The 72,089-nt window shown below is 39.0% G+C and overlaps 1 protein-coding gene across 1 annotated transcript; it reads right to left on the bottom strand.

The window, feature by feature from the left end:
* Positions 1 to 23,500: 23,500 nt before the first annotated feature.
* Positions 23,501 to 71,572, bottom strand: Cwc22 (CWC22 spliceosome associated protein homolog). The gene is made up of 20 exons (XM_051184398.1): positions 71,540 to 71,572; positions 63,915 to 64,050; positions 60,433 to 60,500; positions 59,358 to 59,468; positions 57,100 to 57,342; positions 55,116 to 55,244; positions 50,950 to 51,118; positions 50,582 to 50,635; positions 48,462 to 48,597; positions 48,161 to 48,367; positions 48,016 to 48,078; positions 44,301 to 44,408; positions 43,099 to 43,180; positions 38,319 to 38,379; positions 33,315 to 33,392; positions 32,363 to 32,515; positions 30,696 to 30,823; positions 29,424 to 29,525; positions 29,111 to 29,331; positions 23,501 to 24,326 (listed from the first exon to the last, which is right to left on the bottom strand). The coding sequence occupies exons 2-20, from the start codon at positions 63,939 to 63,941 to the stop codon at positions 23,740 to 23,742; spliced, it is 2,727 nt and encodes a 908-aa protein (XP_051040355.1). The 5' UTR covers positions 63,942 to 64,050; positions 71,540 to 71,572; the 3' UTR covers positions 23,501 to 23,739.
* Positions 71,573 to 72,089: the final 517 nt, after the last annotated feature.

The following is a 72,089-nucleotide window of genomic DNA, read 5'->3' as shown; positions in this document are numbered from 1 at the left end:
TGAATCCTATGCACGGCAGAAACCAGTCAGAGCCTAAAGGCCAACACTAACATTGGAGTTATCTCACAAAGGGGCAGATCTCAATTGAAAACTTCTATTACACAACAACACCCACAAGGGTCAGCTGGAGTATGTACCACACAGCCAAGTACCAACTCTGCTGTCCTAGATGTCTCCATGACTTCTGCTCATGATATTTCCCGTGAGTGCACTTTGTTGACCTCATAACCTGTGACCTTCTAGTGCACAATGGCTTTAGCTCAAGCCCAGCCGATGACAGGTTTAATTTCTTTTTCCTTTTCCTTTATCCACAGTGTCTTAACCTTGGCCCATTGACTTGTAACTCCTCTTTCATCCGCTCAAGTTTCTCTTGTGAACTTTTATTGAACAGTTCTTACTCAGCCTCCAGATATGTAATGGATTCTCCAGGAAACCAATGTTCGTATTATTTGAACTTTTTAACCAGAAAGCAACCCAAATTGATAAAATTATTCTCTAAAATTGCTTCTTTATGGTACTTTCTTATTCAGTATTATAGAACTCATAATATTTTGGTCAAGTGTAAGGAAAATACAGAGTTAGAGGGAAAATTATGAATATTCAAGTGATTATTATTATTATTATATGTTAGTATTATGACATACTAACATTTCCCATTTGTATTTTCAATAATTTAATAGATAATCAAAATGGGTTTTTATTATTTAGCATCTCGGCTGCTGGATTATCCATCAGAGACATAAATGCATATAATTCAATCACATTTATCTTATAGGTATATTAATAACATCACTGTTTCTGTCTTTTGTGCCTTATAATCAACTGTATGCCTGTTATTGTGAGCACGATAAATATAATTTTATAAGAGAAAGAAACAAAATTACATAAAGGAAGATGATATCTAAGGATAATGGAATAAAGTTATTAATAGAAACATAGTTTTAGAAAAGAAATTGATTTTAAAATTAACACTGTGCTATAGAAGGTTTTAAAAATTGTGTGCCCTAAAGAGAATTAAAATGATTCATGAGTGTGTCTTGGCTCTGAAACTCTCTTAAATTTAATAACCTAAATAGTCTGAAAAAAATCCTTGCTATTTTGTTTAAAAGTTTTATAAAGAATAGCAAATATGATGGGCAGTGGTGGTGCAAGCCTTTAATCCCAGCACTTGGGAGGCAGAGGCAGGCAGATCTTTGTGAGTTCAAGCCAGCCTGGTCTACAGAGCGAGTTCCAGGATAGGCTCCAAAGCTACAGAGAAACCCTGTCTCAAAAAAATAAAAACAAAACAAACAAAAAACAAAAACAGAACAGCAAATATAGTATAATCATCACAAATATGAAATGGTGTTTATTGAGATTCTGTCTCCTTTTTAAAAAGTCATACTAACTACATAACCAGTGGGGAAAAAGTTGACCCATGGCTGGCAAGAAGTTTAGGTGACGAAGACCATTTACCAAGCAAGACTGATGAGCTGATCATCACAAAGAACCTAACATGAAAGGATAGAGTTGATTTCTGAATGCTGCCTTCTAGCCTCCATGGATGTCATAGCATCTTTGAACATGCATGCATTCTGTTCACTTTCTGCCCTCCTTTATAGTATTTCCCACTGCCCCAAGGCTGTTTGCTCTGTATGCTTCCTGGGTCAGGACCTGTGTACTCATGCATCTGACTTACCATTTCAAACAACTCTGTGGGAGGGACTCACGTTACTGCTCATGGGGAAACTGCAGCACAGATCATTTCAATAATTTATCCTAGAGTACATAGTTGGAACAATAGAGTCAGAACTCATATTGAATCTACTTGATGCTAGAGCCTGAGCCCTTAATTACTTATATTGTCTTTGGAAGTATGATATTCCATCTCTCTCGAAAGACCTGCCCACTGCAGCAGATCTCATCTTGTGTTTTAAAGCAAAGCTCTAATCATGGGTGGGAAGTACATCTTAGAAGGAAAGAACTTGCCTAGCTTGGGTGAAGACCTGTGTTGGTCCCCAATACTATAACAATTAATCAACCAAGCACAGAGAGAGAGAGAGAGAGAGAGAGAGAGGAAGGGAGGGAGGGGGGGAGAGAGAAAAACCTCTTGTCATATGTACTGTGTTGCAATTGCATACTGTATTATAGCCATTTATATATTAAATACCCAAAAATGGTCATCTGGATGGCAAACTTCGTGAACAGAAGCTCTTTTTTGTATGTATGATGTATTACTACTATTTACTCAAACACTATTATACCTAAGTATTGGTTAAGTACTAGATGAATGCAGACATTTAAAATAAATATCACTTGTCTCTTATTACCACCTGAAATATTTTGCATATTGCCTCATTTACTTCTAGAAGTAACAAGTGACAGATGAAGAAACTGAATAAATGGGAAGTCAACCCACCAAGGTCACAAAAGCAACTAACGACAGTCTGAAATTCAGATCCAAATTGTCTGGAAAATGTTTGTTCTTATCATCTACTGCACTCATATATTAGGACTTTATTAGGGCAAGTTATATTAAAAATTAGTTTTGTTGCAAGGGAGAGTGCTGATAAAATTAAATGGAAAGCACCATGAATATGTCATTGGAATATATAATGTATCTGAGTCTGTAAAACTGATTCTGAGGGATATGACTGGCTGATAATTCAATACTTGTTGTAGAGGAGAAGTGTCTATATAAAAGAGAATCTAGATAGATCACTCACCTGGGAGAGAGAAAATTGAATTGAAAAAGAATATTGTCTGTAATCCTTCTATGGCTATAGCCTTATATATAAATAGTTTCTGGTTTCCTATGAGGTTGTCAGCAAGGAGAAATGAAATTGCTTTTACTTTATTTTTACAATGTAGCTTTTGGTACAATGGGATGTGCCATGGTTCATTGTTACCCTATTATTTAAAAAATAAGAATGTTGAGTGTTTTCTTTGATCACAAATATCTTGGGAAGCTGTCTATTCTTCTTCTCCCAAGTTTGTATTCCTAAAACCTTTTGCTCTTTCTCAATATCCAGTCACTCTTTTTCTTGTTCTTGCTTTGTCCTTTCCTGATCCATCTATGATTTACCCAAGGAGTCGGCGAAGCTAAGTCACATGGTGGAAGGAAAAATGAGAGTTCTCAAGAATAAAGGGATTGTACCAATGTCATTTCCAACTAATAGATGACTCATCTTGGTGGAAAATGCTGCCTTTGCTGAGGACACAGTCTCTGTTGTCTCCATGCCCTTGACAGAGGTGGCCACAATGGACTAGCAATATCTTTATTTGCAGGGAATCAATGTTTTTGATAGTTTATATGGATAATATCAATCACTAATTGAGTCATCAATATATAAGAGCAAGACTATTTTTAGTGAATACAGAGTTAGAATAAAAATTTTGACTGCTTTTAAAAATCATGTTTAACTACTTTTCTCTTCATGGTACTATTTATTTAATGGTTACTACATCTGACTTGGAAATCAAAATAGGAGAGTCCCATAAATAGAATTATTAATGATGAGGGATTGGAGAGATAGGAGAAAAGTAAGTTGCTGTAGAATGGGATAGAGCTGAGCAAGGGAGAAACAAGAAAGAAATTTTTCCGACACCATACATGTTAATTCTTCATCTTCCGAAGTGTGGATAAAAATGATAGGCACGGGAACTGACCAGGAGAACACCTTTTATGCTCTGTTCATTTCCAAATTATAATGGTGAACACTCAGAAACAATATAAATGGCCAGCCATTATGGTTCACTCATGTGTACGGACACAATAAAATTGAGTTGTTGAGAGATATTCAATGGTGTGAGAAACATTAATGAAACATTATAAAGAAATAAAAGCCAGATAGAACATGATGCATGTGTTAGTCCCATTTCTCATTGCTGTGATGAAATAGCAGAAAAAGACAACTGAAAGAAGGAAGGGTTTAATTTTACCTCTCAGTTTAGGAAGGGTTGCTGTCCATCATGGTGAGGAAGGCTTGTCAGCAAGATCTTAAGATGTCTGGTCGTCTTGCTTTTCTGGTCAGGAAACAGAGTAAGACGAAATACAAAGCTCAGCCTATTTCCTCCTTCTTATTCAGTACAGGACTCTAGCTGCTGAGGTGGTATCACCAAAACTCAGGGCAGATCTTCCCTTTTCATTTGAACAGGAGATGCCCTCGTGGATACACCTGGAGGTTTGTATAGCGATCTCAAATCCAGTGAAGTGAAAATGAGTTTTAACCACGAAAACTCTACCCCTTGTCAACTGCTAAATCATATAATTCCATTCTGTCCCCAAAAGTCTTATTTCATTTTATTATGAAAATACATTTAATCTATCTCTAAAAGTCCCTTTTGTCTTCAGCAATCCCAACATGATTCAAAAGTCAATTTTTAAAATCATATAATTCAGCTCTTAGTTGTAACTCCTGTAAAATTAAGAAACAAGTACACAAGTACACTTCCAATATACAATGGCACAAGTATTATATTCACATTACAAAAACAAGGAATAGGGGCATAGCAAGGGAAGATCAGAGCAAAGAAAAACCAAAACCCAAGAACTCAGATGGCAAACACGGCATTTCCATGTCTGGTATCTGGAGCTTGTGATGGAATCATGTGGGCTCCAAAGGGTTTGAGAATACAACCTGTCCAGCAAACCTGAAGCAAACACTGCCCTTTCTTATGCCGTATCTACTACTTGCCTGCAGCTTTCCTTGGCAGATGTCTCTTGGCCACTTTATCTCCAGCACTCACGGGTCTCCCTTACATCTGGGATTCATATACACAGCTTCATAAAATGGTCTCCGGGGCAACTTTGTGCCAGCCAAACCAGTATCATGTGGATGCTTCAATTCTGCTACATCTCAAGATGCAGCATGGCTCCCCTGGACCAAAGTTGTGATGGCCTGTCTATGGCTTACCAGAGGAAATACTTTCTCAATAATTGTTTTGAACAGGGAACACCTTCAATTCGGATATTGTGGGTTCAGGTTCTTTCCTTCCAAGTAAACTTGCATTTCCACAAGCACTAGGATTGCAGATGCTGTCTGTGCCCTTCTTGTCCATAATTTTGTACCTGCTCACACTCCACTACTCTCTAAGCTTTTTATTTTCTGCTTCCTCCCCTCACTGTAAATCTGAGTTAGGGCAATAAGCAATGACCAAACCATAGTCTGCAATCTGTTCTGTTTTGAAATTTCCTTCACCAATTGTTTTTTTTTTTATATTTTAATTATTACTTTTTTAGTTCAGCCTCAATAGAGCTAACAAAACAAATACAGAATAAAGTCATATTTTTTGCCAGAATACAGCTTGAGGGTCTGTAGGCTAGTTCCCAATAGAGTCCTAGTTCCCCTCTGAAACCACATGAGCTGGGCTCCCATTATCTACCTCTCCCTAAGCATTCTTCCACATTCACATCTTAATGGCCTATTAAGCCCGTCTTACAGAATTCTAGGTCTTCTCTAGCCAGTACCTCCAAACTTTTTATATGCCTTTGGCAAACCAGTTCTACAGGCCTAAGAATCACGTGATAAGGCATAGGAGAACAACAGCCTCACCTACCAGGGCCAAGTTTCTGTATTAGCTACTTCTCACTGCTGGACAAAATGCCTGACAAAGTCAACTTAAAGTTGGAGGAACTGAGTCTAGATCACAGTTTGAAAAGGGGAGGCAGTCGCAGGAGCTCAAATAGAGGTTATATTACATCTGTAGTCAGGAAACAAAGAGGGAGATGCAACCTTGTGCTCGGCTCTTTCTCCTTCTTAGGTTTGAGAAGGAGACCTCATCCCATGAAATAGTGCTACCCACAGTGAGCGTGGGTCTTCCTTCCACAGTTAAAGCTCTCTGGAAATGCTCACACAGAGATGCTCAGAAGGGTGCTTCCTTGATGACTCTAGTCAAGTTACCACTGAAGATTAATCATGAATACAAAAAAAAAAAAAAAAAGTCACATGTTTACATGCATATAAGATATATACAGATAGCAAAGATCAGTACCCAAATATCAGTGGCTGTGAGTTTGTGGATAGTTTAAATATTCTTTCTAAGAGGCTGGAGTGATGGCTTAGCCGTCAAAGGCACTGTGTAGTCTTCCAGAAGACCTGAGTTCAATTCCCAACACCTACACCATGCCTCTCAACCATCTTTAACTCCAGTGTCAGGGACTCCAATGCCATCTTCTGGCCTGGCACCAGGCATGGATACAGTGTACTTACATACATGTAGGCAAAACACTCCTACACATAAGAAAAATTAAATAAATTAACAGTATACCCCATGTCCTGAAATAGTTGGCCAAAACAAATGAACTCAATGATATTTTTATAGACATTTCGTCTCATATCACTTTGTTTCAAGCATAAAAAGGACTTCTATGTGTTTTTGTGTATTTCCCAACTATTTTTATAACTAACATATGTTATCTTTATAATCACAAAATACCAACAATAATTTGTAGTTTTGAATGAAAAGATGATGATGCACAGAAAGAGAACAATGTTTAGCAATATGACTGGTGAAGTATCCTAAGGCCTAAAACAAAGCCAAGAAAGCTGTCCCTTCCTGAACCCACAATGAACTGAGTCAAGCCCTAGAAGCTTACACAAAGTGCAAGTTGAAGTACAGGAAGGTAATAACCTCAGCAAAGGACTTTCACTTTGAGACATATGCCAAACGCTAGTGAATTAAGCTGTTGTTTCTGCTGCTGTGTCATTTCTTCCTCTTCCCCCCCACTCTTTATTAGGGACTGAATCCAGAGTTGCCCACACATGATAAGCAACTGCTCTACCACTGAGCTACATTACACATGCCAGTGTAAACTATGGTGGGGCAGAATTACTTTATCTTGGTCCTAAGCTCTGATTCTGTACATGTTTTTCCTAATTCACATTCAGTGGCTATATGTAGGCAGCTTGAAATCAGACATGGTGATATCTACAACACAGAAATTGGCAAATAAAACAGATCTGTGTGTGTGTGTGTGTGTGTGTGTGTGTGTGTGGTCTTTCTTTCAGTGTTAACTCACACATTACTAAAGACAAAGCTTAAGACACAAACCCCATGGTCCTAAGGAACATAGATCCCAAATAGCAGAGCCCATTGAAATCTGAGACTCCACCAAGCTAGGAAAAGAGAGAGCTAAACCCACTCAAACAGATCATCACAGGAACAAGCCACCCTTCTTGTATAGAACCCTCATCAAAGTTTCATGACCTGAACCTCCTACTTCCAATGTGACCCCCCAAAAAAATTTAAACTAGTATTTGAAAGTGATCCAAGCTGATGATAATTCCCCTGACTCCTGGCTGTCCAAGTATAGATACTTTTTATCTATAAAATCTATCCTAAAAATTATCACAAATGAGGACTATCAGTGCATGTACATATTCCTTGGTGTATTGTCAATAATTAATAAAACATTTAAAGGAAGGGAAAGTAATAAAATGCTTCACAGTGTTAAATAATTTTATTTGAGTAAAAATACTGACTTTTTAGTATTCTCATCTTTTCTGGTACTACAAAGAACTCCTTTATAAGAGCATTCAATTTACAATGAAATATAGTAACAAATATTTTTATCAGAGAAGGAAGTTTCTTTACCCAGCATAATAAATGTTTGTGTTAGAGGAATTACTTATGATCAATAGAGAACCTTTGGAAATGCTAAACACAGAGTGGGAAAGCTCCTTTGGGTTCCATTTTTCTTCTAGCTCCCAATCAATTAAAAAAAGCTTTTAATTACCCTTTGGAACTTATGCAGATTCTTAAACTAAATTACTGAAGTTTCTTAATTATATTTAATGACAAATTAATTAGAGATGTGGGACTGGTGAGATTATAATATTACCAAGATTTATTCTTTTCTTCTCACATACAATCTTTGGCAAATACACATTGATTGAATTTTTGTTTTGTATGTCCTCAAAAGGCAGGAAATAAAAATAAGATGAACACTGACTGACCCGGGCAGACTTTTAGATCCAAAATTCGAACTTGCTGAGGCTTCAAAGCAGTTCCATAGCTAAAGACCAATCAACCCCTCAAGAGAAAAGGCAAAGACAAACTTTTGCAAAGTACAATGTTTGAGCTGATAAGAGGTTGATTTATCAACCCACTTAGAGAAACAGAGAAAATTGTTTAAATGATCTCAAAGGAAGTTGCTTCCACTTTTGTGTGTGTTGTATGGATGTGGTGTCTGTCCATGTCTGAGAGAGAGCACTTGTGCCTGTGTGCACGGTCAGAGGCCAGAGGAGAACCTGGGTGTCCTGCTTTATCACTCTCTGCCCTACTCTCATGAGAGGGGTCTCTTTTTGAACCCAGAGATAGACTGACTGGCCAGAAAGCCTCAGGTAGTCTCTACTCTCCTCCCAACCCTCTCCCTGTGCTGGGGTTACCTGTACACACACTACCCTGCCTGTCTTTTTACATGGAGTCTGAGGATTTGAACTCAGGGCCTCATGCTTATACAACAAATACTGTTACCTGTTACCCACAGAGCCATCTCCTCAGCCCTATTTTAGCCTTTCCGATGCAAAACTAAGCTATAATAAGCAGAGGAATTTTTTGTGTTTGAAAGTTGGAGCTTAACTAGGAGTATTTGGTTGAAATCTCCAAAACACATTGTCATTTGAGTGTTTTGTTGGTTTCCAGCCATATTGATTGCGGTATAACTCACATGCAATGAAATGTGCAGATATTAAGCATAAAGTTTGATCTATCTTGATGGATGCATAGGCCTATGTAATCCCTAAGCCTGAAAAGAAACAGAGCCCTTCCATCTCCCTATATGCCTCCCTGCTCACCTTCAGGCACACTCGAAACCCTGCAGGACCACTGTTTTGATTTGTGCCTGCCTTCTGTCACTGAGCATGCGGTTTAAAATGTTTGCTGCTGAGCCATTTGCCACAGACGTATATACTCAGAATAAGAACATCCATAAATTGTTTTAATGGTTTCTCTTCTGTTTGTGTTATATGGTTTTCTGGAGGGTGTTGTTTTGTTTTGACTTTGAAAAAAGATTGCTTTCTGTAACCAAGGCTATCCTGAAACTTTTTGTGTTCCTGCTTCATTCTCCTGAGTTGATGGGGAAGTTTTTGTTGTTGTTGTCTTCTATTACATGCCATGGTTTGCTTACTTATTTTGTCATTGTTGATGACCATCTGGGCTAATTGAGTGTTCAGCTGTGATAAATAAGGCTGCTTTGAGTACCTTTTGGTATCAGGATTTGGTGAATGTAATGTTTCAATTACTCTTGGATTAAGAACCTAGATGTGGAATGGCCAAGATGTAAATAAATGTATGTCTAGCTGTTTCTACAAAATATACAAACACTTCCCCAAAGTAGTCATACCATTTCCTCTCAAGCCACAACTATGCAACACCTCTGCTGGCCCACCCTGTGCTAGAATTGAGCAGTCAGTCTTTCACTGTAGCTACTGTAGGACTGTGTAGTAGGCTGTTAATTCTCTGTTCTCAAATGTCCTTCTCTGATCAGCATATGGGGACAAACTGGCCTCATGAAGCAAATTGGCAAGCATTTATTCTTTTTGTATTTTCTGAAGCTGTAGGAAACTTCTACTCTGCTGGAAACAACAGTTTTGAAATATTTGACAGGAATAAAGCAACTGAGGTTCTTCATATAAACATTCTACATGTACTGAGTTATTTTTCTCTAATTATTCTGGTGGCTGCATCCTTCTTCTGCTATGATTTGCACAGCTTTTGGATTGTGGGGAAGAGTCACAGGACTCTTCCCTGAGCATCCAGCCACCCCTTCCTCACCAGTTATATGCAATACTGCCCTAATTACATGTGGGCTAAGAGAGAGGCTAGTTTATTCAGATAGGGAGGGGTAAGATGGGGCTCATTCTACATGCCCATGGTAAGGCCATCATTGTTCTGGGCACAGACCTTCCAATGAGGTTGCTTTAAAGTCACTGATTCTCTTGCCTGTAACCCCTCACCCATCACCTTGTAAGAAAGTCTCATAAACCTATTGGTTCCCCAGTTGGAGGAATGGCTTGTTAAGACAAGGTTTTTAATGATGGTTAGAGTGAGAGAGGCCATGGTAATCAGAGAATATTCAGTCCTGAAATTAGTGAAAAGCTTTAAACAAATGAGAAAAAGTTTCTCACAGCCTGGATTGTGAGAATACAGAATACAGTGACAGATGGGACTGTTCTGGGTGCTGCTGAAGCTTAGAAACTGAGCAATATAATCACACATCCATCCTTGAGACACGGGCTGCATAGCCAGAGGCAGTACATGGGGAATGAGTCCCTGGTGGACCAGTTCATAGGAGCTAGTAGAGATGCTTGGTTATTGTCTTAGTTAGGGTTTCTGTTGCTGTGAAGAGACACCATGACCATGCAACTCTTTTTATTTGTTTGTTTTGCTTTGCTTTTCAAGATAGGGTTTCTCTGTGTAGCTTTGGTGCCTGTCCTGGAACTAGCTCTGTAGAACAGGCTGCCCTAGAACTCACAGAGATCCAGCTGCTTCTGCCTCCCCAGTGCTGGGATTAAAAGCATGCGCCATCACTGACCATTGCAACTCTTATAAAGGGAAACATTTCAATGGGATGGCTTACAGTTTCAGAGGTTTAGTCCATTATCATCATGGTAGGACATGGTGGCACGCAGGCAGACATGGTGGTGGAGAAGGAGCTGAGAGTTCTTACACCTTGATCCACAGGCAACAGAAAGTGAAGAACTGAATTAGGCACAGCTTGAACATAGAGCACCACAAAGGCTGCACCTACAGTGACATACTTTCTTCAACACAGCCACACCTACTTCAACAAGGCCACACCTCCTAATAGTGCCACTCCCTTTGGAGGCCATTATATTTTAAACCACTACCACAGTCATCAACAGTGGGGCTCCTAATGAACATCAGGGTCTGGAGGATGGTAGAAGAGGGTCAGGCTACTGCAGGGACTAGGTATGAAGGAAGCCATGTTTAACGCTAGTTTCACTAGACCTGATAGTCCTTTGCTTACCAGGGACTTAAAGGAAAACTAGCATCTCTGAGGGTGTCAGCAAGGAACACAGGCAGCTCTCCTGAGCCCTGTATGGGACAGGATCTTTATGAAGTAGGAATGGTCTTGGCAGATAGATGGAAGTGACTTGGACCAGTATGTTAACAGTGTCTGTAAAGTGGGAGAGAGCACTGGAGGAGACAAGAAAAAGGCAAAGCAGAGAAAGATGTCTGTCTGGGTTACTCATTGACAAATGCTGTGATGTCACTGTTGAACTGGAGTTACTAAGGAAAAGAACTGATAGACATCCAAATACTAGGCTAAGGAACTTCTGGAAGGCTGAGGAGAAATTCACAGAAGACCTTCATCATATAATAATGCAGGTGTGGAGGATCAAGCCTGGCCCATCAGTGGGTAATTGTTCACACAGACTAAGCAAGGTATATTTCCGATCAGCAAAAAGGTTATTCCTAGGGGTCAAGATGGTCTGCTCAGCCAGGGCCTCCTCATTTTCCAATGTGGTGACTGGACAGGCAACAGCATGGCTACAGCTGCAGGACCAACACAGGTGTAGCAGTCGAAGGTGGGAGCCTCATTTCCCCTCGTTCCTGCATAGGGTGGAGCAACTTGAGCTGACTCTACTCTATTTACCAGGCATGAAGGAATACAAGGTGGCTTCATAGAATAGCTCCAGGATATAGAAAATAAGAATGGATCAAAAGAAAGGAGGAATGTAAAAAGCTAAGTTAGAACTTCCTGCCCATGCTTTTTACTCAATGTTGATTGGTTGAGAGACAGCTGATACAAGTGGATGGAATCTTCCATTCATATTAGACCAAGTTTATGTTGAACTTTGGTATCTTTTTAGTTTTGAACCTTTGCAATCACCTGAAGCTTGCTAGAAACAGATGGCAAGGGGCAGGGTGCTTCACTGAGGTTATCTTTATAACATTAATGTTCATTATGGGATGGTGATTCAGAATGTGACCCTATTCTGGCTATCCTCTAGGAAAAAGTTTCATTATATAGATGATGTAATGGTCTCTGAGTATTTTGCAGATTTAGAAATCCATTGTTAGGGCACCTGAGGGAACAAGCATGAAGTGTTAGTTCACAAAGGGTACAAAGGCCAGGTGCAGCTGTGAACTTCTTGGGAGCTTTATGGTTGGGGAAGGCATAGCTGCTACCCATCAAGGTCATAGGGAAAAGTCTGCAATATCCTGGGTCTGTAAATGTTAAGGAAGAATCAATGGTATCTTGTAGGGGGAGAGGGACAAATGCACTCAGAAGTCATAAAGTCGTTGATTGAGAATCCTAGAGCTGGAGGTGGGAGCCAGGGTTCCAGCAGAGGCTGATGGTACCTCCCTAGGGTTGGCCAAAGGAAGCCATGGACAGACCTTCCTCCACACAAAGATAAAGTCTATTGTCCATTGTTGCTGGTTGCATTTCCCAAATGAACGGTACGATTTTATTGCTTCACACACTGGTTGTAGGACTTGGAGAAATAAAGCTAAGACTGAAGGCCTTCTCTCTATGAGCTAGCTTCTGTAGTGTCAAACGTTCCTACTAAGGACATTGGGGAGGGTTAAGACCAACAATTCTACTCAACTGTGGATCCTGCATGCTTCATGATGAAAGTGGCAGGCAAGAGGTGCCAGCTAGTGCAAGAAAGGCACAAATGGTTGTGAAGAATAACAACTTTTTAATTAGACTTAAGGACTACTCAATGGGATGGAAGTTACATTTGGTACTGGAATTTAGACAAGAACTTGTAACTAGGGAAGCCCTAGGCTCCAGGGGGGAGACACAGCTCTTGTTTTGTTGCTCGGGTGAGTGATGTACCAGCTAGAATGCTCCCCATACTGGTGTCTATAATCATGGGTTATTACTGCAGCCTGTGTCTAGTTGGATCATTTTCTATTTTCAATTACTCTTCTCTACATTTGTGTTTTGTGTTAAGAGAAATATCCCTAAGACTTGTCAACAACCATGTTCCAGAGACCAAGGGATGCTGGAAGAGCTTGAGGGTTCTGTACCTCACTTAAATTGGGAGAGCATAGTCCAACAGCTCCCCTGTCTTAGTCAATGTTCTGTTGCTGTGAAGAGACACTATGACCAAGGCAAGTCTTACAAGAAAAAGTGTTTAACTGGGGCTGGCTAACAGTTTCAGAGCTTTTGCCTATTATCCTCACTGTGGGGAGCATGGTGGTAACCAGGTGCTGGAGAAGTATCTGAGAGCTCTACATCTGGATCTTCAGCCAGCAGAAGAGACAGACAGTGGGACTGGCTTGGGCTTTTTCAACCTCAAAGCCCACTCCCAGTGACACACTTCCTCCAACAAAGTCACACTTCCCAATCCTTCTCAACTAGTGCCACTCCCTGATAACTAAGCATTCATATATATGAGGCTATGGGGGCCATTATTATTCAAACCATCATACCTCCCCACAAGTTTCAGGAACCCTTCTTTTAGAAGGAAGATGTGAACAACCTGTAAAAGCCAGAGGAAGAGGTATTGTCATGGAGAACTATCCTCTGAATCAAACTGCCATCCTCTTCATGTGTCCCAGCTCATGTTGATCTCCAATGACCACTACAGCTAGGCTTGTTACTTGTTGACCTTCCTTCTTGGACTGAGGGGATAGCGTTGTTATGGGACATTCAACTGAGTATCTACCTCTATGCCTAATTAGCTATATGCAATCCTGCTCTAACTAATGGGTCTCAGCGCCCCTGGTGCTGAAAAAGTATATAGATGAGGAGGAATGAGAAGGAACTCTTTCTGCTTAGCCACAGGGAAGCCATCCCTTTGGGATGTAGACCTTCCAATGTAGCTGCTTTAAGGTCTTGTCTCATCATGCCCCTATCCCCTCACCCATTTCTCTATAAGCCTCATAAATTCCTGTTTCCTCGGGTGAATATTGTCTCTGGAACCCTAGAAGGAAGGGAACACATAAGGTTTTAGTAACAGGACTATAATTTCATCTCTATTTTAGTTTCTTAGACTGGAAACACAGGTTGTTTAATGGCTATCTTTCTTTAGCTTTTCTGATATTTACTTTCTTTCTCACATATAAGTTTCCTTCATTGTTCATTCTTCTATTGTACATACCATAGGGATTTTAAATTCCCCATTTGCTTTGTGTAACCATTTCCACTGTCTTGGGAATCCTGTTCCAATGATGGTTTCCTTCATTGGTGATAATCACACAGGCTTGATTCTGTACACAATATCCACTTTTCATTCTATTTATTCTTCTCTCATACAATACATCCCAACTGTAGCCTCCCCTCCCTCTGCTCCTCCCAGCTCCCTACCTCCCCTCTCCCCCAGACCCATTGCTCCTCATTTCCCTTCAGAAAAGAGCAGGCCTCCCAGTGATATCAAATTTGAATAACAAGTCACGATAAGACAAAGCATAAACCCTCATATCAAGGCTGGACAAGGCAACCCAGTAGGAGGGAACGATCCCACAATCAGGCATAAGAGTCAGACTACCCCCGCTCCCATTGTTAGGAGTCCAACAAAAACCCCAAGCTAAATAACCACAGTATGTATGCAGAGGGCCTGATGCAAACCCATGTAGGTTTCATGGATGCTGCTTCAGTCTCTGTGAGCCCCTATGATCCCTGCTTCACTGATTCTGTGGGCTGTGTCCTCCTGGTGTCCTGGACCCCTCTGGATCTTACAATCCTTCCTCTTGTTATTCTGTGGAGTTTCTTGAGCTCTGCCTAATGTCTGGCTATGGGTCCCTGCACCTGCTCCCATCAGCTGCCCGTGGAAGCCTCTCTGATAATGATTGGGCTAAGCACCTATCCTATGAGTATAGCAGAATCTCATTTGGAATCATTTAATTGACTTTTTGGTTTTTGGTTGAGTTTGGTTCTGCCCTAGGTCTCTGAGCCATCCAGCTTCCAGTTCGTGGCCATCTCAGGTAGTGTCAGGCATGGGTTCCTCTTATGGTATAGGCCTCGGGCTAGACGAGTCATTGGTTGGCCATTCCCATAAACTCTGAGCCACCATTGCCCCAGAGAATTTTGCAGGCAGGACAGGTTGTGGGTCATAGATTTTTGTAGCTGGGTTTGTCTTCCAGTCCCACCACTAGGAGCCTAGCCTGTTGATAGAAGATGGCTAGTTCAGTCTTCATAAATCTTCTGTTACTATGAGTTCTTGCTAGGATCAACCTCATAGGTTCTAGGAAGTTTCCACCTAGTGTACATCATGCACTTTAAATTAAATATTAATATTGCATATGAAAGAATGGAGAAAACAAGTTGACACTACAGAGTACTGTTTTCCAGTCAGGCCCTCCTGTGGACAGACTTCAGCAATGCTGTATGCAATTAAGGTGAGTAGATATTTCAGTAGGGTTTTCCAAGGTTGGGAGGTGGGAACAGGACATTCCTTACAGTGTAGCTCAAGGTCTTAGTTATTGGAGAGGTTCCAGGTTCCTCTTCGTGCCTTTTGCCATCTGAATATTGATGCACCTGTTCTCTGTGGCATCATCCAGTGCTCTGAAAATCCTTGCCTTGGACCTGGGATGCTTTAATACCCATAGGTCCCCTTCAACTTCTGCTTTCCTGTTTGACTTTAGCTCCCTGGGGGCAGCAAACCTGCCTGTGAGGTATTCTCTTCCTTTCCCAGTCTTCCTTCAAACTTTAGCCTATGTTTCTTGGAAATAGGTGTATTTCTTCATAGTCTTGTCCTTTTCTCCAGTGAAGGTCTTTGGGAAAGATCTGAGGGGAGCAAACTGTCTTCCTGTATGAGTGAGGGACTCTGAGTCACCATGCTAGCGTGTATTTGGTCTTTTAAAATGTGCTAAAATTGTGGCGTTTTCCTCTTCCTAGCTCGGCACCAACTTCCTCTGATTCCAGATGTTCTTGAGGGTGGAGCAGCTGAGGGTGTCCTCTTACTTTCTGAGCTTTAGTTCATGAAAGTTTCTGCAGCCTCAGCTCTCTTCTGCTTAACAGAAACCGTGTACTTAACATTACTGAATTTGTTCTTGGCAGGGTAGGGACAGTGTTCCCTGTGGCAGTCGATATCCTGTGCCCCAGGTGGAGGCCAAGAGCCACAATGCCAATGCATATCTCGGGAAATAAGACGGTCTCTTACACTTCCTATATGGTGTCAAGTTCTTGAGCTGAAGTCCACATCACTCCTGTCTCCAGGCTTTAGCTTGTGTTTGATCTCAAGGGCCCTCAATTTTTTCTTAATGAAGTTACTTTCAATACAACAGATACTCCATAACTACTCACATTGCATGAATACAGCATACATTTTGGCAGTTGCCCATTTTTTGACTACTATGAATAGTTATATTTTTAACATTCTTGTACATGCTTCTGGTTCACATGTGTGTGCATTTTTATTATGTATCTGAGAGTACGATTGCTGAATCACAGCTGCCACTGCCAAGCAGTTTACCAGAGGTTTGTCTGGAGGGTCTGAGTGGAGTGCAGCTCCTCACACTCCCTAGCCTGAATAACGCCTCTTCTCCTAAATGGGGAAAGCTATTATTTCCAGCCCACCTTGAGTTTTGGGGAAGGATACAGATGGAATGGAGAAGGGGTAGTGAAAGAGAAAGGGAACACCGGCCTAGCCACCCAGATCACTTGAGTTCAACATGGAGACGGCACATCCAGGTTACCCTCACATATACAATTTTCTTTGTTATGCTTTTTTGGGGGAAGGGGTTCAAAACAGGGTTTCTCAGTGTAGCCCTGGTCATCGTAGAACTTGCTATGTAGACCAGGCTGGCCTTGAACTCAGAGATCAGCCTGCCTTTGCCTCCCAAGTGCTGGGATTAATGTCATGTGCCGCCACTGCCTGCTTCTTTGTCATGCGTTTTAATACATTTTAGCTTTACTTTAGTATCCACGGTTTTACAGCAAATGCATTCTGCATCCTCTCTCCTGCTCTACCATGAAATACTTTTATGTGAACTATAAGTCAGTTAATAGGAGTTGACCCTGAACTTAAAGACTCAATGAATCTAAACCAATGGATCACTCTGCACAGCAATGAATAGAAACATTCTACTCTTTTTTACAGCTCTCCCCCTCAGCTCCCCTAGTGTCCCTGTGACTTTGCTGACACCTGATTTGGCCTAGGGGAGCAACACCCACCAGGTTGGCAACTGTATCACTCTAGGCAGCATCTTTAACTACAGGTACACTTTTTCTATCCTTCCCTCTGTGGTAACTATCCATAAATACTGGTCTTCATCATTTGTCAAAACTATGACATGAGCAAAAGTATTCTCCAACTTGAGGAATGATGGCCCATCTACTTTTCCCATCTTCTCTGTGTCTCAGGAAAGAATTTTCAGACATTTCTGCTGTGATATACTGAAAATGCTCAGTTCTTTACTCCTCAGCAGCTCACTTTATAGTAGTTGGGAAATACAATGTGCTCCAAAGCCTTGTGCCTTACAGCTCTTAAAATACATACTTAGCCCTCCTCACTGGTAATATTAAAGCAGTTTTTGTTTTGTGAATTGACTTCTTGCATCTGTACATATTTCAAATCCCAAGAAGAATTCTGTAGGAAAAATGGTCTCTGTACTTTATAAAAATAGAACAGTCGTTTCTAGTAAGGCAATTATCCTCATGCAAAATTACTCACTTAGATGTTTCCATACAGGAATGAAAAGACACCCAAAGGTCTTTGCTGTGTTTTCATAGCCATCACTATACTTACTCCCACTTGTGGTCAAAAGGAAGTGAGAAGTGTATAAGCAAAATATAGTAGAGAAGGGACAGCTCCACTCACCGTGTCAATGAGAATTCACATTAAACTGGGTCTCTCAATGCATGTGGTACAAATGCAAAGACAAGCAGCTTACGCAGAGACAAAATCCACTGACTTGTGTATCTGGGGAGGGTAATTTCAGATGTGATTCAATTCAGACTGCAACAATACAGGGATCTCCTTCCAGGATGCCTGCTTCCCTCCCAGCTACACTGATCTGCCATGCAAACTAGTATTTTCCACGGGGTTTGGACAATTGTCCTTTACTGAGTTCCCATCTTTCCCTGCATGCCCTTAAACATGACTCTGTGTTTCAGGCTCCTAATTGACAAACTACTGTGAGGGATTCTGGATGGCCCAATTTAGACCACACCTTACTGCAGAACTAGTTAAGAGGGCACAGGGGACCTGGGTACTATGCTTTAAAGTCAGCGAATTCTTCAGTTGCTAGAGTCATCAGAATCATTTGATCGGGGAGAAGAATGGCAGTTACTCAGTGCAGGCCTTACAGGGATTCCCATGTGTTGAGTGACATTTTCTGGGTAGACTTGAAGAACTGTCTGTTCACCTCAGATAGGGAACCTGTGTCAGACTATTGTATAGCAATTTTCTCTTAAGATCCAGCAAGATCTAAATAGAGGCTTGAGTGATTAAGAATCAAGAAGTAAACAACTCAAAAGGCTCAGGAACTCCATGAAACTAAAGACTTGCATTTAACACTCTCCTCCAAAGTCAGATAGGCAGGGAAAGGAGATAGCTGTATTGCTTGGAAGAGACTCTCTGACCTGTCAGCTACCCATGACTTGTGCAGTGAACTCCAAGGTTCCACCTTGTAAACAATCATCCATGCTGGGGTACTTTAAGTGATACAGCTGTTTTTGGATCGTTCCTGCTCCCTTACATAACCACAAAAAACTCACCGGTTCACTAAGTTGGATTTTGGTGGTATCTTTATTTTGGTCTGTTGTAGATTCCCTATCTAAGAAATGTTTGTGTTGGTGTGTGTGTGGGGGGGGTTGGGTGGAGATAGATGCTTGTTCACACATCCCAAGTTACAGTGAAAAACTTCTGCCAAGTGCAGCTTGGTGAACCAGTATATTGAGGTTATTTAAAGGAACATGGGTTACTTTTTGGAGCATGGGTAACTCAAGGACAGCTGCATCACTGGAAAGTGCACTCTAGCATGGGTGATGACTCATGTATGTTGGATTGCTGGAGCTTCCTGCCCAACAAGCAGGCGGCTCCACTGAAGAAATCCTCCCTAGTAATTTTTTTTTAACTACTTATATAACCTCATGGAAGTGCCCTTTAATCTTAGAACTTTTTTAGATGAGTCAATCTTCCTTCCAGGAGGCACTGTTTCAATCTGGAATGTCTACAAAACAGTTTGTATAGACCATATACATAGTTTTAGGGAGATATCTCCAGTTAAGCAAAATAGGCCTCTATAGAGAATGAACTTCATAAGGTCCCCTAAATCATCACCAACATAATATTCAACAGTTTTCATTTCCAGGAGGAAAACTGATCTGGTAGATTTAATCCCATTTCTCCAGTCTTTGTATCTTATGGATTAGGCAATCAGTTAATTCACCTTAACAGAAACAACATAAAAATGCTTGTTTAATTTTCTTTAACACCAGACAGGGTAGTCACTGACAAGCCTCCAAATACACAGGACTGGAGTAGAGCAAGTCCTGCTGCATGGATTGCTACTTACTGTGGTTGGTCCCACTGGTGTGATCTACCCCTCTATGTAAGTATTTGTCAGTGAAATGTCTGGTCTAGTGGTAGCAGGTCATCTTTAATGACAAAGACATCCTAATGCAAATAAAAAATGGTAGTAGTAATGACAGTTCAGAGCTCTTTGTGCCAGGCACTCACTAGGTGTGCTTCAGAGATTTCTAAACTCCTCCAAGGATGTATTTTTGTGCTGACAAAATTTAAGGCTGATGTTAAAGGGTGTGTCTAAAGGTCCATGGCCAGAAAGGGCTGAAGGTGAGATTAAAAACCTAGTTGGATTTAAATATGCAGTTTCCAGTTGCTAGTGTTCAATTGAAGGAAATGCTAGTGGATATAAAGTTTTTTTTTTTTTTTTTTTTTTTTTTTTTTTTTCTTCCCGAAAAGCAATCACTTCTGCTTTAGCCAGACTCCTGCCCTTTTACACAGTACACACAGGTAGACACACCCTGTGGTCATGGAGAGGTGAGTACCCACTCTTTACCTGTATATAACTTATCTGAGATGGACTGGGGTTTAACAGCTCCTCTCAAAGCATTGATTGAGAGTGGGACAGTGGCGGAGACTGAAAGACTGTCTTGCTTTTATATCCCATAAATATAAAAGGCAGACATGTCTAGCTTCAAAAAAAAAAAAAAATGTGCATTCTAATGGTACAGGCAACAAGCTTAAAAGGACATTTGGAAGGCAATGTGGGAGCTATGAGTGGAAGAATACTGCGTCACATTGAAGGCCGAGACAAGAAGTCAGGCATAAGGAGACAGTGTGGTGATGCTTGATTAGAGTCTGGAGCATGTAAGTGAAACATGCACAGTAGTAAGAATGTTCCTAGAGGTCACACTGGGTCTTCAGGTCTCCACCCTACAGCATCATCAGAAGATGCAGAAGTTTACACAGCTGAAGAAGCAGCCTGGAAAGTGTATGTGGAACAGAGGGAAAGAATGTAAAAGGTCTGGACAGATGCTTCCCTAAGTAGAAAACATGGTATCTTGTGGTAGGCCCTGGAGGTTTTACAGCCTGCAGGGAAAACATCCAAGAGAGGAAGGAATGAAACTTGATTACACCTGACTTCAGTAATCAGTACTGGGACAAGACTTCTTGGAGGCTGACTTCATATTTAAGCATAGCCCTGTGAGTACAACACAGCTTAAGGCATGTTTATATTGAAGCTCCTTACAAAGTATGAATGGCTTCCACTATAAGATCGGTTCTGGTAGACTTAGAAACAATGCTTAAGCTAAGGGTCTAGGGAGAATGACTGATATAAATATAATGTCTGGCCCTAAGGCAACAGAAGTCACGTAGGCTGCTGTAAAGTAAAACTGACATCTCTCACAAGGATGAGTTTTATGGCCTAGATGTTCAAGGTTTTAGGAGGAAAGAGTCTGGGATAAGTAAAACACAAATTCTGAGAGATACAGGTAGAGCCTGGCTCACCACACAGCAAAGGATCACCCAGTTGTAAACTCCACCCATTGCCAGCATCCCAAGTGGATAGTGGATAGATTAAACATATTCTTTTGAAGGATGTCTGTGAGTTAACTTTCCTGGCTTCTCCAGTGCTGTCTGTATGCACAAGCACTGTTAGCCCTTCCCAGTCGATGGCTTGCAAAATAGTTCCAGGGTTCTAAACACTCTCAGGGTATAAACACCGTGAAGTTAGAGAGATACTGTCAGTCAAGCCAACATGAGAACAATGTAAGATTTTTAAAGAATCAAAAATTAACCGGTGGAGTTTGCTGTGAGGCAGTGCCCACTAGTAATATCAGAAGCCACATCTGTGGAGTCTCAGCAACATGAGTAATGAGAGCTGAGCAAGGGCACCAAAGTGTGTGGGAAAAGCCCACGAGACTTCAACCCTACACAAAGAACTACGAGCAAGTAAGGAATGCTGTGAGACAAAGTCTTCCGGGGAAGAGCACAGGAATTGGTTGTCCAATACCAAATAGTCAGCCCTGAAAACATATACAAGTAACACTATATGGACTGACTGAGCACGTTATAGTCAGAAATCTGTATGAATAGACATGTACAATAACATGAAAAAGAGGTCATGGTTTTGAAAGAGAGAGCAAAGAGGGGCATATGAAAGGGTTTGGAGGGAGGAAAGGAAGGAGTAATGTAATTATATTATAATCTCAAAAGTAGAACATATTCTAAAAAAAAAAAAAAAAATATCCCCCTCCCCCTGGCAACATGGTGAACGGGCAGAAGAATCAGGTTGTTTGAGCTGAAAAGACGTATATATCTTAAAATCTTAATGGACTTAAAATATAAGAAATATAAGATGATGGGAAATTACTTTTTGTCACACCCACATCATACCCAAACTCCTGGAGCCTCCCTTTCTATATGGCTACTTTAACATTTAAAAAGAAAAAAAGAAAAGGTTAAGTGCTATTTTAGGTGAGATAAAAGAAAGCAATCATAAAAAGCCAGTCAAAGCACTCAATTTTTCTTTTAAGTCCTTCCTTCCTTTGTGATGGGGAAAGGAGAGGGTTGAGTGCTTACTTTGTGCATCATTTCTTGGATGGAACTCTGTAAAGCAAGTGCTGTAAGAATCCTACAGAAGAAAGGAAGTTTGGCTAGGCCCATGCAGCGAGGTGAAGGAGTCGCTGGTCAACACTCCCTCCTCAAAATGCTTTGGCCACCTTCAGTAGGCTTCAGAAGGAAGCTGGTCGAGAATAAAACCTGGTTCTGACATTTCACAACTACAACCCGAGTCCACTTTGGACTGTAGTCTCTTTTGGGAGACAAACCCATTCTTTTTTTTTTTTTTTTTTTTCTTTTGGTTTTTAGAGACAGGGTTTTCTCTGTAGCTTTGGAGCCTATCCTGGAACTAGCTCTGTAGACCAGGCTGGCCTCAAACTCACAGAGATCCGTCTGCCTCTGCCTCCCGAGTGCTGGGATTAAAGGTGCGTGCCACCAACGCCTGGCAACAAACCCATTCTTGAGTCAAACTAGCCCATCATTTCTTCATCTGCTTAAGGACCAGGCTACACAGCAAAGGAAATGAAGTGGCACAATGCCAACAAGTCAGGAGAGAGAGAGGCTTTGAGACGAGAGTTTAGAGAACCAGGTGAGCTGGGTGGGCAGTGATGGAAGCATATTTCAGGAAGAGATTTCAGCCTAACAACACAGACGATGACAAAGGGTGTAAGGATGGAATAGAACTTCCAGGCAAGGAAGCTGAGAAACTAAACATAATGTGTGCACAGCATCCTCATTTCTTCTGGGTGCTAGATAACAGCCTGTTACCACACCCTGCTTCAGTACCTTTAAAAGCACTCAAAGAATGTTTTTCATGCTTGTATTTAAAAGTTATGAATTAAGGTTAAAATGAAGTAAAATTCTGCCCCCCCCACCAGTTTTCTCTCTGCTGAAGAGTGGTGTCCAGGTAAAGGAAGTGGGCTTGACTGTGTCCATTTCCTTTAGAGTGACACCTCGCATGCTCGTTGAATTCAATTTGCTAAACTACAGTTTTGTGAGACAGGCTACTGATATTCACCCCTTGTATGGAATACTGTGGAGGGGGGGGGGGGTCATTAACATTTTCTTCAGGAGAAATGCATTTTCCTGGACTCTATTGTTGCTTATGCTCAGGTTTCTGGATAACAAATAAGACATTCTGAGTCAGTGTATGACCAGAAGCTGGACATTAGGACAGTGTTCCCACTCTTAATGCCCACACTTTGGCTAAAATGGGCCCTACTATTTAAGATGAACAAGATGTCCATTGAGCAAGTGGAGTGAGAGACCTGCCTGCCACCTAAGGGAACGTTTTATTTCCATAGCAATTATGCTTATATATTCCGAAAAAGTTACAATGAAGCAAATCCTTCCAATTCAAGTAAAAAATTGGAATTGCTTCACCGGCAGCTCATGTACCTCATGGCTATGCTTTTTAAATGATTTGCTAATCCAAATTAAAAAATATCAGCTCACACTATTGACATAATGTTAAAATTGGTAAGCCTTGGGTTATATATAAAAGATACTAATGACTATGCTAATTTATAACTGGAAACATAGAAAAATGTTTAAAAAAAGATGAGTGATTCAATGAGCATCTGTTTCTTTTATTCACAAAACGTAAGACTTACCCCTCTGTTGAGACCCTTTTCTTTATGATTTTACAGACTTTGAGATGTGTCAATTATAAAACACGTCAAAAAGAAAACATCTTTAAAATGTACAGATACAAACAGGTACTTTATACAAGAGTTCTCTATAAAAATCCATCAATGTAAAAAAGACTTTTGCAAGTGAATGTAAGGCATTTCAGTTGTCATCAGAATTACTTTTGTCTTGTTGGAGGAGACTTTTCTCTCCTCCGGTCCTGATTTCTCTTCGATTCTCTAGAATGTTCAGAGTATCTGTTGGATTTTTCCCACCGTCTCTCGGCACCATTCTGATACCTGTCGTCATCGCTTTTATGGCCTGAGTGTTTCCTACTCCTTTCCCTTGATTTGGAGCGATCTTTTCTCCTAACACTTTCACTGTCCTGATTTCGGGTTCTTTGCTTCTCATTTTCAGAAAAAGAATCTCTTCTTTCTCGCCGCTTCTTCTTTAGCTCACCGTGCCTGTCCTCTAGCTCTCTGTGCATGTCTTGGTCTCGGCCATTCCCAACTCTACTGTAACTATTTTCTTGGGAAGGAAGGCTTCGATCTGCCATGTACTTTGCTAGAGGATCTCTCCAGCCAGCATTTCGTGAGTTTTGAGCTCTGTGTCTGTCAGCCCTCGCTCTGTCAGTCCTCCCTTCCTGGTGCCTTTGTTCCTCCCTTTCTCCTTCTCGCCTCCTGTCACGGGTCTGCTGGCCCCTGGCTGCTTTCTCTCCTTCTTCACTTATGGCCTTCCCTCGTTTCTTCTTTCTTGTATCTTTAGCTGCATGCAAAAAATTAGTTAGTTTTAATGTTAAACGAAGTTCATAATTTAACAATAACATTTGCCAACATATTGAAGAACACTTATTTTTGTAAAATGGATGCAAAGCCACAGTGAAAAGCCTTAAGAAAGAAACACTATTTTAAAAGATGAATAATTTTTCAATATGTCATTATTAATTATTAAGTAACTATAGTTTCAAGTTCTCATAGGAACTTTCAATTAAAAAAAATCTATCAAGTGACTAGACACTGCCACGTATACACTCCAACCCCAAATAGAGCTTGTCAGATGAAACTTAGCAAGGGCGAGGGATACCTGGGCTCACATCACAGAATGAGTGTGTTTCCACAGAAGTCTCCCTCTGTGAGCAACTGCACTGCTTTCTGGTGTTCTCAGAGCCACTCACCATAGCTGCGTAGGCTGCTGGGCTATGACAGTTATAGGCTCTAAGACAAAAAAAAGAGGTCTCTAAAGAGCCTTTGAACAATTCAGTTTTACGGATATAATCCCAAACATAAAATAAAGGGAAAATAAGTCATCATTTTAAGTTAAACTTAGTCACTTGTAGATCTGAACTCATGAATCAAAAACACTGAGATAACAAAAATTTCACAAATTTCTATAACCATAGAAAGAAAACACAACAGGAAGTCACTTCTTGCCCTGAGTTTATCCAAGTGTCCATGTACCAACCCCTCTTTCTTCTGCTAAATGACTATCGCTGGCACACAGTGTACGAGCTGGTCTGCCAGTGAGAACTTCCTTCTCAGGCTGCAGCTGCCCAAGCAGAAGCCATCTGGCTCAATATGAAGCCCATGTCTCTGGCTCCCTCTATGCACTGTCAGGGCTCTGCCAACATAACACCTCAGCCATGCAACAACATGCAGCCTCTCTTGGCCATGTCTGCTTCTTGGTTCCTACTGCTTCTACCCTATCTAATACTTTAATAATGAAACAGTTCTCTGTTGAAATTATGATAAGGCAAATGAACTTGGAATCAGCAAAGTTTCTTACTGCAAAATTCATGCTGAGCTATCATCTGTCCTCAAAATGGACACCATGAAATATCCTTTGTAACATTCAAAGAGCTGTCAAATGAGCAGTTTAAATAAAAGTTCCTGTGAGCAACGGCACTCCTGCTCTAAGAACACAGAACACGAAGAGCCCCTTGATTCTGGTGGTCATACAGTACGACAAGACAGGGAATCACAGCACAACTATCTGCTGTCCAACCTCAGGCTGAAGAGGGAGGCTGCTACCACTGAAACAGGCAATAAAACATGACAATAGATTTAGACATGCAGACAATCTGCTGTCCAGGTAGACCAAGATACTCCACTGCGAAAAAGTAGAGCAGATTTTGGGTTAAACCATGCAGACCTTCTCAGAAAACATGGACTAGCAGGAAACTCTGAAAAAGGACTTCAGTAAAGCATCCTCTTTATCTAGAAGAACAAGGTACATACTGAGAAGACCTGGAGAAACCTTTTGGAAGACATGGAAGATCGGCAACATTTGCGATGCTAGAATGAGAGAAATACTCATGAATAAGATGGGAGTGTGTGCAAAGAAAGGAGCCGACTGAAAGCATTTCTAAAGTATCAAAGTAGAATGAGGACTAGCAACATGGTTCCATGGATAGAGTTCGCCAACAGGCCTAATGACCTGAGTTCTATCCCCAGGTCCCACATGACACCAGGAGAATCAGCTCCTGAAACTTGCCGTCTGATCTCCACAAGTGTACACCATGCAGGTGGTACGCACGAACGTGTATGTATACACATACACACACACACACACACACACACACACACACACACAAATACAATGAAAACACCTTTTTAAAAAGTGAAATGATTTTAACGGCACCTGGAGTATGACCTACAGAACAACACAAACAGGCATACAGTTACGGTATAAAGATAAGACTGGGTAAAAAAAGAAGGGGACATTTTTTCTCTTATAGCAATTTAATTACTAATCCAAAAAGAAAATACACCATCATTAGGCAACACTCCAAAGATGGCTGCCAAATGACCGAGGGAAAGCTAGAGATAGACTTAAATTTATCCCTACAGGATAAATTGATTTAATAGGTAAAGACATTCAACAAACACTTTCTCAATTCAGCGATGACAGTTGATGTTAGTGAAATTAGACACACCAGCATTTCTGAGGCTCCTGATAGGATGTACTAAGAGGAGGCCACTTCCATGACATTCTACCCAAAATGCCCAATCCGGTGGTTTGAATGAGAAAGGTCCCATAGACTTAGGTAGAACTGTTTGGGAAGAGTTAAAAGATGTGGCCTTGTTGGATGTGTGTTACTTGGGGGGGGGGGGTGCCCTCTGCCACAGGCTTGCAGATAAGATATAAGCTTTCAGCTACTGCTACATCATCATACCTGCCTGCCACCATGCTCCCTATCATGGTGGTTACGGACTCACCTTCTCTAACTGTAAGTCCCAGTGAGCCCTTTCTTCTATCTATAAGCTGTCTTTTCTTGGTTATGGTGACTCTTCATAGCAATGGAAAAGTAACTATGACATCAACTTTTATTCTGTTCTTAAAGTATCAGATAAATATCTATATTGAAGGACTACAATAGATGACCAGAAGCTTAAAAAAATGTCAGAGAAGCCTGGGGGCCCCGATAAACACTGTGACATGTAAACAGGTTCCTGAAAAAAAGAAAAGAGCCCCAGTGTCTTGGATCCTGACTCATTCATGAATTGCTTTACACTTTGTGACATTCAAATGGGATCTGCTAATAGTACCGCTTAATGTTAACTTCCATAGTTTCATTGATAATTATATTGTTTACATGAGAAGCTAACACTCGGGGGAATTGGGTAGAGGGTATATGTGGATTCTATCTACTGTTTTTTTTTTTTTTTTTTATCATTTTCCTATATGGAATTAGTTCAAGATAAAACATTAGAGTATTAAAAACATGAAGAACTTGTTAAAAAAGCAAGAATCAAAATGGCTCCTAATTCAGGGGAAGGTAGACATACAGAGAATGTACTGCCATGTCCTCCGTGGGGGTGGGGGAGGGAAGAGGGCCTGCTAATTCAGGGTTGCTGCTGAGGAGAAATCAAGCCAGCTGAACCCTGGCTGCCTCGAAGGGCTAGTGGCATAAGTGTCAATATTTGCTTACAATATATATATATATATATCATCAACACATTATAACATATTAAATATATGGAGAGAGTGAAAGAGAATAAACACAGAAAAAAAAACTAAAAATAGGAATGTCAACTTAAAAGAGAGGAAATATCCAAATGGCCAATAATAATGTGCTCAGCTACATTAGTGATTGAGGAAATGCAAATTAAAATGAAAATATAAGGCAACATTATTACATGTTAACCAGGATGGTTAAAATTAAAAACATGGCCAATATGCAGCTAGTAGGAGTGTAACTTGGAATAATCACTTAGAAAACTGATGGTATTTACTAAAACCAAATGTATACACATCCTACAGTAGCGATGCCATCTGTAGCTACATAACTGAAAAGAAATGTACACAGGTGCTCCCCAACTCAACATGAGGTTGTGTCACATGTCACAAAAACCACAGTTGAGCATAGCCTTCCTTAAGCATGCTCAGAATACTTACACTAGTCTATAAGAGGATATCACGGAAGAGCTACTGTAACATAGCAGCTCAAAAGAGATAAAAATTCAAATTTCTAAGTACTACTTCTGTTGACTCTATAGAGCCTTTGTAAATCATTGTAAAGTTGAAAAACCAAGAATACAATGATGATCAGGCAGGGAATATCTGCATGCATGCATGCATACATACATACATACATACATACACACACACATATATAGGGTTATTAAAAGATGTACCTAGAACATCAAAGACATATATATGTATGTAACAGCAACAATGTGGGTGGATAAACTATAAAAACAATAATATAGATAAATTTTGTGAACATAATATTGAAAGAAATGTTAAATAAAGGAGTCCATAATTAATAACTATAAAGTTAAAACTGGCATTGTGGCACAGGTCTCTAAACCTAGCACTTGGGAAGTACAGACAGAGAAGACCAGGTGCAAGGCTAGCTCCTGTTAGACAATGAATGAGATTAGACTCCCAAAAGCAAACAAAACAAAACATCCAACAGCAAATAAGCCAGGCAAATGCTAGGCATGATGGTGGTGAAAATCCAGCACTTGGGAGGCAAGGGGAGGGCGACTGGAGAGCAAGACCAGCCTGGGCTATGTAGTAAGCAGGTTAGCTATGTTGTGAGAACTTGTCACAACAAAACAAAAGAGGCAAGAGTAATGAATGGAGCTACAAATCAGAACAGCAGCTACCATGAAGATGGAAGGAGGCTAGCAAGTACAAGAGGATCAAAACAGAGTTCTAGAGTGCCAGTACTTCTTGATCTTGGGGACAGCTCCGTACAGCAAATGTATACAATGACTGAAATGATGTCAAGTAATCACATAAAACTTGATTACTACAAATAAACCCCTAAATGCACTGAAAATGAAGCATCAGGATGGCACCTATAAACTAGAATGCAGACATCACTTGAACCACAGCTGTGTCTATGAGAAGGCTTCTAAAACATAGATATAACCCACTGCAGACTGTGTCAGTGACAGATGACCATCTCTATTAATAAATGTTTTAAATAGATGGCCAAAATAAATAAATAAGCAGCAATTGAGACTGGCCCTCATTACCAACACTATGTGTCCTGCACTTGTTAGAAACAAGCAGACTAAAGTCTGGAGGAGCCTGGATACCTGAGGCAGAGCTCTGACTGCTGGAGGATGAGGAGTCGCTCCCTTCACTGGAAGAGTCTGAGCTGCTCTCGCTGCTGTCAGAGTCAGATTCTGAGGAATCAGACTCAGAGGAGGAGGACGCTGAAGACGACGAGGTCAGGGTTGGTTTCTTTTGTTCGGCTTCGGGTTTCTGGGCTACGATGACCTTGGGTGTATTTTTCAGATGCTCTCGCAGTTCATCCCTAACAGAAATAGAATGTGTTACATTATGTCTCTAAGGTACTTGTAAGATAATTTTGTCAGCTAAAGCTAAAATTCTGCAAGTGACCCTTACGTTAAGCCTCCGAGCCCTATGGAGGTGAAGAAGTTGATGGCAAAGCGGGTGTTCCGGGGGTTGTCTCGAGGCAACAGTCCTTCAAAGAACGGCTGCAGGGTTCTGAGCAGAAAAAAGGAATGAAAACACATAAGAGACAAATGAAAACTTCTATAACCACTCAGCAGATTTTCCATATATTAAATTAGTAAGTTAAGTATCAGAGAGTGGTTTATACGTCTACACTTGAGGCTACTTAATTATAATACAGGCTAGGCTACCTAAATATAATCAGTAACAAGGAAGAATTCACTGAAGCTCATTACTTTATAAAAAATACTTCTTTACAGTTTAGTGTGTGTGTACATGTGCATGCTCATGTGCACACAGGTAAGAGGACAACATGAGGGAGTTAGTTCTCTCCTTCCTCCTTCCACCATGTGTGTGTTAGGAATCCAGCTCATTTCAGACATGGTGTCCTTTACCCACTGAGACAGCTCACTGGCCCTTAGATTTGATTTCTGTAATTATATAATATAGATTTAGAAAATTTTAATATAGAGTATTAATAAATACTCTATTAATAAATACTCTATTAATAAAATAAAGTATAGAGATGGCATATGTACTTTCGTACATAGATAATATGCACAGTATATTTTGTGTACATGCACAGAAAAAAATTAAAGGCCTTAGCATAAGTATGCAATCTAAATTATATAAAAGTACTGGGAAAGAGTAGGAATTAGGCAACAAATGTTTCATAAAAAAGGGTAAATTATAGGAAGACTGACTAAGCATTTGTTAGACTAAAAAGAGGGTCATCGCTTCTGTAGTCATGGTGGTCAGGAAGCATGCAAAAGCATCATTACAAGTGTAGTGACACTCAGAGGACTAAAGTGCAGATTACTGAGGAGGGGGATGAGCCTGATAAGGTACATATTGTATGAAACCAAAGAGTGATGGACTAGGTCAGAGAAAACTACAGACCCAATACAGGTCTTTGGTCAACGTTTAAGTGAGGCAGAGATATGAAATACTGGAGTAACATGTGGCATTAATAGAAGCCAATCTTACTGATGAGGAATCTGAATAACAGGGTTACGTAACAGCCCTAGACCCAGACCCCGAAAGATGCATGTTGTCCCATACCCTGTAACATGCAGCAATGCTGATGATGTTACCCAAAGTCCCACAGGGCTTTTCACTGTGAAGGGGACAACTGTCTCTGCTAACATGGGGGCACTCCCACAGACAAGAAGACTAAACTTAAACTGTTGATAGTCAACGTACTCATCCTTTAGCCTTGCGTTCAGTTTAGGAAGACCCATGTATTCACACAGTTCCTGGAAAAATATTTTGACAAAAATTCTACTAGATGATGTAGTGGTTTCTTCACTGAGCTTTATACATTCAAGAACCTGAAAATTCAACAAGAGAATAAAAAAGATTATTTTTGTTTTTGAAGACAAGGACAAATAGCTGACCAGTTAAGCCCTCTCAAAATGACTAGGAATTTCCACCTTCCAGCAGCATCTCTATACCCTCCCTATGCTGACATGTATTATCTCTTGGCGAAGAGGAAGACTGCTTCGCTATATTAACTTTCCAATGTTAAGATGGTACAGAAATAGTATCGTTCTTTTTCTTGAGGAAGGTGCTTTTTTTAGCAGAGACGATATCCTGTCTTGAGCATATAACACCAAAGTAAAGACTGCTCGCAAACTTCCCTCAGCAGAACGTGTTGTATACAAGGGACTAGGCAAATGCCCCCAAGAGTATTAAGCTATAGTTTTGTTTAATTAATATATATATATGTGTGTGTGTGTGTGTGTGTGTGATGATGTATCCTGAAAACTAAGATGACAGTTTTTTACAAACTAACTTGTCAACATAGATTTTAGAGATAAACAGAAAAATAAAACCTTTAGCTTTTATGGGTTGTGTTATAGAAGCCTATTTTAGCCCATTGTTTAAAACTTGCCTTCTTTTTTAGAACAGGGGAAATGCAACAAATAGTTATGATGATTTGCTGCTGGGTTGCCTTAAAATTGCCCAGTGAGTGTAGTTGGACATATTTAGGACTTAAGTACTATAAACATATCCAATATCTCTAAGTGGTGCAGCTCATGCTACCATTAGATTGTGGTATTTTACAACACTGTTTTCCTTTTTTCCTTCTTGGGTGTTGATTCCTCTGTATTAAAATTCTTCTAGCAACTTTGCTTCATTTGGAATAAGAGACTTTTTATGGCATATGACTGCCATAGACTTAACTTTTCTCTTACATGGCAACAATCCTGAAAGCAAGGGACCACGTACAATTGCCCACTACCAAAAATTGTGACCGAACATGCAGGTGGTAGCAAACAACAGCACTGAATGAACAGTGATTGTATAATAAATATGGGTTTAGTGTTCAATTTGGACATAGTTCCCCATTCAAGATTCCTTTCTTTGTTCTAAACATAAACACAGGATCCTTCTCATCCCCCTCCCCCCGGGCAAAAACAGCCACTTAACCATAGCCTTCTAGGACAATCCTTATCTCGTGTCTTAATAAGAGTAATTTTGAAAAAGCTACTCTCTCAGGAAATATGAACAGTAATTCTGAGGCAAAGTGCCACCAGGGTAGGGGATACACATTTCTCCTTTGTTATATGAGTATGGACAAATAAGCATAAAGATGTCAAACAACATAATATTTTCTCCCAAAATACTGCTAATATCAGCATGGTTTGGGCATGTATGATCCACGATAGTATTTCTTACACATGTGCATTGTTTCTCAGTCTTTTGATTCCATGCTACATGTACATGTTTCAAAGATAACAGCTGCAGTAAAACTGAACAACATATTTCATTTTAATTCATATTTACTGATAGGATAGGAACAGCCATGTCATAATTTGAAACTAACGGAATAGGAATGAAGAGCAAATATTGATCCAATTACTTACACTCCATGGAAGTGAATCAGTATATAAAAGGTGAGCAAACATCTTAGCAACATTCCTCAGCTTGTTTGTTTCTAAGCGGTGGATGGTATCATACTGTTCTTTGAATATACTTTCAAAGGATTCCATGTATTCTTTTTTCAGCATGCAAAACCGCTGTAGATACAAAAATTAAAAGTCAACACCAGCAGAAATGGAATTTACTAGTCCTAAATTTACTAGATTAAACAATTGTAAACATCTATCACCCAATCTTTCTGTGCTAAATGATGTTCAAAAAGTTACAGCTATAGCGTCTATCTGGATTTATATCCTAATAATTATACATTTAGTTGACCCCAAACACATACATTTTATATTATAAAAATCTGCCTTGTGAATGGTTTAGATACATTTTAGGGACTGGAAAGATGGATCAATGGTTGAGCATTTAGTGTGTTCTTGTGGAGGATCAGAGTTAAATTCCCAGCAACTACATCAATCAGCTACGAACAGTTCCAGAGAGATACAACACTTCTGGCCTCTGCAGGTACCTGCATCCATGTGCACACATCTCGACAAACAATGACGCAAAATTAAAAATGAAAAATAAACCTTAAAAAGTTTTTAGATAATGATTACCCTGTGCTGACTAAGCAGGTTCCTGACTTTAGTAACTGCTTTGAGTTTTTGAAGACATTTAGTTGTTTGGTATTGGGAAGCTGTTACAAAGTATTTGTAATTCCAAGAAGTTGTAGAAAAATAATAGCAAACCTAATGTGCTGAGAAGTGAAGTGGGAAAGCAAACTGAAGTGCACCAGTAATCTGAAGAGGGAACATTGTACTCTCAGAATAAAAATGTTAGTTTAGGGTGGACCCGGCCACAGAGCATAATCATTAATTCACTATATTATTGTTGGGAATTCTTTTGGGGCCTCTCTTAAATCCTGACATGAAAAGCAGGGCTACAACTCACCCCAGCTAACAAGCCAAAAAATTTTTCATAGGTCCTTTGTTGGGCACAGCAATCAAGTATCATGTTGCAGAGTTCTTTCTGTTTGGAAAGAAAAATTGTATTAATGACTCAGAACACAATGGAGCTATGTTATATAACACTTTATGACCACAACAGTGACTATATTTTCAAAGTAGACTTTTAAAAATTTAAAAACTTTGTACAATTATTTTTAAACATTCAATCAAGCATATCATTTTTAAAAAGCCTTTAGTTTGGCTGATATCCTCTAAAGCTATTTATGATAATTTCATTAGCTATAATGAATTCTAAATTCCTGAGTATGAATCATTTCTAAATAACTTAATGCATGAAGAAGGTCAAGGCATGACTGGATATTCTCTCTTTAAAGACTCTGTATAGAATCCTTTTAAATTTAGATTCACTAACACAAATAGCTAACAATTAAGATACAAACTCAATTGTTAAAGGATATGTTTAGATAGTATGGAAAAAGCAGAACATGAGTGTTTACAAAACTTAAAATGACTTTCCAATTAGTAAAGGAAGAAAAAATATGAAAATGAACACATAAATGAATAGAAACAGGTTCATGACTCAATTTTCCAAGTCCTTCTGAAATAAATGTTTGCTGTAGACCTACCTAAGAGGGATGGATGCTCCACGAACAGACCTATTTATGGGACACACACACACACACACACACACACAACCTTCTATGTGTACACCTTCCTACAGAAGAGTCTCTAAAGATGAATGGACTAATCCTGGAACTGCTGAAATGTACTATACAAATAGCTATTTAAATACTTGGAAAAACATCTCCATGAAAAAATTTGGAACTATGGAATAAACCCCCGATTATGCTGTTAGGTTAACAGAAAATCCAGTCACAAATGGTTGACTAGATGCCCTTCAATTGAAGAATGGTTAATGAAGATGTGGCACATCTACACAATGGAATACTACTCTGCAGAAAAAAATAATGGTATCTTGAAATTCGCAGGCAAGTGGATGGCACTTGAAGAAACCATCCTGAATGAGGTAACCCAGTCACAAAAAGAGGAACACAGTATGTACTCACTCATATATATGGATTTTAGACCTAGATCAAATGATCACCAGCCTATAATTCACATCACCAGAGGAACTAGGATACAAGTTGTATTCTAAGAGATTCATATAAAGTCCCTCACAGAACTGGGAAGGGACAAGTCCCCCAGACCTCAGGTATAGTGGGGGAGGACAGCTAATGGAGAGAGAAGTAGGAGAAAATGAGAGGGAGGAGAGGAAGGCATGTGTGACTAGGAGGATTGAGCCTGGTTAGGAATGGAAAATAGGAAAGAGAGAGAGAGACAGAGACAGAGAGAGAGAACATAAAAGAGGGAGCCAATATTGGTTTGAAGATAAAGTTGAACACAAAGAAAGGTCGAGGGAACTACAAGACTGCTCCCAACTAACAATCTCAGCTTCCGTGGAAAGGCTATCATAAATGCCCTTCCCGGAGAGTGAGATCAACAACTAACTTCTCCATGGAGTCCTCAACTAATGCCTGTTGAAAACAGGAGCAAACACCCATACATAAACACTGAGTCAAACTAGAACCCAGAAGCAGATTGAGAGGACAAGACCATGCGGTAGAAGTACATAGAGACAGCTTACCTGAACAAGGAGGAGCTAACGGCCACTAGACTGATAGCTGGGAAGCCAACAGAGGTCTGACTCGGACTCCCCTGAATATGGGTCTCAGCCAGAAGGTCTGAGCAGTCTAAGAGACCTCAGACAGTGGAGCCAGGATGTATCCCTGGTGCACAAAAGGACTTTGCAAACATATCCCCCATGGAGGGATAACTGCCTTATTCTAGAGATAGGAGAGAAGCCCTAGTCCCTACTTCACAGGACCTGTCAGATCTACATGACCCCAACTGGATGGCATTCCCCTACATATTGTATTGTGGTGGGGGGTTGGGAGGGGAGGGTGTTTAGAGTGCATGGGAGAGGGTAGAGAGGGCAAAAGGGAGGGAAGGAGGGAGGGAGGGCTTGGGGGGAGGGAGGGAGGGAGGGAGAGGGAACTGGGATCGACATGTAAAATAATAATTAAAAAAAAAAAAAAAAAAAAAACGCTTTGACTCCAAAATTTAAGTTGAAGAACAAGTTACTGGGGAAAAGTATTTCTATTTTTGTTTCCACAGAAAATGAAAAGATGTGGATTCCTTCCAGACTAATGTGGTTTGATCACACCAGACCGCCTGAAACAGAGTACAAGCTGATCCTACATTCCAAACAGCTGGACAAAACAGCCCTACAGACTACAGCTAGGATATCTGAATCTTCTTCGAATCCCCCAAGACAGCGCCCCTTACCACCAGGAAGTAGTTTGGAAAGAACGACGCCCAAATTCCCAAATATTGTGTATAAATGTTTGTTTTCATTTAATTGGACTTTGTTATATAAAATTAAATAAAAAATACTCTATATGCAAAAAAAAAAAAAAAAAAGGAGAGAGAATTCATAAACAAAAAAAAAAAACAAAACTCATCCACTCCCCTAATGAACTATTTGTCTACATATGTCTATATGCTCTGGACCAAGAGGGAGCACATTCTAGGTACTCCAGAAAAAAAAAAAAAAAAAAAAAAAAAAAAAAAAAAAATGGTTGACATTTTTTTTTTTTTTTTTTTTGACATATATGAGCTAATAATTCCTGAAAGATTGCTAATGGAGCAAACAACAATTTCATGGAGAGTACTCTGGTAACACCAAGTGGAGACAGAGTGAGAAGGAAGTCTACAAGTACTTTTTCTCTAAATCACTTATTAGCATGCCCACCTTTTTACAAATATTAACTAGAACAGTTAATCTTTAAGTAGAAAAGTCTATAAAAATTAAATGTGTTATTTTTAAGTTTAAGTGAACTAGACCAGTTTTTATTTTTAAAATTTAAATGAACCATTTGCAATTTTATCACTGCCATTAATTGAGGTGTGATCTAAGTAAACACTGTTCACATTCTTAAATAAGCACTTGTGTCTATGTAAGCAATTTGTCTCAGAGACTCCAGAGTCTAAGTGCAGGACACTAGATAGAAACTTGTGCTGCCCAACATGATAGCCAGCCACAAGTTGCTATTTAAATTATTTAAAATTATAATCTGAGTTCCTTAGTCATGATACTCATATTTTGCATATCAAAAGACGTGTCTAGCTGCTGCTCTCCTGCAGCATGAGTATGTCCTAGCTGTTGAAAGTTCTACCACACAGTGTTGCTCTAGAAACAGATGGTCTACCATGAAGTACCTCATAGAGGCATCGCCTCAAAACATGGCAGTGCTCTCAGACACAAAGAAAAAGAAAAACAAGTCATAAGCTAACCCAATTAAGTAAGATGTTTATAAATGTTTAAGTTCTAGGAAAGTACACTTTGTCAAAATTTCATCTGGTATGGAAAACTTAAAATGAATCCTTTCTAAATTATGCTGTTAGGTTAACTTGATATGTAAAATTCACTTTCAAAAATTCTGCATTGTGTTTACAATATGTTAATCCTATTTTAAGCAAAATGCAGTAATATACCAATGCCACTGATGACTTAGAACGAATCAGCAAAACAAAGACTAAGTGTAATTACAAGCATTATTACCTATGGCATGTAATAATCTACTATTTTAACATGTCAATTAAATATTTGAGCAATTTTAGGAATCTTAGTACATGAAAATAGATGTATTAAGATACTTCCAAATATTATCCAAAACATGTTGAAGATAGTTCTAGAACAGCTACCCTTTGGATTAGCATCAATAAAATTTGTAATGACTTAATTATATTCCTCAAGTGTAACATGGTCACACAGCAATTTCACCATCAACTGTAATGTTAACGGTTAATTTACTAATGTATTTCCTTCTAAGGATGACATATAAACTGTGGTCAAGAATACAAATAGCAACCATTAGAAAAAAGAAATATTTAATTTGAAAATAATTTGTTTTTGCAAAACATTTTATGATGGTGTTTCGGTCATGAATCAAGTATTTCTTTCTTTTTTTTTTTTTTTTCTCCCTGTAACTGCGCAAACACTATTTTACAGGTTCAGGCCAGTATAGAATTGGCCAAAGGTATTCATTCTGCTACTATGGTATGAAAACAGTAGGGAAAAAGATGAGCAAGGGAGTGAGAGCATGATTTTATCCAATAAAGCTTTACTTATGGAAACAGGAAGTGGATCTGGCACAGTTGTTCTAAATCCTACAGATGATCATCTAACCCTCAGGACACAGCTCAGGACCAAGAGACTGCAAACGGTACAGCCTTCTGGAGCACACATGTTTACTACTTCATCGGTGCAGGGTTACTACATGCAAAGCAAGGTGTGAGGAAGAACTCTGCCAAAGCCTGGGCTCAAGCTCCAAAGACCTAAAAAGTATGATGACAACTAGGAAAACGATTATAGGTGTTTATTATCCTTAGCATTAGGGCCCTGATACTTTGAAGTACAATAGTTACAAGACAATGAAACCGTGAGGCTAACAGAAGACCTTAGTAATTAGTGGATTAATAAATCCGAGACATTGCCTTTTTAACATAAAGTAGTATACAATCAATTTCTTTTCATATGAGTGAATTAATGAATGAAACAACACAAATTCTTCCATATACAGTACAGCTTGAGCTGTTGTGACTATTATAGTTTCTACCAAAGGAATTCTTTAGTGCACAGGGTTCAGGGAATATGGAAGAAGAGATTCCCTCCTAAGCCTTCTCTGTGTAAGCACTGTCATTAGAGACTACTACTCCAGTATGCCACTAATGCACATAATGACATCTACTATAGCACACGAGAAAGAACTCCAGAGTCTTAAGCCTTGGTTTAGAATAAAATTACAGGAACTTACATTAATGAGTAATCATATTACTGTTTCAATTCACAAAACCTATCTATTAACCTTAAACATTTTAATTACTAATATATACTTCCTAATTTAAAAAAAAGGCATTGACATACTGTTTGGCTCTCAGCAAACTCCATTTTCAGCAACTTGTGAGCACATTCTTCAAAATCTAAACTAAGGAGACAAGAGGGTCACAATATATTAAAAGCAGTAACAAAGTATAGTCTCTTTACTTGTCCAAATATTACTTTGTTATTTTTTTAACTATATATATGTATAGTATCCCAGCACACAGAGAACAGCTCTTTACAAATGACAAAGCCTAAGCATGTGACAGCATGAAGAACCTTAAACCATGTTAAGTAGAAGCCAGACACAAAGGCCACACACAATATAATACTATGTTCTGAGTATGTGAATCCATTTATACAAAGAAGCTGAAGGGACCAGATTATAGCTAGTGGAAACAGAATTTACTCTGCAAAGACAAAATATTTTGGCAATGTTTGAACAATTTTACAAATACTCTAAAACAACTAAATACAGATAAGAAAGGATGAATTTTACAGTATATGTGTATGTGTATATATATATATATACACATACACATATATACATCAACTTTTAAAAAAGCCATTCTCACTCAGAAATAAAAAGAGAATGACTATGCCTTGATCTTCATCATTCTTTCAAACCAATCAACCTTAAGTTAAAGTCAGATAAGTTATTTTAACATACAGGAAAGACCTCCTTGATGTTTCTAACTGATGAAAAACAATTGTAAATTCTCAAGTGTTAGCATCAATTTTTCCTATAAATTCTGGAAGACAGCTGGGTATGGTGGCTAATTCCTATAATTCCAGTACTCATAAGGCTGAGACAAGGACTTTCTATTGAGTTTTGGGGCCAACATAGGCTAGAATGAGATCCTGTCTTAAAACAAAGAAACAAGAACACCACTGGAGGATAAATAGCATGTGAGGAATTCATTAACTCTTCTGAACTGATGCTCTAGTAGTAAAGGACAAATGAACTCTGCAGATAGGGAATCTGGTCCCAGGAGGCAAAGATTAACTGCTCATGCTCAAGATCTGCTGAATGTCATTTGTTCTGTATTTGTTAATTAAGTTAAATCCAAAAAAAGTATTAGTAACTTTATTCAAAAAGTTTAGGTAAAATAACATAGAATGCTTAACAATAAAGCATATATTAAAGTTTAGAATGTTACCAGGTAATTGGTCTTTTTCCTGTTTGCTTCAGGAAAGGTTGCATGTAGCCTAGGCTATAGAGAAAGACCTTAACTCCTGACTCTCATCTTCACTTTCCAAATTCTGGGAGTTCAAGTATCTCCATGTAGTATTTATAACCACCTAACCTTTTTAAGAAATGTATTTTCAGTTGCCAGTAATAAGTCCACACCTATATAAGTAACCTCTGGTTCTCGATAGGGTATTACTGTGATTTGGGGTTCACACATCTTTAAGACTTGGCGACATTTGATGCAATCCTCTTGTTTTTAAAGAATCTAACAACACAAAGAGACTTAAATTTATTTTTAAAACATAACAGAGGAGAAAAGCAAGACTCAGAGGTGTTTGCAAGACATACCCCTGGATAGTAACCAAGCAATTAAGCGTTAAAACACAGAAATGCTTTTTAGCTCAATGGGAAAACCACAATAAATAATGCGTTTAAAAGGCTTCTTCAAAAGTGTATTTGGAGAAGCCAGGAAAGAAATCCTAATTAAAACAGGTCAAATTTCTTATGCTTCCAGCATTACTTTATCACACTGGAACTCCACTACTTTTCCAGATACTGCAAACCTTAACACACTTCTGCAGCACTGATTCCCACTGATCAGTGCTGAGCTAGGATGAGGGGAAAGCTGCTGTTAAACCCAGCTAAATACATGACAAGTTACAGTATACCTAAATACAGGCCTTCCCCATTTATATTACAGCAGTAAATTATGCAAAGCAATCTATGCAGAGGAAAAGCACATCTTACAGTGTTTATACAGATGAATTTATAATATCTTTAACATAAGAGAATTAGTAATTTAAACAAGAGGTTGATTCAGGAATAATGCTGATATATTAGAACCCGGGTAGCTGGTCTAAACCCTCCCTAATAACCACCCAATGCAATGTAAAGATTCTGAATGAGGGTTGCAATTCATTTGTATTACTAGTTTCTATTACTTATTAGGTTTCATAAGCACAACCAGGCAACCATCCATCATAGTGCAAGGCAAGAAAGAAGAAAGCAAAAATTAAAATAAAGAAAGAAACCTTCCAGATAATACTATACAGTGCCTAGAATATATTTCAATGCTATAGCAATATCATTGAGCATTATTAAACATATGATGCTTTAAAAAAAAAAGCAAATACCTGGGCTGGGGAGAGGACTTGATAATCAAAAGTAAGTCAGGTAAGTAAGTAATAAGGAAATTTTGCTACTTTTGAGTATCAGGAAAAGTTGTATGAATTTATTCATTTATTTTTGCATTCTTTTAAAGCATATGGTGATATTCAAGATGCATTAGTTATAAGTATTACATAAACTAACATTACTCAGTATTTTAGGTATCTTAGGTCATTAAATATAATTATTTCTAGTTTTATTTATGGTTGTGAGCCTCGCCTTTAACAGCTGAGCTATCCCTCTAGCCCTATTTCAAGTTTTTAAAAAAATAATTGAAGTAGGGCTATACAAATACATTACTAAATCATTGTTTTCTTAACATGATGACAGCTTTTAAATATTATTTAAAGACGATTACACGGATGTATCCATTCTAAGAAACACAGAGAGAGGGAGAGGGGAGAAAGTGAGAGGCAGAGAGAGGGAGAGAGGAGATGGGGAGAATGAGAGAGAGAGAGAGACAGAGAGAGAGAGAGAGAGGAGAAAGATCATCTTCAATCCAGTCTCCTTTCAGGATAAGCAATGTTGATATATAATGTGTCATGTCTTGAGCTGGCCTGCCTGTTTTCAATGAAGACTGCATAGACACAGCTCTGCCTGGTCTACTTATCTTTTCCAAGCTGACTTGCATCTGAGCATTTCCTACATTCTAACAAGTCATGATCAACTCAATTTTCAAAGAAGGCATAAACCAGACATTTGACCAGGAATTTTAGGTAGTGATCGCCTATTTGTTTCCTTTGTTGTTTTGCAATAAACAACTCTGTATAATTACAATAATGAAAAACAAGGGCCAAATGCCACAGATGGAAAGCCCCTGACTTGTGTTTGCAAAGGCTTTCTATAAAGAGTTTACACACAATAATGTTTTTGTGAATCTAGTGAAATCCAACATTTAGTACTACTGCTTCTCCACTGCCCCCAAAAAGCTACCTATGCTTCTGATGACAAATGACAGCATTTCTTTGTCTAGACATTTGATGGCTAACATTTTTATGAGATTTCATCACCAATGAGGCTCATTCTTAAGTACTCCAATGTGTCTATGGGACACTTGTGCTTTTCTTCTAACATCTGTATGGGTTTTTATGAGCCTAGTAACCACTTTCACAGATAATTGGGAAAAAATAACTTGGCATGTACAGCCTGGTATTCTATTAACACTATTATGCAAGGTCTGCAGGCACAAAGAGGAGGAGCCACTGTCTAAGAGTAAGTGGCTGCCTATACCAGGCAGTGGTGGTGCACACCTTTAATCCTAGCACTTGGGAGGCAGAGGCAGGTGGATCTCTGTGAGTTCAAAGCCAGCCTGGACTACAAAAAAAGTTCCAGGACAGCCAGGGTTACATAGAGAAACCCTGTCTCAAAAAGCAACTAGAAAAGACTATCTGGCTTTTGTGTTTCTGTGCTTCCTGTTTTTTTTTTTTTTTTTTTTTTTTTTTTTTTGATAATTTCTCTGATTTAGAGATTAGCAAAGTGAAGGCAACTAGTTAGACCAGGGTTTCTTCTACACTATTACTCAGCCGCACTGCAACTCTTCCCAGTCACATGTTGACAGCAGCATTAAAATGATCCGCTTTGTCCTGATTAATGCTGGATTTCTAAAATGACAGCAGGGACTCAAATACCACAAATTCTCATCTTCTAGTTGCATGGAAAAACTAGCAGTTTTTTCTTTTTATGTGAAAGACAAAAACACAGGTCAAGATACACATAAAAATAACTTATCAGTGTTCGCCTGTTCAATATTCCTCTATTTGAAGTTTTCAGATGTTGAAAACAAGATGACTCCTACTTATGAGTCATCATACTCAATGGAAACATAAAGAACTTAGCAACAACCCGAACTGAGAAAACATCCCTCCTCCTGTGTGAAATGTAAACACATTCCCGGTAAATCAATAATCTGATTCACATCAAAATATCAGACAGGGTATGTCTCCTCAAATCAAATGCACAGGTTTCAAAGAAATTGTTTTATTTTCATGATATCCAGGTACTTCTTAACACTACTTTAAAAGGGTTTTCAAAGCCTTCCATAGTTTATTTCCAATTCCATTTCTATCTACCCACATCTGCATAGCAATTATGCTCTTAGAGTACGGATTAAAACCACATGAGAAAAAGAAACATTAAATTCTCATTAACAAATACTGTGATAGTCTTTAGGCTATTTTTGAGATTTAATTACTAATATTTAACTACAAGAAATGACACACTGAAAGGAAAGCAGCATCTATTCAGGTAATACAATTAGGACTCTAAGTAAAGACCAATCAACCTCTAAGGAAAGAACAGATGGATGGGTGGGGACCTCTGAGCTGGGTACAGGACAGGGTGAGGCAAGTGCTATGACAATGCTGAAACGATGTCTAATTCTCTGTCTTCAGACCCTGACTGTATCACTGATCCTGCTTACCCATCTCTTACCAAAAATAAAAGATCAACTAAGCTAAAGAGTCTTACCTTGACTGAATAGCAAGATATATTGTACGGCGAAATGACACTAGGTTGATTTCTGTCTTGTCGTGAATAGTTACTTTTTGTCCTGAAATAAATTAAACATAATAATTATAAAAATGTTTTTTTCTATGAGCAAATTCAGTAGCAATGTTGTTTTCCTTTAGTAAATTACTATCTGTAGAATTAATGGAGCTTCTGTGAGTCTTCTGCCATACCATCTTGTTAGATCAGAGTTCACAACCATGCCAAAAATCTAAATGTCTCTGCATTACAAACCCATTTAGACACCATAGAAGGTTTTCTTCCACACTGATGCTTCACAGAATATTATTTCTAGAGTCATACTAGAGTGGATGAACTGTATGGGCTAAAATTCAGCTTAAGAAAACACTAGGTTGTGGCAGGTTGGCTCTGCCTAAGGTGTAGTTGTCAAAAACTTCACTGATGTAAGAAACCTTCTTACACATAATTATTTGGATTTAAACAGTATTTTCATAGAAATTACACATATTTCCAAAGACATTCTAAAGGAAAATGTAATATATAGCTATTTAGATGACTTAAAAACAACAGTAGGAAAATCTAATCTATTTTTTATAAAATGTTACAGAACAATTTCACTATAAGACATATATTACCCTAAAAGGAAAAGCATACTTTAGTATTTCAAGATGTATAATTCATGTAAATAACACCAGCTTGTATATGCTGCTGCATTACTGATACTCAGCCAAAGGGAAGGTCTGAGCTTGTTTTTCTGCAAAGTGATGTAACCAGAGCTGCAGAGGAAGAAAATCAAGCCTGTTTCTGTACAAATATAGTTCTTGGCCTCCCTACTCTATTTTGCCAACATGAACGGCAAATATCTAGTCATTCACATCTGTCATACTCTTGCCAAGGTTACATAAATCACATACCCTCAGCATGAATGTACCTTTAGAATTGAAAGTCTAAAATACCAAATTAAATTTAATGTGGTTAGGAAAAAATGAATTTCCTTGTTTAAAACTCTTGAGAGTGGCTATCCTGCTGCAGGGGGCAGTCTTCTGTCCTACAGGGTATAGAACAGTATTTCTAGTATTCATCCCCTACACCCCAGTGACATTCTTTGCCACCCCTTTCCGGTGAATGGAGAGAGCTGTTTTAGAGCGGCACTCAGAATTTACCTAGAGTGTTTATAGTACTCTTGAAAAGCCACACTTTACCTCCCTCCTCTTCCTCGCCTTCTTCCTCCTCCTCTTCCTCCTCCTCGTCTTCACTACTGCCAGCTTCTTGGTCTGTGTTTGAATCACTGTCTCCTTCATCAAGAATTTCTAAAAAGCAAAGTAAGTTTAAGAAAAAAAAAATTAATGAGCTAGATACATGCACCTCATCCTGAGTTCATTCTCATTTCATGGAATTTAATTTGAACTGTCAACAGTTACAGTAAGAAAGCAATTAGAATGATTTGATGTTAGGAAGTTGTATGCATCATTCTTTGCCACGTGAAATGTTCTAATGAAACGGGAACGAAAAGAAGAAAGGAAAGGGACACGATAGTTTTTGGTGGGCAAGAACATTGGGAAAACTGGAGCCCAAAGCTAGCATTTCAAAGTCTAAATGTATCTTAAAGAGGGTGGTTAGTCTATGATGAAAGCTAAGCCGATATATAGAACATAATAACGACGAGGTAAGAATGAATATGGAGTGACATGGGAGGGTAATCATTCTATAATTTATTATATTCATCTTAAATAAATAGAATAAAAATGTTAAAACACGTAATTGTTAAATTGAGTACTATAATCAATCTAAAGGTTTTTCATGCATAGAACTGTAATAGAAATTTAAGCATCTTTAGCAAACCATTACTACTACTTCTTAAAATACAATTTACATTCAGATCTAAATGAGTGCATATGAAAGATGGCATAGGACCATCAACAATGCAAATGGAATAGATCATGACTGTGCCTCACCCAGTGTTGCTGTCAGGGCTGACCAACACTGTACTTTTTCAATTATTATAATCACAACGTTTTAGCTCTCTTTTAATACTTTTGCATAGCACTGTAAATCAGGAGCCCCATATTTAATGTTAGCAAAGCATGTCATACTGCAAGGGACAAATCATTTTATTACTCCATAGAGCTGTCATTTAGCCCTCATCTGGCATACAAATCTTAAAATCATTTCTAGCAAATGCAACCCTAAGAAACAATCCAGTGTCTAGCTGATTATGCAACAGAACAGATTTTGAAAAGAAGAAACTATTTAGTATTCAAAAGCAGGAGACAGGTACTCCCGCTGTTCTCCCAAATGCTGTAAAACCTAATACACAAGCACACCTGGGTCACTCTAAGGTGCTAATTACTGGAGCTATGCTCACTTCCTGCTGTGGTCATTTTTTATGCCACTTCCAGAGGAACATTTTACTAAAGATGAAGGTCAAACGAACTGTCTGGTAGTTTATAGCATTCTCTTTTCTCTCTCTCCTTTAGAATTCCCAAAATTCCATAAGCACTGACAATTAGATTTCAATAGATGAATAAAACAAGGTTTCAACAAATGGTCTATGATTCCCTGGGGGAACCTGAGACCTGTCAGATGGTCTATGAGGTCAACACTACTTTCCTAATAATTCTAAGCTATTATATTCCTTTTACTGCATCGATATTTACAATAATAGACAAGTGCAATGGGGATTAAGATTGCTACAGTCTAAGCAATGCACCAGGAGTCAATGCTGCTTTCTGCCGCACTTGTGGTAGGGAAGCCTATGTTGATTATAACTGTCCTTGATGAAGATGTAAAACACTAATTGTATTACCGCTCTATACTTGAACAATAATGTAGCACTTGTATTATAGACAGATGGGAAGTGCAGTGATAACCCTCAAAGACAAGGTAACTGCCTGGGTCTAGGATAAAATAGCAACTTTTTCATTTTTCTTTGAAAAAAAAAAAAAAAAAACAGGCAAGGTCCTCAACAGATGTTTTTAGGTACTTGGCAAGCATTTTCAAATGCAACAAAGTAATGCTCTCATTTTAAAAACAGAAACAAACATAATTTGCCACCAAGACACAATTTAAGTTTGTTAGGGAAAATCCAATTGTTCCAAAATTTGTTATTTATACCACTGAGCTCAAAAGCTTCCCAATAATGGGACAAACTTCTGAGGAGACAAGTGGCAACATTAAGAAATGTGAGTTTTGATAATGTCCTAGCATGATACTTGATTTTGATAATGTTCATGTGCTAACATTCAGAATATATATATATAATACATACATACCACAGTGAAACAAGATGTTCCAAATGACTGACATGTTGCAAAATGAGGCATGGCTTAATGATCTACTAGAAGTGACATATACACCAAAGATTTTTGACATTTAACTGGGTGTGAGAATTCATTGGTACCATTTAAGTTTTCAAATGGAAATTAACTTTTACGGAACTACTATTAGTTAAATACTGTCACAGTATCAAGAAGGAATAACACACTTATCTGCAAAGGCTACCACAATATTCCTCCTCATTCTAACTACATTATACAAATGAAACTAGAGTGAGCTGCAGTAGGCAGAAGATAGAAGGACAGAGTACCCATTTCCTATTAGGCCGGGTACTACACAATATAAAATCTTCTCATTAAGTCCCATTATTTGTGAAAATAATTTCATAAAAATGTTGCTTATACTAATATATACCATTTTATTATTTTAAATAAGTTGATAAATATTCAAACACCAACATATGACCCAACGCTCTAGGGAGTCTAATTTTAAAGAGTGTTAAGATATCTTAAAACCACACAACTTTAGAACTGCTATAATAAAAAAGTATAATCCATCTACTGGCTAACTGCCTAGACCCTAATGGGATTCCCAAGTTTAAAATAGAAAAAAATCATGTGAGATATCCAGAAAACAAAAGAAAAAAAGAAAGAAAAATTTGGCACCTTTTAGGGAAACTAGAGAAAGAAGTCCAAAAGCAAAGAACGAAGATTGGGCTTAAGGAATGAAAGCTTGAGGGGAAAAGGAACCATTCTTGTGGCGATGGAAAACTTGTAAGAATTTGCATCCAAGAAGAGAAACTTGTTTGTGGTGTCACAGTTTTAGCATACTGCACAGGGTCAGACTTTCTGAACCCTTCTAAATATAACTAAAGCAAAGAAAGTAGATGACAGAGTTCAGCAACTCTCTTTCTATGCAGCAGCTTTCAGAGTAGCAAGCTGTTCTCAGGTAAAACCACAACCCAAAGTAAACAAAGCCATAAACCATCACAAGTAGACCTAAACATGATTATTACAGAAAAATACAACCATCTAAACAACTGTTTGAGGCAAATACAAAGCCTTTCTTCTCCTCTAGTAACTCCATACTTCTATCACACAAATAATTTGTTCCAGGCCATCCAGCTAGTAACAGCAAACACAAAACACAACATAAAGTCTGTCCAAAGTTCCAATTTATAGTATACTACTGACATACTAATAATAATTAGCTCATCAGCCAATTAAGACACAAACGCTGCAGCTAATGTTATTAAAGTAACACTGATTTACCATCAAGAGAAGATACAGTATGACACTTCCAATAGAGAATAGTACTCAGTTGTGTATCAGCTGTATTGCACTGACTGTAGGTGTAGGAATAAAAAGTCCAATAAAGGCCACTGGTAATCTATGAGTGTTTCTTAAGACAGGTGAAACTTAAAGGAAAGAAGAGGGGCAAAGAACCTCAGAATTCAGAATAAATTTGTACAGGAGCAACCACTATGAAGAAAGTTAGCTCATGAGGAAGCAAAGAGCAGGCATCACTGGAGCTGGGTTCCAGTGTGGGGCGAATCCATGGGCTGTTAAAATTCCTGTCAGTATCATGGAACTATCTACATTGCTTCTTCTGATCGAGGCTGTTTTGTCAAGTTTTACGTACCCTTTTTAATAGCTTTGTACTTCTCTTCATTCTCCATAAAATTAGGATCCATCTTGAAAACATCTTAAAAAATAAACAAGAAGTGTTAATTTCCTGCATTGATATGCTGGTGTTCCACCTCCTGCTTCACACACCCTAGGCTTACTGAGAACATCTTCTGGATTGTAGTCATCCTCCAAGGGGAGCATATGGGTAAACTGATCATCCTCTTCCACTAAATCAAGTCCTTCCAGAATAACAGGGTGGTCCTTGAATCCATCCTTCCGTACAGCAAACATCACTTCAATCATGTACTGAACTCTTTTGTCAATCTCAGACTCATGTAGAATGTTTCGCAGGCGTTCAAAGATAGCTGAAGTTAAAAGCAAAGAAAAGACAATAAAAAACCAACACTAACACTAGAGTAAAAATAGGTAAGAATATACAAACCAAGAACGTGCACTGACCATTGATTCCTCTTGGTGAAACTTGGGTTAATTTGAGGCCACATTCCTTGAGGAAGCCAATTGCTACCTCTACACTGTCATCAGTTGGTCTCTCCAGCAGCAAAGTTAGCATCTCCAAGCACAGAACCTCATGCGCCTTAACAGATCCAGACACACAGAAGAGACACAATGGTTTTACATTATTAACCTGCACTGACAAGCTTTTAAACATAAATTAGTATTCTCTAATGATTATAATGCACATGATAGTTTTTCTATAAATTTTATCATGTATATATTAAAAATTTATAATTTCTTTAACTCGCTACACTGAATAGAAAGAAGCATCTGGTTTATGTCTACAAGTAGATTTATTTTGACTTATGTATAAGCAGAGGAAATCGGATTCCTTAGGATTGGAGTTGCAGATGGTTCTGAGTGTTGGGGATAGAACTCAGGTCCTCTGGGAGAGCACAGGCTGTGCTCTTGCCACCGAACCATCACTCCAGCCAGATACACTTTTCATGACCACAACTTTTTATATCTGCTCCCCAATTCAATCTACTACACAATTATTTATTAAATAGTAAATAGCCCTTGAGCTATACAAAAATGTTATCATAAAATATTTCAAAGATTACTGAAGCTAAATTATGAATCATACCGAATAATGAATATTTCCTATTTTTATTTACTTATTTTTTCAGGTTCTTTGGTCTATAAGTACTGGGAAGTAACCAGGGACTAATGCCCCAGCCCTAAAATATTTCCTCTCCATAGATCAAACTACCTACCTGGTTCATAATTTAAAATTAATGCTTATAAACTCTGCCTTGTATAGTGGGAATAAAATTGTACTAAGAGGCTAGAAGAGAATGAACTATAGTTCTGTAAGCAAGGAACTTCTCTGAAATGGTGAGAGGAGTCTAAACCTCAATTCAAGAGAGTATCTTTACAAAATCAGAAACATACTACTTTCTAAGGGGGTGGGGTATATGGGGTTAGTCACACATCACTATAAGATAATTTTTTTACATCTAACTGGGAAGGTGAAAATAGTTAATATTTTAACTGTTAGTGAAAAAATTCTAATTTTAACTGGCAAAATTTCAAAAGCAAAAATATGTATCTGCTGTTATAGACAGGTAACTATAAAGAGAGACTGTTTCTTTGTCCTTTATTAACTAATTATTATAATCACATGAAATTAAGTTAAAATGTAAAGGATTTCCAAGAGCAGACACTGGAAAGAACTAAACTTCAATGTTTGAGAAATAAGACTAAGTGTGCATTAACATCCTTCCACAATAAAAACTTCCTATATGCTATATTTAGGGACTACACAAATAACTTTAAAACAAATTAATAAGGGCTGGGGATGTAGCTTAGTTGGCAGAATGCTTGCCTAGCATACAGGAAACCCTGAGATCAATCTTCAATACTGCATGAACTGGACATAGTGTCATATGGCTACAATCCAAGCATTTAGGACATAGAGGCAGCAGAATCAGACTTTCAAGGTCGTCGTTGACTAATAGTGAGTTTATAGCCACCCTGGAGATAAGCAAAGAAAACCTAAACAACATCCACCTTGCTGATGAAGCAATGGGTACGGGATGAAAAGCAGTGGCCTCTGAACAGTGTGATCACATGCTGGTTTATGTGCTAGACTGAGCAAAATTGCACTTGATGTCATGCAATAGGACAATACCCCCGGAGAAGCAAATACATCTTACAAAAGTGACAAAAATGCTAAGCCACAAGTGAAAGGCATGACTACTGATATACTTGTTTGTTATAAGTTGCTCATACCAAGCATCACCTATTTATCAGGTAGCCATGAGTAGCAGACAGAGGAAGGAGTTGAGTGGAAGAGACATAGAAAAAAGGATTTAGTTAAAATTCTACACAGAATAAATTGTAGCTCAGTAACTACAGTGTTTAGTCATATCAGCCTGAGACCAAAATACCTTACAACATTCATTTTTTTTCCTCTATATTCAAGAATATTGGATGCATTTTAACACTTTTATAAATGAAATCTCATTCAAGTTGATCAAAGACTATGATGCAGGAAAATGGCACCAAGACTACGGTTAAGTGCCACTGAATTCAACCAGGTTTTAATGACAATAACTTACCACATTTTGGTTAATAAGATGTGCCACAAATTTTGAAGCAGTCAGGCAAAGTTGCTAAAAAGTAAAAGTAAAAATAGTTAACCCATCAACTATACTCCACTTTCCTATATCAATAAAATCTAAAGCAAATTATCATGTTCTTTAAGGGATAATTTTTATCCATCAGTAAGACACGGTAAGTAGCTATAAAAGCTGTTGAGTATACAGTCAGTCATCATCTTAGTGGCCAGGGGAAATTCAGGAGAATAAGCAATTTATATGAAGCACATGGTAAATACACTCCTGTGTACAAATCAGCTTGCCAGCTTTTACTGATGCTATTTTACTGGACTCACTCATGTGACAGTCTACTTACAAGCCGCTCATACCTTATCATTCCTTCGATATCCTTTCCGGAAATTAAGAATTAGTCTCTTGAGGATTAATTCTCCAATCTGTGGGAATTTTGAGTTGATTATTGCCACCAAAGCTGCATAAACATGAGTGAAGATTGGAGACGCACTCTGTGCCTGCAGAACAGATCTGGACAGCAGTCCTCTGCACAAAACATAAGAAAAATATGTAATGTCAAGTTCAGGAAAAATATGTAATATCAAGGAAAACTGTTCCCTGGTCATGAATAAATAATAAAAGCTCATTTACAACAAAATCTTTACTACTTTTCCTGAAAAAAAAAAAAAAAAGAAAGAGTTCCTCTTATCAATAAAAAAGTGCTTTTTAATAGAAGAGGAGGTGCCTAGTCTCACTGCAACTTAATACAGCATGATTGGCTGATATCCATGGGATGCCTGTCCTTTCCTGAAGAGAAACAGAAGAGGAGTGAATGGGGAGGAGGGAAAGAGGGGCTGGGAGGAGAGGAGAGAGAAGAAGTGTTGGTAGGGATGTAAAAACAAAAACAAAATGTGTTCATGCCAGGCATGTTGGTGCACGCTTTTAATCCCAGGCTGGAGGCTCTTTATGAGTTTGAGACCAGCCTGGTCTACCAAGCTAGTTACAGACAGTTAGGGCTACACAGAGAAATTCTGCCTGGGGGTGGGGGTGAGGGAGGGAGGGGTGCTTTTATGAAAACAAAATTGTGCTTTTTTTGTAAAATAAAATCAGAGTAAGTTTTTTCAAAATTTTTTCTCTAAATAGAATTCTTTTCCTATTCACATTTCATCTAATCATGATTTGATGGGGAATGGGGAAAACATCAACATCTATTGTAGAATTTTTTTTTTTTTTCAATAATCCAAACCCCACAAAACAGAAACAAAACATTGTTTCTGGAAGGCAGTTTACATGCCATTCAGATAATATCTAAGGATGAGAAGATTAAAAACATGGAATCATTTGTAGTTGGAGAAAGTAAGAAACTGACTGATGCAATGAAGTCTCTAGAAAGTTATTTGATTCAAGAAGTTCAGACACTCAAAGAAACAATGGTGAATAGATTTCAGGCTTTAGAAGACCTTCAGTCTGATACATCAGAAGAAGAACTACAGGTAACAGGGCATGAAAAAGACTTAAAATTTTCCACACCATTTAGGGTCAGGGGAGCTTTCCCTGTATCTATTAATGAAAAACCAGCAACGAAAAAACACCCAAAAGGTGTCGTTGCATATCAGTGGGAACCAATAAGTATGAAATATTTAAAAGGTATAAAGGAAGCAGTAGTCTCTTATGGCATGCACTCACCTTATGTGAAGCAATTAGTAGAATCATGGGCAAGGAATAACAAGGTAACCCCTAAGGATTGGGATCAATTAATATCAGCTGTCCTTGAAAACTCCTCTCAATTAGAATGGAGGGCTTTATGGAGAGAGGAGGCAAAAGCTCTTGAACTTCAGGGCCTAAAGAAAGGTTATAAAGCTCCCCAAGATAAAATTCTTGGTGAGGGTCTCTATGCTGACCCAGAAACCCAAGCTGCCTATGATGAACATATCTTGTCTCTATGCAGTACAGCAGCTTTGAATGCTTGGGATAAGGTTCATGAATTAGGAGAGAGGATAGAACCCTATACCAAGATAAGGCAAGGACCTAGAGAATGCTTTAGTGTCTTTCTAGAAAGATTATCTAGGGCAGTACAATTAGAGGTAGCAGACATAGATGCTAGGCGAATAATCATAGAATCTTTAGCTTATGAGAATGCGAATTCTCGATGCAAACAGGTGCTTTGGCCTTTAAAAATGCGATCAGCACCCTTGGATGAATGGGTCCTATATACAGGCAACATTGAGTATAATGACAATAAGACTGAAGCATGGGTAGGAGAAGCCATATCTAAAGGTCAGAGAAGACATCAAGATAACAGAGTTCCTTACTATGGTGACTTAGAAGCTTGGGTAGGAGAAGCCATCTCCAAAGGTTTGAAGAGATATCAACATGTCAGATGTTATAACTGTGGTAAGATAGGACATCTAAAAAGAAATTGTAGGCAAAGCTTCCCTAGAAATAACACTCCCAGGAATGAATCAAACAGAAGGCCTCAGCCTCCTGGGTTATGTAGAAGGTGTGGCAAAGGCAGACACTGGACAAATGAGTGTAGATCGACCAGAGACAAGCAAGGAAACCCTTTACCATGGGGAAACTCCTTGGGGGGGCCTCTCGAAGGCCCCCACGTCACAGGTGGTCCGAACATTCCCAGTCACAGTGGAAGACACTATCCCACAGGACAATTAGAAAATTCTGTGCCTATTATAAAAACTCATACCACTCTGGATGACAAACTAGTGACGGACGTTGAATCAAACATGAAAGAAGGAAATAAAAAACGTATATTTTGGCAAACCGCTATAGTTGTAGGCCTAGATTGATAGTTAAGATGAATAATAGACTGTTTGACGGTCTCCTGGACACAGGGGCGGGACTCAGACAGGAGAGCATCGGGTGGAATTTCCTGGTGTTCATCTGTCTAGGTTGTAAGTTATTTCTCCCTGAATAAACATCTATTTGGCCTATTTGTTTATCCTGATCCTTATTTAACCACAATAGATTCCCTTCATTTTTCTTCAAATTTATTGTTTATCTTTCCCATTCATCCCTCATTCTCACTTTGCTTTAATTATAATGTGAACTGGAATAAAGGATATAATATGAAAATCTCAACAGTGACAGGCCAAAACCTCTTCTTTTATGATCAGGAACAGACTGCACTTGTCACACTACCCGAATTCAATGTAATTCCCAACAAAACTCTAGTGGCATTTTTCAGGGGAAAGAAGTTCCTTAAATTAATATAGAATATATATACATAGTATCCAAGTAACCAAGAAATCTTCAGCAAAAACAACAAAGCAAGAGGCAGCATATTACCCAACTTAAAACCTACTATTGCTACACAAAGTTATAGTAATCAAAACAGTGTGGTACTGGCACAAAACTTTATATAAACCTACAAAGAACAGAACACAGTACCTAGAAATTAATTCATACATTTGTTTGCATCTAATTGTTTTTAACAAAAGCATCCAAGCATGCAATATACAGGTGGTTAGTCTGTTGAAGAGTAGTGGTAGGAAAACCAGACATCAACATACAGAAGAATAAAAGCATACTGTAGTCTTATGCTACACAACACAGCAACCTAAAATCGATTAACACACAGAAAAACAATCTGTAGAACTACTGGAGGAAGCTCCATGATATTTGTCTGGATCGATACATTTTAAAACAATTCCAAAATCACAAGTAATCCAAGAAAACCTCACATATGAGACATCATTAATCTAAAAGGCTACTGGACAGTAAAAGAAACCAAATACAGAAGAAGTATCTGCAAGCCAATCCTGATAAGGAGCTAAAATCCAAAATATATAAGGAAATCAGATAAGCCAACATAAAAAACTATACAACCCGTTTTGAAAATCGACAGAACATTTAAAAAGACATTTCTCAAGACAACAAAAAGGTAAAAGCACATGATAGATCATCTCATCCCTGGTACAACGAATGTCATAAAAATGACAAAGGTGGTTCCAAGGCTGCAGAGAATAGGGAACACTCATGAACTGTGAATATGAATGCACAGTAATGCAGAAGGTAGGGAAAACACCAAGCCAAGGAGCTATACACCACACCCTTTGCAGAATTATCCACAAAAGCCAGATGGAGCGCCAACAACTGACTGAGTAACAAAAACAATTCATGTACAAACAATAGAACAAATTCAGCTCTACAGAACAAATTCTGACACTTGTGGCAACATAGGATGAACATACCAAAGCATCGCACAGTTAATAACAAATTTATAAAGATTTCATGATAACTTAAACAAAATAGCTTGAAATAGCATACTTTAATAATTATGCCTTATAGATTTAGAGACATTTAATAAATGCCTGTGCAAAACTATGCTGTGATACCAAGTCTCAAAAAGCACTGATTATATAAAACCTTGAACAATACAGTGTAAGTTATTTAATAAAAGAACTGCTTTTCACAAATACCTTTGAAATGAAGCAGCATAAAGAACCAATGCTTATCATTCACAGAGATATTATGTTTCTTTGAAAACTTACTCTGAGATTAAACAAGGCAAATGTCCAGTACTTACCTCCCTCTGACTATGTTTTCTTGAAGGAGCTCTTGGATAATGATACTTATATTGGAGATGTTGACTTTGTTAATGAGACCATTGATTGATTTCTTCAAGGCTTCCCAGCTCATCCTCTGGTAGGCTAAGCTAAAAATTACCAAAAAAGGAAAAGTCACAAGGAACCTCAGAGCTGAGGCACTGTCATAACACTCATAACACTTGAAAGACACCGCCTGTTTATTCAGCTATCCTGCTGAAAGCTACATGGCCTCAAAAACTCACTTTTTTTTTTTTTTTTTTTTTTTTTTTTTTTTTTACATTAATCTTGATAATGTCCGGGTCTTTTAAAGCTCTAAAAAATCCATCGTTTTTATAGTTATTCCTCTTAGAATTTAATGTTGTATAGAGAAAACCATAACCTTCCCCCCCCAAACACTTCTCTTGAAGTCTAGTGAAACCAGTGCACTTCCTGAAATGCATATAATACAAAAGATACCGTAGTCCTCAAAACATGGAAAGAACATGCCTGATACAGTGTGCTATGAGTGTCTTCAAACATGAAATAACAAGAAGTGGTAGGAGGCCAAGTATTGACTTTAATTTCAAGTTGCATGGCCATATACAGTATTTCAGAGTAACAAATGGATTGGGACTATACACTGTAATTACACTTTTAATAGAAAGAGATGCTAAAACTTGGTTGGAGATTAATAAAAATAAAATGCATTCCCCAGTCCAGATTCATGGCCTGACTGCCTGAATCCTCTCTAGGAACCTACAGAATCTGTATAGTGGAGCAGTGAGAACAGTGTCTGAAGGTCATTAGGTCACTGACACTGTTTAAAGCTGTCAGTAAGCAATGAGGATAAGAGGCAGACTGACAGGAGCATTTGTAAGGAATACTTCCTTACTGATTCAAAATTCTCTATCAGTCACGAAACTCGTAAGTGCTCACTGCACACACCTATGGCAGAGGTGACCCACTGCCCCACTCTGCACACTTTGATATGTCATATCTAAAGAAACATGTCTGTGACTTAGTAAGATATTGCTAGCATGTTAGCACAACCTCCTAGGAAAGTGGAAAACATCAAGCATGGCTTTCCCTAACTCAGGAACTGTTGCTCCACCCTATCAAGGATCAACTCAAAGGAAAGCCTATAGACAACCCCTCCATTCCTACTTGCACCTTCTGACCATGAACAGACTTCCACTACATATGAATAATCTCCCAGAAATGGTTAAAATCACACGTTGCTAACTCTTCCCCTGCCTAGTATACCTCTAATGATGCAAAAATTCAATTAATAACATTTTTTTTTTTCCCATGACTGGATAACCTGCTTTCGACTGGATCAGGAAAAGTGAATACTTCTTACTAATTCTTCCAACGCTGCCTTTGTAAAAACCAAATTCCTAGATGATGATGAAGCTTGAAGTAATGGAAGTCATCGCTAGAACGCTCCCAAATATTACACCTCAAAGATCACTATCAAGGACCTAAATTCAATCTCCAAGTCTATGTAAAAATAAAATAAAATAAAATAAAATAAAAAACAAAAACAAAAAAAACCTGACTGGCACAGTGGTACACACTAGTAATAAATATGGTAATACAGAGACAAGTGTATCCCTGGGGCTTGTTGGCCCGCCATCCTAACCTACTTGGCAAGTTTCAGGCCACTGTGAAACCCAGTCTCCAAAAAGTAAATAGGTAAATTAAAAGACAGTGCCTGAAGACTAACACTCAACACTCGAAGTCACACACACACACACACACACACACATATCTATGAACTAATATCAGAGCAAGTACTATACTATGCTCCAAAGGAATTTCTGAAGTCAAAAAGACAAGAGGCTGTAATTTGTGGTCTCTATCACTGTAAACTGAGTATATTCGTAACAGCTGACACTAATTATACTACTCTACCCCTTACACTACTCTACCCCTTGTTCAATGAGGCTTTCTCTGCTTTAGAGATGCAGTACATCAACATGCCTGTTTTTATCTGTGATCTGCTCCTGCATCATCCTGAGCTTTGCAGGAGGGATATATGCTCCCCCAGTTCGGGTGAGCAGTGGATCCTGCTCATCCTTCTTCTTCTTTGTGCTAGGTTCTTCCTGAGTAGAACTCTGGGTTACTGCTCCTTCTGGGCTCCTTCTTCTAGGAGATGGGGATTTCCGGGACCTTTTCCGATCCGCATCTCTTTCTCTTTCTCTGCGTTTTTCTCGGTCCCTACTTCTGTAAGACAGGGTGGGAGGTGGACAAAGCATAAAATCATTCTTACAATGAACTACACACACAATATGAAACTGGTTCAGGATGGTGAAGTAACACCTCACAGAGAAAAAGATCCCTTATTCCAGGGCTCAAAGCTTTACATAAGCTTTAGCCTGGAAGCAAGCTGGTCAGAGGGAGGACAGATGGGCAGTAGTGGTGCACAACTTTAATCCCAGCACTCAGAAGGCAGAGGCAGGCAGATCTCTGCGAGTTCAAGGCCAGCCTGGTTTACAGAGAGAGTTCCAGGACAGCTAGGGTTACAGAGAAACCCTGTTGAAAAACCAAAAAATAGTATGATGACATTCTTCAATAAAAATATGTACTGCAAAACTGAGCATGGGTATTAAGACCAAGACGGCACTGTTAATAGTGAATCCAGGCACTGTTAATAGTGAATCCAGCATGGCCGTAGTTGAATCAAAATGAGTTTAAATCTGACTGAACTTTAAAAAGCCAACCAATATACTTTAAATTTTTTATACTGGAAATGAACATATATTTCCAAGTCGGAGAAAGTGGCATGAAAACTAAGATAAATTGGCTTGTGATGTATTTGGTAAATTGTATAAAGAAGAAACAAGAGTTAATTTTCATAATGTCAAATTTAAATATAAATACATTATAAAAACCTAAGAGTTGAAACTGTGGCTTGAAAGAATTGCTGTTTTTATTAGAAGTTTCAATTAAGATGGTGTAAAATGGACCATTTTCTATCTTCAATTACTCTTTTCTTCAATGTATGTGCTTATCTTTTCTTTAACATCTTTTAAAACTCAGTTTATTTTCTCTAAAAACATGGACCTTAGGAAAAACAAGTCTTGGTGTTTTGCTTTCTTCAGAGAACAGTTTGTTCACTTACTTTTCAAAGCATGGACTGTCTTGAAAGAAGTTCAGATATAACCCAACTAGTCAGCAAAGAGGATGTTGCAAACTCTACCTGTGAAATGCTCCCAGACAGTGGCTGTAGTTGGAAGAACTAACCACCTGTGATGTGTGTGCGTGCGGCATGCCCCCAGGAGCAGCTGTAGCAGGAAGTACCCAGCACTGCTGGATTGCTGGGAGAAGCTGGACTGCACCAGCTGACTCAGTCACTTTCCTACGGTGACTGTGCAAATGCTATTCAAACGAAAGCAGTCATGAAATGCTTTTGGACTATTTATTAACTTCTATATTTAAAGTAAACCTGGTCTGCATACCTCACAGCTGAGGGCCACATGAGACTTGATACTCCTATACTGGACCAAACATAAGGAGTTGAGCTGAAGTAATACAGGCAGAGGTTATGAAAACCTGTGGGCTTTGAAGTCAAAATTAAGATCAAGCTGAGCATCAATTCTCAACCAGAAAACTTGTTGGCTGGGGAAACTGGAGTAGCCCAGTTTTCTAAGATTCAAATAAATTCATTTATTTAGAAAAAAACCCAAAACTACAAATTAGAAATTTCATTCTCAGTATTCCTTTGCCATACTGCATAAAGAGATCATTGGATAGTTGACAACCTATGCCGTAGTACAATATACAAACAACACCTTGGTAGAGGTTGGATAGACCCAGACTTGACACTGTTAGGTTTCAAAACCACAAATGATTGGCCTTTTTTAGGCCTGAGTTTCTTCAGCCATAAAACTGGTAGTGTCCATTGTACTTATATGTTGTCTTAAGAGCTAATTTACATGAAGCTCTTTTTAGAAGCCTGCCCCTAAAAGCATGCAATCAGCACCCGCCGCTTGTGTAGTCTTGGTTTCTATTACACAAAGTAAAAGAAACTCTGGCTGGGGATGTAACTTACTCAGTGGAGTACATACTAACATGTACAAAGCCCCAAGTCAGAACCCCAGCATCACGCAAGCTGGGCTTGACAGTAATCCCAGAGCTCAGGAGGTAGACAGAAGTTGGATATGTGAGACTCAGTCTCTAAAACAAATACCATGTGAAGAAAAGTTAGCTCTTCTGTAGTGAGGATCCCCAACACTCACCGTGACTCCACGCTGTCATCATAAGAATACCCTCTTCTTGAACGCTCATAGTCTGACCGGCTATTATCAGGGTAATCTCTATCCCTCGGGGACCTTTCTTGTTCTGTATATCTAACAGAGAAGGAAAGCCAAATTGTTCACTGAAAACAACTTAGTTATACTTGGGAAGTCAGATATTAGTGATGGCAAACAACACACAACTGTACAACATCGCAATGAAGTGCTCTAACTAATGGTTCATTGTGCTGGCACCTAGCCAGTCTGAGTAACAAGACTCCAGCATGGGCACAGCAAAGCAACCCCTGGAAATAGCTTAACCAAAAGTACTCACACTGTCCTTGGTGAAGGCATACATCTGGAAATTACACAAAATGGGCAGCAAGAGGCTATTTTACAAATACCTCCTTGGAGCTACACTGAACAAATTAGACCAGCATCAAGCACTGCTAGTTCTATTTGACTCTAGTCCAAGCATTATAATCACTGGATGTTGTTCTGGAAACTGCAGTGCTGGGAACATTGAACAGACGAACAAGATGGATCACGTTAAATCTACTGATTGGCTTTTCAAACTCAATAAAGTCAGAGACCATTAAGGGAAGTTAAATAGATAAACTACATGGTAACATAATCTGTGTTTTATAGATAGATTTACAATTACCTTCCACTTGTGTATGTCTAATGTTTACAGAGAATATGTGACTGGTGAGGGTATTAAGTGGTCACAAACCAAGATCCTAAGGAAAGGTCCTGGGAGACCCTGGCAGAGTGGAGTAGGAATAAAGGACACAATTCCACTTTAGAAATTACTTTAATGGTCCTCACTTAGTAAGTGACACAGCTGTATTGCTAATAAGAATGTGTGATACACATTACCATACTATTTCTAGACTGCTTTTTTATTATAATTATGCTATGATGTAAATAAAAATTAATCTGTAAAAAGCTCTGTGAATGTATCCATGAGCCATAACAACAAAAGCAGCACTTCAATGTCTACCTTAAAATTAAGAGTCGAAGATCTAAGTTATTTGATGAGCACATGAAATTCACACTTGACACACAGAGCAGTTACCTGTCTTCTGGAGAGGAGTTCCGGTGGTATGAATTGTGGCTCTCCCTTCTGTCGTGACCGGAGGAGTGCTTCCAAAGAGAAAAGAAGGAAAAAGAAATGCTCTAAAACTGATTATGATAAAAACAGATATCCAGTATCTGTCTCAGCAAATTAGCAGTACTTTAGAAATTACTTAAAATTTTTATCTCACTTTCATATGATCGTGTGAATGTCTATGATGCGTGTGAGAGACTGTGAACACACATGTTCCACGGCACACACGTGAAAGTCAAAAGACAATCTGGGAATGGATTCCCTTCTTTCATGATTCCAGGGATTGAGGCTAGGCACTGTCAGGCTTACAGGACATAGCAAAGCTTGCTGGCCCTCAAAACATTTTTTAATCATGAGATTAACTCATGTTACTAACTCATGCTTAAAATCATGTTTAAAATCTGAGCTTTTAAATATTTAAATTATTTAACCCAGCCAGCTACAGGCCCACTTGAATTAATCATGCCCTGCCTTAAAAGATCATTCATTTGTTGTTTGTTAGATTTCCCCAAGAAACAGAATCAGTGCTGAGGAGGTGGGCAGGGTAAAAATAACTGTGCAAGCCTGACAGTCTGAGTTCAATTCTTAGGATTCATATATATTAAAAAAAAAAAAAACAGGATGCAGTGGGTGGCACACATCTGTAATTCCAGTGCTCCTATGGTATGTGGGAGAAGTGGCAGAAAGCAGCACAGTGGCAGAATCCACAAGTGACCCTGCCTCAAAACACGAGGCTCTTCCTTACCCCTTCTCACAAACACAAACAATAAAATAAGAAACACGATGAAGCACAATTGTTCAATATGTATGATATAGTTTTTATAAAACTTTATACCAAAACTCTAAGCCCAGGGCTGAAGTTGTAGCCACTGTAGAGCATCTGCTGAGCTTGACTGAGGACCCTGCGCCCCATGCCCCAAACCAACCTAGGCTAAATTACACATCACAAGATCTACCAAATTCAATAGTAACATAAAATATGGTATTTACTAATTATTTATTATGAGCCACATAATATTTTCTATGACCATATAACATTTCCTGTGTAGTTATTCTGAAGGGCACAAAATATGGAAAGACTCGAGGAACCGTGGATCTTCACACTCAGGAGTTAGTTCTGTCTATTCTGGACACTCTGTACAGATTTGTATATTAAACAAATTAGGCCATGTATGTGAAAAATAAGACAGACAGATAAAGGAGACACAGGAGGAGACAGATAACAATATAATTGTCGTATCCCCATTTTCTTTTACAAGTGAGGCAATTATTTTGACTACATTAGGAAGACAGCCTCAATTCTGTGCTAATGATTTTTAACACATCTCCGCAACAGCTGTTGTGAACAAGAGGGAGAAGCCAAAAACACCAAAGTCGTGAATCAGAAAGGTTATGTGAATACAATCATGTAACAAATGACTGGCACATTACAGTAATGTTGACATGAGACCTTCAGTAGGGACCAATCACTAGGGCTCAAAGCTCTGAATGGTGATGAGTTGCATGCAGCTTTAACAGAGACAGAAGGTCACTAAATTAAAAAACATTTGTAGGTAAAACCCAAATATTAAGAATATGAATTTCCCTTGACATGGTTTCAGATTAAGCCAATACAATAGTTAAGGAAGTAATAAAGTCAAAATTTCTTTTACAAATTCTCCAAATTTGTTAACCAAATAAAATCAGGTATGACACTATTCAGTCATTCACTGTAATGACTTAAGAGAGCAGAACGAGAAGTGGGTGGAGCAAGGGCCCAAGCCCAGCGGCTCTGAGCATCTTTATTAGGTCCAGTAAAGTCTTCCAAGGCTAAAGTATGGCTCCTGCCACACTAGTGAATTACTAACGGCTAACTCGAATGAGAGATGGAGGTAGAGTGAATACAACTAGCCACCAGAGTCTGAAGGGCACGATATACCTCTTGCCTGGTGTGGTGTCATACAAAACTCATAAGGACCACAAGAGCAACTACTGAAGACACAGAAGTAAGATTCTGAGGTTACATGTTTCTTTCCCATTAAGAGTATCAGTCTAAAGACGAGTGCTTGCTGAAGGCTCAGAGACAGTTCTCACGAGTCCCCTGTTTCCTGCAAACACTGGGTTTTAACACTCAGTCAACTACCTATTAGAAAATTTAATTGTAGAAGAATGCTGCACCAATGAACACAAATCCCAAAGCAGCAGATTTCAGATCGACACAGGAAAGAATCTACTCTCAGGGTTAGCATAGTAGGGCCTTGCCAATAGAAACATGTAGAAAGAGGCGGACTGGCTGTCTACTGAGCACACAGGACGGAGGTTCTTACACCCTGGGGAATGGAAAAGATGAGAGAAGCAGCTTTAACAAGAACAGGCTATATGTAAAGGCCAAGGAGTTCAGTCTACTTTCTCTTCAAGGACGTTTAGGAGGAGCAAGTCGTAAACAATACACTGCTTTATCAACCACACACGAGAAAACAGTTCAATGATTTGCTGTCGTTCTAAGACCACTCACAGGCACACTTTGAAAGCCCATGGATTTACTGTTCCTGTTACTGCTCTGACTTCACGTTCTGCAACTCTCTGCTCATCATCTGTTCCAGTCACACCAGACTCTGGCTATGCCCTTCCTGTTCCCACTTGCTGGCACATTCTTCCCCCTGACGGTTAACACGCTTGTTTCCGAGAAGTCTCTCCTCACATGACTGACTGCCCTGCTTCCTAACAGGCCCTACACTCACCCCCATTAAAAGCTGCAACACACCAGTTCCCCTTACTCCACTCTATTTCTCTTCTCCATAGCTCAAATCTTACAGTAACGTTCTAACATGAGATACAGCTTATTTATAATCACACTTCTGACTTACTTTCTGTTCCCTCATACCTAGGAAGCAAACACAATGATAAAAAGGATTTCTTTCTTCACTACTTTGTTACAGTCACTGTAACACCCTTCATCTGTTGAATACACAAATGTCTAAAGTGCAACACAGAAGCCCACTTCCACATATGAAATAAATGGACAGTCATGAAGTGATCTAGATTGAGCTAGTTGCCTTGCATATCACTCAGTAAAGCATGCTCCTTCAGAATGATGCTATCATTGCTAGCATTATTGGTTATTCCTTTTATACATGTACATATTCAAATGATTTATATAGAAGTTGATATATGTAATTGATATATGCATTACATATGTCTGTACTTGCTATACTTGTTATACACACACACACACACACACACACACACACACACACACACACACACACAGAGAGAGAGAGAGAGAGAGAAGGCATGTTTTCTCAGCTGCCCCTCTCTTCAATATTATTCCTACCTGTTTGGTGTCAAAGTATGCACCATACTATTTTACTATGTGACTGCAATATCATAATTCTGTAAAAGCACTGTTGTTTAAAAGACTGGGCAAAAATTATCAACTTACATCTTTAGCTTAAGTTTCAAATACTTACTTTCATGTGTGCCACACTACTTTTCATTTTCTAGAGCCAGTTAACGAAATAAACTAGATTCCTCAAGTTGGTTCAAGAAACAAGTACTTAATGGTCAGAGTTCCTTGAGTTTTCTTTTTCTGTCTCAACACATCACCTAAAAGAAACAAACAATAACATGAGCTTGTTAATGATAATTAGCTGTGCCATGGCATGCTCTTTCCACATGTCAGGCATCTGACCACTTCATTTTCCTTTATTATGAAAAAGCAGATGTAATAATTTTTAAAATTTAATCTTTAAACAGTTGCACAAAAGGTTGTGTCCCTAACTTGTTTTAATAAATGAGTCCAAAACCAAGAGAACAATGTGTACATGTAACATAAACATATTCATGCGGAGGCCACAAGACAACCTCAGGTGTCTTTCCTCAGACATTACCCACCCTTCTTTTGAGACAGGATCTCTCACTGCCTGGGGACTGCCAAGAAGGTAAGGCTGGCTTGCTTGTGAACCCTGACATCTGCTTGTCTCTGCCTCCAAGCTAGGGTTATAAGCAGGAACCACCATGCCTGACTTTTCTACAGAGGGTTATGAGGGAAATCAAACACAGGTCCTTTTGCCTCCAAGGCAAGTGCTTTACTAATGAATGAGCTAACTCCCTAGCCACTAATGTCTTCTATTATAGTTCTGCTGAGTATATTTTACTAATTTCTATAAAGTGCAGAACCTGCCAATCAAAAGTTTTATTGTAATTACATACTCTGTTATGTGAGGGAATGAAGTCACAAAAATAAAATGTATAGGAAAATGAAAGAATTAAGTACAGAGAACTGTAGTCAGTATTAAAGTAACTGAATAAACTGGAAAAAGATGAGTGCTACAAATAGAGATCATCTAATCTCTCCTTTAGACATGAGAGCACTGAAAGGTAGCTCATTCCTTAACTACAGCATCAGCTATTACATTCTAACTAAAACCTAGTCTAAGTTGTGTCACACCCAGAAATGGCATTTCATAGTCTTTCCACCTATCTTCCCACTCTTGCCTTCCTTCCCATCTCCTTACAGCTCGAATTCTAATTGGCTTTAATAATAAAAACCCAGAGTCAGACATAGGGGTTAAAGCTTAAAGGTCAGAGAAGCAGAGCAGCCAGACACTAGTTATTACCTTTACTGAAGCCTCAGACCAAAGGGGCAATCCCTATGAATCCTCAGACTGAATGCACTGAGCTCCTGTCTCCTCCAGCCTTATATCCCTCTATGTCCTGTTTCTACCGCCCTAGTGCTGGGATTAAAGGTGTGTGCTACCACTGCCTGGCCTCTATGGATAACTAGTGGCTTAATTCCACACTCTGATCTTTAGGCAAGCTTTGTTAGATCACAAACAAAACATCACCACAGCTCTTCTTTTGTGACCCCCCTCACCCCACCCCTTAGAAAGGATGGTATAAATGCTTTAGTTAGGGCTCGGCACTCAAGAAGCACCTTACTCTTAGCACCTTTAGAAGCCATGAGGCTCTGCTTTTGTTTCCTATTCTCTGTACATTCTTTTCATTATAACCAAAAGTAGGTGTCCTGGCTAGTTTTTATGTCAACTTAACATAAGCTAGTGTCATCTGAGAGGAAGGAACCTTAAATGAGTAAATGCCTTCAGATCAAGGTATAGGCAAGCAATGTGAGGCATTTTCTTAATTAGTGATTGACGGGGGAGGATCCAGCCCATTGTGGATGGGGCCATCCCTGGCCTGGTGGCCCTTGGTTTTAGATGAAAGCAGGCCAAGTATTGCAAGATAAGTGATCACTCTGTGAACCCAGAGATTGCATTATTTACTGGAAAAATCTGTTTCTAGTTGTGGTCTGGCTCAGCCCTATCAAACACCTTTAATCCAAGAGCTTTCTACTTGAACGTTGCAAACAGGATTAAAAGTCAACCATAGATAAGAGAACAAGCAACCATTTGACAAGAAGTGAACATAAGATTATTAACAAACAAACAAACAAAACAGAGAGTTAGAAGGGGGTCAGGAGGAAAGACAGAGGAGTCCCACAGGAAGTAGAAAGCAGGAGCATTCAGTTTGAGGAGAGTTTTTTGAGATGGCATAGAAGGGAGAGACTTCTGGGATGTCCGTGGGAAGAAGGTCAGCTGGGTGCTTTTTCTGCAGCTAGCAGGCTATCACCCCAGCTTCTGGGTTAGGGTTATTGGTAAAATCAAACAATTGAGATTTTTCTAAAACCAACATATGAGCAAGCCATAAATAGCAAGCCAATACGTAGCACTCCTCTATAGCCTCTATATCAGCTCCTTTGTCCGGTTTCCTGCTCTCTCTGGGCTTCTGTTGTGGCTGCCCTCAATGGGCTGTAATTCAGGATATGTGAGTGAAATAAATTTCTTTCCTTATCAAGTTGCTTTTGGTCATGGTATCACGTCACAGCAAGAGTAACCCTAACTAAGCAGGATTTGTCTATGGGTATTTAGAAGGCAATATGACATTACCTGCTTAACTAAACAGTAAGTTCCACATTCAGACTTTGATATTTGACTGGGATTACACTTTCATGCATGAGTTTCCTCCTGAGGAGTGGGCCTCAATAATCAAACCGAAAGTGGTTGGCCACACCTATACCAGCAGTGCCACTATTATACAAGTGGCCACATCCTGCCTGGCAGGTTGGTAATGAAGTTTGTAGGATTCACAACTGAGTACTTGCTTCCTTTCCTCCCTGAACAACCTATACATGTTCCCGCCCTCTGAAAGCTAGCCAGCAGGGAGGAAATTTTCGGCTTACTTCAAGCTTGTTTTCTCTGTATTTTGCAATCAAGTTATGTGGTATCTTTAGCAACAAAGTCTTAGCTAATTCTGGTGGGATGGTAAGTTTGGTGATTTTTTTTTTTTTCTTTTTAACTTAGTTTAACAAAACTAAGCTAAGCTACAGTGTTGAAAAACAATATTTCTTAACTACAGTTAGCAAAAAGCATACCTAAAATTTAAAGCTAGATTTACTTGATACCTAAATCATCTAAGTGTACCTCAATGGAAATGCCAACATTAGTACACAGATGTCAAGTTGACAAGTTATAAAATGGAAAATCTAGAAAGTGTTCTTATCCAAAAACTAGCCCACTCCTTTGAAGTGCCTGATTTAAAAACTATGATGTTAATATTAATACTTCTTTCAGAACAGCAGTAAGGAATTCTTACTTAATCAGCATACCTAGAATGCACTGTGCAGACATGGTATAAGCAAACAAATCACTTGCCTCCCCTATGCCAGAGCTGGCACAGCCTGTGATTCTCAAACCTGGCTTTTCCCCTTGTCTGTCCACAGTAAGAGCAATTTTCTCTGTTTCTCTTCAAAATGCTTTATTTAATTTTAGCGTGTTTTCTTTCTCATCAGTTTTACACTTTCTGTCTGTACCTTTCATCACTCTAGGGCCAATTCCAGACAATCACATATAATCTTTCACATGCCTCAAAATGTAAAGAGCAAAGCTGGTAACACTGAATACAGCAGCTGCAGTTAAGAAAGACACTCAAAGTCCTTTCCCTGCCCAGATCTATATGGAACATGCCTGAAGGAAGGTTTGGAGAACTCAGAATGTGGGAGCTTCACAGTTAGACTAATTGGAAATTCTTGCAATGAGAGCAATTTATCTAGAATTTAAAGCTCTGGTTGCTCTTCCCAGCACCATTACCCAGACTTTATGATGAATTATTAAATTCCTCGTCCTGTCACAAGTAAGCAACTCAGCAAAAGCACACCTGCTTTGCTAGCAAAGAGAGTATTTTACAACAGAAGATGCAGCACTCCTGGGAACTGTACTTTACAATAGTGGCGATTTTCCTCTCTGTTCCAGCAAGCACCAGAAAGCAAATATGTAGTAGCATTTGTAAGACACACTTCAAACTGTGAATCAGAACCTATGAAACTACATATTTAGCAATTACATCAAACCTTCAAAACAGGAGGAAATACTCTGACCCCGGACTACATTGGCCTCTTCATTAGTACAATACTTCTACCACTGTTACTTGGATATGTTTAATTTATGAAAAATGTGACACAAAACTTGCTAATAGTCTGTACTTCTGCATTCTACAAATGAAAAACAGGCTTGGTAAACTTTAAATATTCTAACAGTACTTAAAAAAAAAAATCCTGGTTGCCTGATTAGAAAAAAAATGGTAATATTCAACAATACTCAAAAGTTAAGACCAATCTTAAGTTGGTTCTAAATATCAAAAGGGTAAGGGGTAGAATGGGATTCTCAGAGACATCACTTCCATTTCCAAGTAGGAAATGAGAGGAAGACTGGCCACAATCACTCTCTCTCTCTCTCTCTCTCTCTCTCTCTCTCTCTCTCTCTCTCTCTCTCTCTCTCTCTGTGCCTGTCTCCCTCTCATAGACACAGTAAGAGACTTATTCCATAGCATGTCAAGAAAGAAAGAAAGAAAAAAAATCACATCATACACTTCTGATGCTTTTTAGAAGACTCACGAGACACAGGTACAGGCTGACAATGCTTTACCTATAATCTTAAATATCAAACTCTCTGTTAACAAAGATTTGTTATGTATATGGCAAATCATTTAACACCAAAACCTGGCATGCACAATCTGAAGTCAGTGTACTTCTTGAAATATTAGTGTGCTTGATTAGAAAATGATGACTTGTATCCCAAAGGGAAAATGTTTAATAATAAATATTCCAGAGACTACTTCTTTCCTAAGATGTGAAATTCACAAATGTCAGAACACGCCTGATGCCAGCGTTTATACTAAAGACATGCAGATGCGTGCTTGCTGCTGTTTCCAAGTCACTAGTGAACCAGGCTGCATTCATCTGCACATTCCTTGCAGAAAGCAAGGGACACCACCTGTTCCTTAGAGATATTAACAAACTGATCAGTCTTCCAGTCTGGTTCTATGTGCAAAAGAGCTTCACGTTTAGAATTTTGAGACATCTTATGACATACAGTAATATGCACATGATAAAAACACTAAAAATAATTTTAATGAGCCCAGTATGCATTATACATCATCAACTGGGAGGAAGTATTATCTGCCTTTATTTCTTGTATCATGAAGCTAGTCTACAATTACACAATAAAAGTAAAGGAGTGAGACAATCACTGCTCACCTGTTAAAAAGGTTAATTCTATAAGATCTCTAAATGTGTTCCTTTTTTACCAAGACATATTACCTATGAGAACTGTAATCTGACCATTGGACTTCAATATAGCCATCTATCTGTAGATTTACAGTACTGGTTTCCATTTTAGTCTTCTATAATAAAAAAAAAACCTACATGTTGAACTTATTTACAGATCCATTTAAAAATAAATATGACATGTGTGGACAAATTCCTTTGAGTCGATCCTTTGGTCCTACTTTCTCTCTCCTTACATAGCTGAGATGGCCTATTTAATAGGTCTATACTTGATGCCCCTTATTCTTAACCTCACTAAATTCCTCTTCTCCACTGTATTCGGCTTTCTCAGTGTTGATCAGAGTTATACAGTGACCTGGCGCAAAATCCAGAAAGAAAGGCTTTTTATGGATACAGCAGAGCCTTTAAATTCTCAATCACAGACAGCACCAGACACTTAACAGATTCTAATTCTAAAATTAGGTTTGAAAAAGGGAGGGTGGTTTTTTTTTTTTTTTTCATTATCTTCCATCCACAAAGGACTCAAGTTAGTCTGACAACATATAAGGAATACTCCTTTACCTCTTATTCTCAGACCCACCAAGCTGTCTATCATAATCTGCATCAAGGAAGCACTATTAGGTGCTGTGCCCTTTCAGTCATCACAGAGGAAACTGGATCCTGAAGGTACAAACACAGAAGTGTAGCACAGGCTTCATCTAACCTTCATACTTTGTATCCTCTCCTTCCCAAAATCGAATCTGGTCATCGGCTTTGCTAATTAAATGCAGGGCTGAATATATTCTACTAACTCTCAAAGAATGGACTCGAATAACCTTTCTGATCATTAGAAGTTTTGTTTTTGTTTGTTTGTTTTTTCTTTGTTTTGTTTTCAGAGCAGTCTGATTAAAGGAATTTTCTCCATGGAAAAATTTACAACATAGTCCCTAGACACACAGCACTACCACCTGCCACAGAAGCTCTGGTCTAGAAGGAAAGTACTCAATAAACTGGTTCAGAGAACTCAAGGGATTACTAAGCTTTGTGCAGCTTAAGCCAGTAACGAGTTAGGTTCAAATACAGATTAAACATCAATTCATTCTGGGTCTCTCACAGCAGCTAATTCTTTAATCACTGAAGCGTTTCCTAAAGAAGGAAGCCCCACACATGCTTTTCTGCTCACTAGGATTTACTGATGTCACAAAGGGCAAAGGGGTGCTTAAATCCACTCCTCTGCCCATGTGCTAATTTTAAGAAAATACTTTCAAAGTTTGTGCTGTGGTAAGCATCCAAATGCCTTTCCCCACGTTCACCTGGGAGATGTAAGAAAAAAATGTAACAAGCCCAAGGGGCTGATGAAATCCTTACTAGAGGCCTTGGTGCTCCATCACCCTCCTAAATTAGTAATCTCAAGACTTAAACAAAAAACAAGGGAAACGTTCCACTTTTTTTGGAACAAGTCTATGCCCTGAGTCTGACCGGGCCAGTCATGAACAATTTTGGGATGTTATGGATACGAAAAGATGCAGTCTATTAAATACAGTGCACAATTCACAGAAAATGTAGCTCATTTTTATACATAAGGGTGTTTTGCCTTCATGTACATTATGTGCATAACAGCAGATCTCAGTAAGAGGCTATCCCATCCTCTGAAGCTGGTATTACATATGGTTGTGATCCACTGTGTGGGTGCCTGGAACCGAACCCAGGTACTCTGCAAGAGCAGCAAGTGCTCTTAACCTCTGGGCCATCTCTCCTGCGACTTACCATGCTTTAACTAACTCAATTCATGCTTCCCCAAATCATTCTCCTCTTCCCTCAAATAAACGTTAGCGGCTATAATGGGTAAAACTGTCCTGCAGTTAAAGCAGGTGAAAATAATTGGTACATTGCTCTTTGTTAAAGTGTACTATGGGGCCTGCAGCTTGCCAGCGACAGTGGCTGCTGCAAACCTATGTTTAGAATTTAGGAATAGTACAGGCATTTTAGAGTAAGGATTAACAGTGAGAGATAAAACACACACCAAGCAAAAAATGGAGCAGTAAGGCTAAGGCACACGACAAAGGTTCAGTCAAGTGAATGAACCACAAGTGAACATGTACTAGGATTGGCCAGTGGACTAAGTTGGAATGAAGCGAGAGCGCTACTACAGTTTATTAATGCCAGCCCTGGGTCCTGGGTAGCTGAGGAGCAGGGGAGTTCAGTAAGTGGGACTCCGAATACACGGCTCCGGGAGCTCGCAGGGCAGGTGTCCACCCGCGGGAAACTAAACCAAAGCCCATCCGTGCACTCCCCGCCACCAGCGCCAGGCCCGGCCCGCTCAGCTCACGCCGGACCGCGCGGGCCGCCGGTGGAGACAGCGCAGCCACGCGCGGAAAGCGAGGCCCGCCCGCCAGCACCCACTCTCATGCCCCTGTCCTCTACACGCGATCGGGCAACCCGCTGCCCCCTCTCTGGCTCCCGGTCTATACCGAGTCTCCAGAGTTCGGTAATTACCTAAAGCTCCACCGTGCCGCCATCACACCGGAAGTGCGTCACTTCCTCTTCCCGGGTGAAGGCAGATCGAGAAATTCATGAAAATCTGATAGTAAATTGACTCTAGTATCTTATACTAGTAAGGATAATGCCGTATAGCAAAAGCATAGTCAAAGCAATCCAGCTAGCTACACTGTTCCTCCTTACCAAGACCGTGCGAGAATAGAAGTCCGTGAGAACTACAAAGTCCAGCATCCTCTGGTAGCGCGGACGGAAATGAAAAGTAATACCCTGTCGAAGATAACCGCGATGCTTCATGGGAATTGTAGTTTGTAATGGGTAGGCGTTCACAATAGAGAAACTTAATTTGTGAGTTAGGTTTCCAGGCATCGTGCATCTTATTCTAACATCTTGTACCACTTTCTGTTAGCTTTTTTTTTTTTTTTTTTTCTTTTTCTTTTCAGTGTTGAAGCTTAACGTTAAGATACATACTAGGTAAGTGCTCTACCATAGACTAGCCTTACTATGAAGATCTAAAAAATGAGTACAGGTCCCATTTTAATCCCAGCAC

The sequence above is a fragment of the Phodopus roborovskii genome, unplaced genomic scaffold (assembly GCF_943737965.1).
Source record: "Phodopus roborovskii unplaced genomic scaffold, PHOROB, whole genome shotgun sequence".
Lineage (NCBI taxonomy): Eukaryota > Metazoa > Chordata > Mammalia > Rodentia > Cricetidae > Phodopus > Phodopus roborovskii.
The sequence above is the reverse complement of the archived record's forward strand: the minus strand, read 5'-3'. Positions and strand labels throughout refer to the sequence as shown.

Excerpts from the sequence above, each read along its gene's own strand:
- Cwc22 (XM_051184398.1), bottom strand. The coding sequence starts at position 63,941 with ATGAAAAGTAGTGTGGCACACATGAAA. Across the intron at positions 59,469-60,432 it reads AACTCCTCTCCAGAAGACAG|ATATACAGAACAAGAAAGGT; the intron begins GTAACTGCTCTG and ends CTTCTCTGTTAG. Across the intron at positions 48,368-48,461 it reads TTCACCAAGAGGAATCAATG|CTATCTTTGAACGCCTGCGA; the intron begins GTCAGTGCACGT and ends TTTTAACTTCAG.